Source organism: Sycon ciliatum, chromosome 11, assembly GCF_964019385.1.
Source record: "Sycon ciliatum chromosome 11, ocSycCili1.1, whole genome shotgun sequence".
In the NCBI taxonomy this organism is placed as follows: domain Eukaryota; kingdom Metazoa; phylum Porifera; class Calcarea; order Leucosolenida; family Sycettidae; genus Sycon; species Sycon ciliatum.
In genome coordinates, this window is record NC_088653.1 from 12,610,268 (window position 1) to 12,682,356 (window position 72,089).

Here is a 72,089-nt window from a genome sequence, read left to right on the forward strand (position 1 = left end):
CCACGGTCCTGAAAGGACTCTTTCGATACTACAGCTGAACAAATGAACACAGGTCATTTTGACTGTGGAATCGGTGTGGACTGCACTACACCTGTCCAAATTTCAAGCTCTGTCAAGAATAAACACGATAGGAAACGTGATCGATGTTGCTACTCGGAGGAGAAGCGAAGACAGAGCGGCTCTGACACCCCAGTCATACAGACGAATCGACGATGGCATCAAGGAATCCAGAAACAAAGCAGCACCGCAAGGTCCTGATGCTGAAGGATCGCGTTCAAGCAATCGAGAAGTTACAACAAGGACAGTCGGTACGATTGATCACATGAACAAATTCGAAGCCCAGCGTAAAAACGAAACTTCTACAGGGAACGTTTGACTCCTGGCTCAGAAGTAGCAGCTGAATTTGATGTCTGCAAAAAGTAGTCTTCTCCTTCTGTCTCTCTCCGTCTCTGGTCTCTCTCTCCAAGTGTTGTTTGACCTGAAAAAGAATGGCAATGCGCAAGTCCTGGGGAATCGTAATAGCTGCATTTTGACATACATATCATATACGGGATCCATATATGGTCATGCAGTGCAAACCTCTAACTAAAGACCACCTGCCACTAAAGACCGCTTTTGCTGGCACCAAGGGGTGGTCGTTAGTTACAGGTTTTACTGTAGTAGTAGCAGTGCGCTGCCAGGACCATGACCATTGATGACGACTTGGTAGATCTTCCCAAAATCTACACGTAAAACCCTGCATGCACGGCAGCAGCAGAGGGACAGTCTAGACTATGTGGACAGTCTACAATTACCGGTCTACGTCTACCACTACCAGGTCTACCAGGTCTACCAAGGCTCAACCGGACCAAACTATGTTACACATACAGTACTACAGTGTTGGCTGAAATCCGATCCCCCTACTGGCCCTAGCGTCTCGTACGAATCGCTAACGCGGCTAGCGCACCGCTAGGGGGTCGGATTTCAGTTGCCAACACTGTACAAAAGTACAAGTACAAGCCGTAAAGGTCTGTGACCAAAACATTAGACTCATCATCAAGAGGCAAGACATCGTCTGAAAAGTCATTATTCAGGAAATGACTCAAGACGAACAGAGAGCTAGTCGCACATTGCGCATGGCATAGATCTATTATAACGGCGATTCCGTGTTCAGCCTAAACAAAAGTCTTCCCTGGCCCGCAAACTATTTTGAGTTTGCTGGGCTAGGGGCTTTGCGACTGTCGTGTGCTCGCTGCCTTTCCACTCGATTGACCTCAGTGAAATGGAGGAGAACCAAGGAAATATTGCTCCGAGTCGGACATCCAGCCATGGGCTATCTCCCGACGAAGAACCACGGTCGTGTTCCTCTTCCCAGGCTCATCATTCCCCTGCCTCGGTGGATTGCCAAGCTGATGATCCTGCATCGTCGTGCTCATCGACGCCGCGGACACGCGCAACGCCGGTATCGTTACCCGATGGTGTGAAGAGGTTAGCTGAGATGCTGAAGAAGCGCTACGTAAGTGCTAAAGTACAGATTGGCAAGGGGATGGGTGTAAAACCGAATAGGCGAGCGCTGGATAAGATCTTTGTGAATGTGGTTGTGATACCGCGCGAAGAACTGGCTTCGCTGAACGAACAAACTTTCTTCGGTTCCCAAAGCGATGTGCAGAAGTTGAGCCATGTGTTCTCGCGAGTCGCGGACAAAGTGCAGCACGTGCAACTGGCCAATATGTTTGACTTTGACGGGGAAGAACTTGATGAAGACGAATCAGTTCGTGTATTGGCTGTTGCATGTGCTGGCGCTGGCAAGACGACCATATTCTTGTTGAAAGGTCCTATGGACTGGGCAAGGGGTCTGATCTGGCATGAGTTTGACATTGTGGGTGCATTGGCGCTGCGTGAACCCAGTGTTCGACACGCAAGTGATATAGTTGAGCTGCTACGCTTGAGGCAGCTTGGCATTGTCGATCCGAAGGAGCAAAATGAAATTGCATCCTACATCCATGCCAACCCGCGGCGTCTTTGTCTCGTATTTGATGGCTTAGATGAAACGGTTCTTGACGACTGTAGCGATTTTGTGCGTGGCATTATTTGCGGCAAGGAATTGAAAGGTGTTCGCTTGATTCTTACATCACGCCATTCGAAAGAAGTCATAAAACTGGCTCTCTCATGCCCATTTGACCGTCGCGTAGAAGTGCTGGGATTCACCAAGGACAATGTGCACGAATATGTAAACAATGTCCTCCCGTGCGAGCCGGCCAGCAAATTGCTTGAACGCGTCAATTCTGATCCGAGTTTAGCGGCCATTATGCAAACGCCTTTCTTCACGGAGTCGACCTGCGACGTTTTCCGTACTTATGGCTCTGTTCCTTCGTCACTGTTCGGCATCTTCATGTCTTTGATCCTGAGTATCGTTCGACAGAACACTGAGAGTGCGTATCCAGACTGGCCGTCCGTTCCTCGTATCTTGAAGGAGAGGATCCTGGAGTTGGGTCATTTTGCATTTCTGATGCTAGTTGGTAAGAAGGTGGTGTTCAGCGACCGTGACCTTGATGAACAGCAGGTGTCGAAGGAAAGTCGCTCACTTGGTCTTCTTGTGGCGTGCGAGTCACTGTCGTATCCATGCGTTGGTCAATGGCAGTTCAGCCATCTTTCGGTTCAAGAATGCCTTGCTTCCCAGTACATTGCAGCCACTGTTCCGGATGCGAGTGACGTTAAATTCCTCGTGAGGCAGGTGGGAGCTTTGACTGGTCACTTGAGCACTTTTTGGTGTCTGCTTGCATCACAACTGGTTGCAGACGCGAAGGAAGCCTTAATTGCATCGATTCTCACTCAGCCTGTTTCGGACGAGCAGGATATTCGCAAGCTGAAGGCATGTGAAAGTGTGACTCGTTTCTTTCGCTCTTCCGAGGACGATCTTCTGCTGGTGACAGAGGTTCTGTGTGAACATCTCGACGATTCGGCCGTCCAGAGTCTGGCTGCTTGCGTTCTCACTGATCTACTAGCGGACGGTGTGAGTGTGTCTCAGGCTATCGAAGAAGTTCTTCCTCATTCTTTCGCTTCGTCATTGCAGGACTACGTTCGCGCTCTTCTGCGGCTGTGGCGGCGCAAAGTACCCCGCGCTAGCATCAGAATGCTATCTACCGCCTTGAAACCTATCAATCCCTATGCATCAACCCGCCTTCTTGAGTATTTCCATTCCAGACCATCCACATCCCTTGACTCCGACCAATTGGCCTTGCACTCGCAAGAAGAGAACTCAGTCATGACTACTTCGTTATCAGATTCAGTTTCGGCTGTGCACGAAATTCTCACACCTGTTCGCCGTCAACTGCTGTTACTTGCTTGCCGTGTGTATGCGCAGCCTGGAACGGATACAGGTGACGTGGCCAATGCTACACATTCACCCTCGCCTGCTCTAGAGGCAGCCTTCTCACACTATGGCTGCGACTTTAGCAGGTTTTGCCTTTCTTCGGCGGATTGCTACCTTCTATCATCCGTGATTTCAGACCATCACAAGTCTATCGGCCGCATCTCCCTTCGCGAGTGCCAGCTAGACGATCGTGCATTTGAGCTACTGGCATTGGGACTTGTTCAGTGTCGTGGATTATCGGAAGTCGACCTTTCATATAATGCACTAACAAACAATCTAGTGGCACTCATGTGTAACGTGATCCGCGCAAACCATTCAACTTTGGACGTACTGAACATACATGATCTGCAGTTGTCCTCATCTGGATACGCACAGTTGGTACCGACAATAGTTAGTTGTCACCGTATCAGCAGGCTGGCCATTGGTCATTTTCAGTGCCAGGATATCACCACAAATATTCTCATATGCCTGGTCATCCTGGCGTACTGCAAGCTGCTGCATAACCCCGGTCTGTACTTTCATGTCGGTGATGAAGGTCTGTCCATGCTGTACCCCCGCTTGGTGTCACGGCCACGGTTATCACTGCAATTTCAGTTTGCAGGGCTATCATCATCGGGTGTATCAGTGATCAGGCGTGTTATCACAGAGAACCATGGACACCTTGCCGCGTTAGTTCTGACTCGTCTGTCCGACATGCTCCTATTCACTCTGGCACCAAGCATAGTGTTGTGTAAAGCATTGAAAGTGCTGTCAATGCAATCTTGCTCTCTCACTTCCGAATCGCTTCCTGTGCTTGCTGGTATTCTGCTATCATGCCCTCTTCTCGAAACTCTTCGTGTCGGTGACAATACTGTATTCCGCCTTGAGAACGACGAGGAGGGGAGTATGCAGTTTGTCAGAGCTGTACGCAGGAGTGAGAAGTTGAGCACACTTATAATGCCCCGTCGAGAGTTTGTGAATGATCGCCTGGCCGGGCTGATTGCTAGTGTGGCTGCAGAAGTTGAGCATGACCTGTTGATTGTGTACTGTTGATTGTGTACGATATTTGATCCCATGCCAGCCCTACCCTACAGTCTGGTGATGTGGAATGTAGACCATGCCAGCCCTACCCTACAGTCTGGTGATGTGGAATGTAGACCATGCCAGCCCTACCCTACAGTCTGGTGATGTGGAATGTAGACCATGCCAGCCCTACCCTACAGTCTGGTGATGTGGAATGTAGACCATGCCAGCCCTACCCTACAGTCTGGTGATGTGGAATGTAGACCATGCCAGCCCTACCCTACAGTCTGGTGGTGTGGAATGTAGACCATGCCAGCCCTACCCTAAAGTCTGGTGGTGTGGAATGTAGGCTGTAGGAGCACACAGACTGCACAGTATGTATATACATGTACATACTATACACTGAATGTACTGCATACACGTACATAGTACAGTATAGATAACACATGTTAGTCATCTCTCAGCATGTAGTATTGTCTGCAGTACAGTCATGTAGGTCACCTTGTCCACCATATCTCCTTTGCCCAGGTGGCCTGCATCCCGTATGACACATTTTGTTTGTTGGCCGAGTCGCTACTTGCGCGCCCATATCTGTGATAGCTACCCAAGCCCCTTATCTTGCTCTCTCTCTCTCTCTCTCTCAGTCTCTCTCTCTCTCTCCCCATCTCTCTCTCTCTCTCTCTCTCTCTCTCTCTCTCTCTCTCTCTCTCTCTCTCCCCATCTCTCTCTCTTTCTCTCTTTCTCGCTCACTGCCTCTCTATCTATCCATCACCCATGTAGTATTTCGTTTCTCCGTCACCCCTATCCGTTTCCCAAGTACGGGTAGTACTTATCTTCCCAAACCAACCTCGTCCGTCCTTTGTTGTCAGTGTGTAACTATGGCAGTCCCAAATCTTCAACAGTAGACACGGAGTGTATTGAACACATACATGTAGAGGTGTTTGTACGCGTATGAGAAGATCAGAAACTATCTACACTAGCAACACACTGAACACCATACCTGGTTGAGTGCGCTTTTTCTTGCTTCTTTTTTTTAAATTTCCTGCCAATGGCGGACCAATAGGCTTGTAGTGGTTGATTTTTCACTTGAAAATTTAATACATGTCATGACGAGCCGTTTTCATGCCCTCAAAACTGGTGATTATATTTACGAGACGGTTTTGATTGTCCTCTCATCTCCTGTGTACATCAGCCATGCATAGGAACGGACGGTATTGCCTGCTGATATATGTAGCTTGAGTGTTAGTCGGTACAATAGGCTGACTAGAGTACTGGACAACCAAGCCTAGTCTGCTATGTGTATGTGCGTTGGGAGGGGAGGGTGCATGTGTGTGTGTGGGGGGGGGGGGGGGGGGGGGCTGCATGGGTGTATGTATGTGTGTGGGGTGCGGGGGGCAGTGAATGAAAAATAGGGATTCACTGGCCAGAAAAAGCCTCTTCAATTAGCTGAGTGGTAGATTCGCTGGCGCTGAACTTTACCGCGCTGTACTTTACCGCGCTTAATTGCTGGCGCTGTACTTTGCCGCGCGGAGTCACTGACGCTGTACTTTACCGCGCTGTACTTTACCGCGTTGTACATTACCGCGCTGAGTCCCTGGCGCTGTGCTTTACGGCGCTGTACTTTACCGTGCTGAGTCGCTGGCGCCGTACTTTACGGCGCTGCACTTTACCGCGCTGAGTTGCTGGCGCTGTACTTTACTGTGCTGTACTTTGCCGCGCTGAGTCGCTGGCGCTGTACTTCACCGCGCTGTACTTTACTGCGCCGAGTCCCTGGCGCTGTACTTTACCGCGCTGAGTCGTTGGCGCTGTACTTTACCGCGCTGTACTTTACCGAGCTGAGTCGCTGGCGCCGTAGTTTAGGGCGCTGTAATTTACTCGCTGAGTCGTTGGCGCTGTACTTTACCGCGCTGAGTCCGTTGCTCTGTACTTTACCGCGCTGAGTTGCTGGCCGTGAACTTTACTGCGCTGAGTCGAGGGCGCTGTACTTTACCGGGCTGAGTCCCTGGCGCTGCACTTTACCGCGCTAAGTCGCTGGCGCTGTACTTTACCGCACTGAGTCGCTTGCGCTGTGCTTTACCGCGCTGTACTTTACCGTGCTGAGTCGCTGGCGCCGTACTTCACGGCGCTGCACTTTACCGCGCTGAGTCGCTGGCTCTGTACTTTACCGTGCTGCACTTTATCACTCTGAGTCGCTGGCGCTGTACTTTACCGCGCTGTACTTTACCGCGCTGTACTTTACCGCGCTGTACTTTACCGCGCTGTACTTTACCGCGCTGTACTTTACCGCGCTGTACTGTACCGCGCTGAGTCGCTGGCGCCGTAGTTAAGGGCACTGTAATTTACCGCGCTGAGTCGTTGGCGCTTTACTTTGCCGAGCTGTACTTTACCGCTCTGAGTCCGTTGCTCTGTACTTACCGCGCTGAGTTGCTGGCGGTGAACTTTATCGCGCTGAGTAGCTGGCGCCGTACTTCACGGCGCTGCACTTTACCGCGCTGTACTTTACCGCGCTGTACTTTACCGCGCTGTACTTTACCGCGCTGTACTTTACCGCGCTGTACTTTACCGCGCTGTACTTTACCGCGCTGTACTGTACCGCGCTGAGTCGCTGGCGCCGTAGTTAAGGGCACTGTAATTTACCGCGCTGAGTCGTTGGCGCTTTACTTTGCCGAGCTGTACTTTACCGCTCTGAGTCCGTTGCTCTGTACTTACCGCGCTGAGTTGCTGGCGGTGAACTTTATCGCGCTGAGTAGCTGGCGCCGTACTTCACGGCGCTGCACTTTACCGCGCTGAGTCGCTGGCGCTGTACTTTACCGTGCTGTACTTTACCGCGCTGAGTCGCTGGCGCTGTACTTTACCGCGCTGAGTCGCTGGCGCTGTGCTTTACCGCGCTGTACTTTACCGTGCTGAGTCGCTGGCGCCGTACTTCACGGCGCTGCACTTTACCGCGCTGAGTCGCTGGCTCTGTACTTTACCGTGCTGCACTTCATCACTCTGAGTTGCTGGCGCAGTACTTTACCACGCTGTACTTTACCGCGCTGTACTTTACCGCGCTGTACTGTACCGCGCTGAGTCGCTGGCGCCGTAGTTTAGGGCACTGTCATTTACCGCGCTGAGTCGTTGGCGCTTTACTTTGCCGCGCTGTACTTTACCGCGCTGAGTCAGTTGCTCTGTACTTACCGCGCTGAGTTGCTGGCGGTGAACTTTATCGCGCTGAGTCACTAGCGCTGTACTTTATCGGGCTGTACTTTACCGCGCTGAGTCGCTGGCGCCGTACTTTACGGCGCTGCACTTTACCGAGCTGAGTCGCTGGCGCTGTACTTAACTGTGCTGTACTTTACCGCGCTGAGTCGCTGGCGCCGTACTTCACGGCGCTGCACTTTACCGCGCTGAGTCGCTGGCTCTGTACTTTACCGTGCTGCACTTTATCACTCTGAGTCGCTGGCGCTGTACTTTACCGCGCTGTACTTTACCGCGCTGTACTTTACCGCGCTGTACTTTACCGCGCTGTACTTTACCGCGCTGTACTTTACCGCGCTGTACTGTACCGCGCTGAGTCGCTGGCGCCGTAGTTAAGGGCACTGTAATTTACCGCGCTGAGTCGTTGGCGCTTTACTTTGCCGCGCTGTACTTTACCGCTCTGAGTCCGTTGCTCTGTACTTACCGCGCTGAGTTGCTGGCGGTGAACTTTATCGCGCTGAGTAGCTGGCGCCGTACTTCACGGCGCTGCACTTTACCGCGCTGAGTCGCTGGCGCTGTACTTTACCGTGCTGTACTTTACCGCGCTGAGTCGCTGGCGCTGTACTTTACCGCGCTGAGTCGCTGGCGCTGTGCTTTACCGCGCTGTACTTTACCGTGCTGAGTCGCTGGCGCCGTACTTCACGGCGCTGCACTTTACCGCGCTGAGTCGCTGGCTCTGTACTTTACCGTGCTGCACTTCATCACTCTGAGTTGCTGGCGCAGTACTTTACCACGCTGTACTTTACCGCGCTGTACTTTACCGCGCTGTACTGTACCGCGCTGAGTCGCTGGCGCCGTAGTTTAGGGCACTGTCATTTACCGCGCTGAGTCGTTGGCGCTTTACTTTGCCGCGCTGTACTTTACCGCGCTGAGTCAGTTGCTCTGTACTTACCGCGCTGAGTTGCTGGCGGTGAACTTTATCGCGCTGAGTCACTGGCGCTGTACTTTATTGCGCTGTACTTTACCGCGCTGAGTCGCTGGCGCCGTACTTTACGGCGCTGCACTTTACCGCGCTGAGTCGCTGGCGCTGTACTTAACTGTGCTGTACTTTACCGCGCTGAGTCCCTGGCGCTGTACTTTACGCGCTGAGTCGCTGGCGCTGTGCTTTACCGCGCTGCACTTTACCGCGCTGTACTTCACCGCGCTGTACTTTTTACCGCGCTGAGTCGCCGGCGCCGTACTTTAGGGCGCTGTTCTTTACCGCGCTGAGTCGCTGGCGCCGTACTTTACGGCGCTGCACTTTACCGCGCTGAGTCGCTGGCGCTGTACTTAACTGTGCTGTACTTTACCGCGCTGAGTCGCTGGCGCCTTACTTCACGGCGCTGCACTTTACCGCGCTGAGTCGCTGGCTCTGTACTTTACCGTGCTGCACTTTATCACTCTGAGTCGCTGGCGCTGTACTTTACCGCGCTGTACTTTACCGCGCTGTACTTTACCGCGCTGTACTTTACCGCGCTGTACTTTACCGCGCTGTACTGTACCGCGCTGAGTCGCTGGCGCCGTAGTTAAGGGCACTGTAATTTACCGCGCTGAGTCGTTGGCGCTTTACTTTGCCGCGCTGTACTTTACCGCTCTGAGTCCGTTGCTCTGTACTTACCGCGCTGAGTTGCTGGCGGTGAACTTTATCGCGCTGAGTAGCTGGCGCCGTACTTCACGGCGCTGCACTTTACCGCGCTGAGTCGCTGGCGCTGTACTTTACCGTGCTGTACTTTACCGCGCTGAGTCGCTGGCGCTGTACTTTACCGCGCTGAGTCGCTGGCGCTGTGCTTTACCGCGCTGTACTTTACCGTGCTGAGTCGCTGGCGCCGTACTTCACGGCGCTGCACTTTACCGCGCTGAGTCGCTGGCTCTGTACTTTACCGTGCTGCACTTCATCACTCTGAGTTGCTGGCGCAGTACTTTACCATGCTGTACTTTACCGCGCTGTACTTTACCGCGCTGTACTGTACCGCGCCGAGTCGCTGGCGCCGTAGTTTAGGGCACTGTCATTTACCGCGCTGAGTCGTTGGCGCTTTACTTTGCCGCGCTGTACTTTACCGCGCTGAGTCAGTTGCTCTGTACTTACCGCGCTGAGTTGCTGGCGGTGAACTTTATCGCGCTGAGTCACTGGCGCTGTACTTTATTGCGCTGTACTTTACCGCGCTGAGTCGCTGGCGCCGTACTTTACGGCGCTGCACTTTACCGCGCTGAGTCGCTGGCGCTGTACTTAACTGTGCTGTACTTTACCGCGCTGAGTCCCTGGCGCTGTACTTTACGCGCTGAGTCGCTGGCGCTGTGCTTTACCGCGCTGTACTTTACCGCGCTGCACTTTACCGCGCTGTACTTCACCGCGCTGTACTTTTTACCGCGCTGAGTCGCCGGCGCCGTACTTTAGGGCGCTGTTCTTTACCGCGCTGAGTCGTTGCGCTGTACTTTACCGCGCTGATAGTCGCGCCGCTGAAGAAGCTGGCGCTGAAGTGCTGGCGCTGATATGTATTGCGCTGAAACGGCGGAGCTGAAATGGCAAGACCCCTGGCAATGGTCCAGGTGGTCTGGCCATGGTTGGTATAACCTTTTGAACATGAATACGTCGTGATTACTGCTAAGGAGACCGTGTGTGCCCGCCATGTCAAACACGAAATAGGATAGGTCCGGACCAATCAAAAACTACTTTCCCTGACATGGGCGTGTACGTGTGTGTATGGGGGAGGGGGGATTGCGGTGTTAGAGTGTATTTGTGTGTGTGGATGGGGGGGGGGGGGGGAGGGGATGCGGTGCGTGAGTGTATTTGTGTGTGTGAAGGGGGGGGGGGGGAATTGCGGTGCGTGAGTGTATTTGTTTGGGTGTGGATGGGGGGGGGGGGATTGCGGTGCGTGATTGTACTTGTGTGTGTGTGGGGGGGGGGGGGGGGATTGCGGTGCGTGATTGTATTTGTGTGTGGGGGGGGGGGGGGGATTGCGGTGCGTGATTGTATTTGTGTGTGTGGGTGGATGGGGGGGGGGGGGTACATAGGTCTACAGTTAAACATATCAAGGCGACCACTCGGATAAGACGACCACCTACCCTAGCCGACCACTGGAACCAGGATCAAGGGATTCTATTTCCAGTCAAACGACCCTGGATAAGGCGATCACCTGGTAACAGAGACCACGATTTGAAGGTCCCTTGAGCGGTCATCTTACACAGGTTTCACTGTATGGTGTGGGGGGGGGGGGTGCACGGGTCTACATGTATATGTATATGTGTGTGTGGGGGGGGGGGGGGGGGGAGTGCATGGGTGTACATGTGTATGTTTGTGTGGGGGGGGGGGGGGAGTGCACGGGTGTACATGTGTATGTGTGTGTGGGTGGGGGGGGGGGGGTGCACAGTTCTACATGTATTACCGTATTATCTCTAATATAAGCACAGTCTCCAATAATAGAACACCTTGGGGCGGCATTCAAAAAATAAAGTGCTCAGTGTCCATTATAAGCACACTGTGTAAATTCATTATCTGTGCCGTCGAAAAAAAACCCTGAAATGTGCGTGTCTGACATGAATTTGGCATGGCAACAGGCCTCTGAAATGAGGTTGAAATAATAATGGAACAGTCTCCAATAAAGGAACGTCTCCACTAATAGCACAGGGCGGAGGTACATTGAAAAAATAAAGGACCGTGCTTATAATATTCTTAGAGATAATACGGTATGTGTGTGTGGTCGGGGGGGGGGGGGGGGGTGCACGGTTCTACATGTATACTGTGTTATCTAAATCAATACTAGTTCAAAATTAGTATTAAATAAACCTTGTTTATATGTCATGTAGTTCAACACCCATATGGTTCAGATGGTCCCAATGGAACGGGGCTCTGCCAACCGTGGATAGTTGTAGTAAGGTCACTGTTTCCGAACACAGTGTCCTCCACCTTGTTTCATGCTGTCAATCTAACAACATACATGTACATGTATATTATGTGTGTGTGGGGGGGGGGGGGGGTGCATGGGTCTATGTTTGCGTGTGGGTGGGGGAGTGCATGCGTCTATTATGTGTGTGTCGGGTAGGGGGGGGGGGGGGGGAGTGCATGGGTCTATTACATGTATGTGTGTGTGTGGGGGGGGGGGGGGGGTCATGGGTATTATGTATGTGTGTGTGTCGGGGGGGGGGGGTGCATGTGTGTGTGCGGGAGGGAGGGGGGGGGGGACATGGGTCTATATACGTGTGTGTGTGGGAGGGAGGGGGGGGGGGACATGGGTCTATATACGTGTGTGTGTGTGTGGGAGGGAGGGGGGGGGGGACATGGGTCTATATACGTGTGTGTGTGTGGGGGAGGGAGGGGGGGGGGGCATGGGTCTATATACATGTACGTGTGTGTGTGTGTGGGAGGGAGGGGGGGGGGGGGGACATGGGTCTATACATGTATACGTGTGTGTGTGTGTGGGAGGGAGGGGGGGGGGGGGGCATGGGTCTATATACGTGTGTGTGTGTGTGTGGGAGGGGGGGGGGACATGGGTCTATATACGTGTGTGTGTGTGTGGGAGGGAGGGGGGGGGGACATGGGTATATATACATGTACGTGTGTGTGTGGGGGGGGGGGGACATGGGTCTATATACGTGTGTGTGTGTGTGGGAGGGAGGGGGGGGGGGACATGGGTCTATATACATGTACGTGTGTGTGTGTGGGAGGGAGGGGGGGGGGACATGGGTCTATATACATGTACGTGTGTGTGTGGGGGGGGGGGAGGGAGGGAGGGGGGGGGGACATGGGTCTATATACGTGTGTGTGTGGGAGGGAGGGGGGGGGGACATGGGTATATATACGTGTGTGTGTGTGTGTGTGGGAGGGGGGGGGGGGACATGGGTCTATATACATGTACGTGTGTGTGTGTGTGGGGGAGGGAGGGGGGGGGACATGGGTCTATATACGTGTGTGTGTGTGTGTGGGAGGGAGGGGGGGCATGGGTCTATATACGTGTGTGTGTGTGGGAGGGAGGGGGGGGGGACATGGGTCTATATACGTGTGTGTGTGGGGGGGGGGGGGAGGGAGGGGGACATGGGTCTATATACGTGTGTGTGGGGGGGGGGGGGGGGAGGGAGGGGAGGGGGGACATGGGTCTATATAGGTAGGTACATTTTTATTTGAATTCGCAGAACCAAACGGGCGGTGTCGCCCAATTACATGGAAGCGAATGGAAACAGTAAAATATTGTAGGAAATAGCCTAACATGATAGCAGGGTGGAGTACAAAGCAAAGAACGCTCAGTCAATGAATAACGTTAACGTTAGAATACAACAACGGGGAGGCGGTAGACAGCACATGACTGGTACTGTGCAAACGTTCAAAGATTCCTGTAGTGTTCAGTAGTGGGTGCTACTGCTAGCAAGACAGAATGGGAGGCAGGCTTGTTTGAACTGGTGGTACTGGGTAATACCACGCACGTCGGATGGCAGGGTGTTCCATAAAATGGACCCGCGAGCGGTTGGACGGTCGTGGCCGGCTTTGGAGGCAGATTTGGGCACTCGAAGGCCCAAGCTGCGTTGTGCGCGCGTTGTTCGAGTACTGGGATGCTCCAGAAGGGCTTGCAGTGCATTGCTTGCCCGACCATTCGAGCAACGCCAGATCATAATAAGGGTCTTTTGCTTGTGGAGCTCTTCGATGCCATACAGCTGCAGACGAGCAAGCAGAGGTTGGGCGCTTGTGCGAGGTGGCAGGCCGAATACGGCGCGTGCCGCACGGTTTTACTGGACCTGAAGGCGGGACCGCTGGTCTTGTCGAAGGCACCCAGAGAACGCCACGGACCCGTAGAGCAAATCTGGCATCACAACGGATTTCACGTACTGCTCTCTGGACTTTCTTGTAAGGCAACGGCGGGCTCTCCAGAGTGCTCCCACCTTCTGCGAGGCCTTCTTCACAACATTGTTAACGTGTTCGTCAAATCGAACGTGCTCGTCTATCGTGATGCCCAGGTACTTCGCATGGGGAACTGCTGGTAGCGGGTTTCCACGGCATTTGACAGTAATGTCTTGGCCGGAAATTCGCAGGACATGGCTTTTGCTAGTGTTCAGGATTAGATTCCGTTCCTGGAGGTGGTTAGCAATCTCGGTTGTAGACGTTGTTAGAACTCGCGATACTTCCTGGCAATCAGGGTGGCTGAACGTGAGAGCAATATCGTCAGCAAACTGCACTGAGATGGACGGACTGGCAATGGTGGGCACATGCCTGGTGTAGATGTTGAAAAGCACGGGTCCGAGAACGGAACCCTGCGGGACGCCACATGAGCATGTGCCACTGACACCAATGGATCCAGCGATTTGCACTTGTTGGGTGCGTCCTTCGAGGTAGTCTGCAAACCATTGTGCCGTGAAGGCCAACTTCGAAAAGATCGCGTACAAGAATGTCATGCTTGACTTTGTCGAAAGCATTCGACATGTCCAGCAAACACACACCACTGGCTAGTCGCGCGTCCTTTGCATGGAGAATGTTCTCCGTCAGGAGTACCAAAGCGTCTTCAGTGCAGTGGTTTGTGCGGTATGCAAATTGCGTGGTCGGCAGCACGTCGTTTGCCGCGAGGAACCTTGTAAGCTGGCGATGTACTACCTTTTCAAGCAGCTTCGCAACAATTGGTAATAATGACACAGGTCTGTAGTTAGTGGCGACTGTTGGGTCCCCTGCTTTGTAAAGCGGCTTTACCAGGGCGTGTTTGAACGGCTTCGGTAGGCGACCGGAATGCATGAAGAGGTCGCATAAGTGCGGGGCAACAATATCACTGCAGGCTCGCAGCAGACGGCCAGGGACTATATACGTGTGTGTGTGTGGGAGGGAGGGGGGGGGGGGACATGGGTCTATATACGTGTGTGTGGGAGGGGAGAAAGGGGAGGGGGGACATGGGTCTATATACGTGTGTGTGTGTGTGGGAGGGAGGGGGGGGGGGACATGGGTCTATATACGTGTGTGTGGGGGGGGGGGGGAGGGAGGGGGGGGACATGGGTCTATATACGTGTGTGTGTGTGGGGGAGGGAGGGGGGACATGGGTCTATATACGTGTGTGTGTGTGTGTGGGAGGGAGGGGGGGGACATGTGTCTATATACGTGTGTGTGTGTGTGTGTGTGGGAGGGAGGGGGGGGACATGTGTCTATATACGTGTGTGTGTGTGGGGGAGGGAGGGAGGGGGGGGGACATGGGTCTATATACGTGTGTGGGTGGGGGGAGGGGGGGGGACACGGGTCTATATACGTGTGTGTGTGTGGGGGGGGGGGAGGGGGGGGGGGGGTGCAGAGGCATACAGTGAAACCTGTCTAAGACGACCGCTCAAGGGACCTTCAAAACGTGGTGTTTGTTACTAGGGATAGCTTTATCCAGGGTCAATTGACTGTAAGTAGCACCCCTTGGTCATGGTTGCAGTGGTCTTCTAGGTCAGGTGGTCGCCTTATCCAAGTGGTCGCCTTGAAAGGTTTTACTGTACATGTGTTTCTGTGTGAGTGTGGCGGGGGTTAGCCTTAGGGGGTGCACACTACACAGTCATGTGCATGACGAACCATATATTGTACTCAGGGTAGCATGTAAAACCATATCTTGTACTCAGGGTAGCATGTAAAACCATGTCTTGTACTCAGGGTAGCATGTAAAACCATATCTTGTACTCAGGGTAGCATGTAAAACCATATCTTGTACTCAGGGTAGCATGTAAAACCATATCTTGTACTCAGGGTAGCATGTAAAACCATATCTTGTACTCAGGGTAGCATGTAAAACCATATCTTGTACTCAGGGTAGCATGTAAAACCATATCTTGTACTCAGGGTAGCATGTAAAACCATATCTTGTACTCAGGGTAGCATGTAAAACCATATCTTGTACTCAGCGTAGCATGTAAAACCATATCTTGTACTCAGGGTAGCATGTAAAACCATATCTTGTACTCAGGGTAGCATGTAAAACCATATCTTGTACTCAGGGTAGCATGTAAAACCATATCTTGTACTCAGGGTAGCATGTAAAACCATATCTTGTACTCAGGGTAGCATGTAAAACTATTATCTTGTACTCATGGTAGCATGTAAAACCATATCTTGTACTCAGGGTAGCATGTAAAACCATATCTTGTACTCAGGGTAGCATGTAAAACCATATCTTGTACTCAGGGTAGCATGTAAAACCATGTCTTGTACTCAGGGTAGCATGTAAAACCATATCTTGTACTCAGGGTAGCATGTAAAACCATGCGAATACTTGGACAGTAAAACCTGTCAAGGCGACCACTTGGATCCTGTCCTAGAAGACCACTGCAATCAGGACAAAGACATGCTATTTCCAGTAGATTAACCCTGGATAAGGCGACCACCTGGTGACAGAGACCACATTTTAAAAGGTCCCTTGAGCGGTCGTGTTAGACAGGTTTCACTGTACTTGTCATAGGCAACATACCAGTCATGAAGTATGGGCATTGGTGTGAGTGTATTCTGCTACAACCAACTTCCGCTATAAAGAACGAATTCTTCTGCACAATGGTATTCGTTATATCAGGAGCCGAGTGGCAAGTGCTTTGTGAGTTTGTGTGGCATTGCACACGTACTGTAGCAAGATTATGCAAAACGACCGATTGAGATGATAGATTTCTGTAACTGACTTCACAGAACAACAAGACCAAGCAAGACTAGTTTATATCTACTCGAGAAATCCATGATTTATTCAAAGTCATATTATATCAGTGAATAATGGTAAGACTAGCGACAAACAGTTAACTAGCCTTGCTTGTCCTTGTTGTGCTGTGTATCACGCTCTGTCTCCGCCGTGGTGTTGAGCACTGTCAGCACCGTGACTGGGTACATACTCCAGTGTACATGTAACTGACTTCACATAGAAAGTTACTGAGCATTAATTTTAGTATTTTCCTAATATCATGCATAGAGTCACTAGACCTAAGACGGGCAATACGTAGTGTCCACTTTAGATGTCCCGAGAGGTGAGGTTATGTCGGTATAAGCAATCTCCACAGTGTCTTACGGACTGTATTCTTATCCATTTAGTGGGCAGGTTCCCTTGGACCTGTAGTAGCACATTTTGACCTCCTGCTGCAGTTGGTTGGCTGGGGGGGGGGGGGGGTATATATCGGTGTCCGGGGCAGTAGGAGGATTGGCTTCGGTGGTGGTGTTAGCTGGTGCACACGTTGTGTGGTATGTTTCTGTGTGTTCTTGAATCCTGGTTTGACTGTATTGTCCAATGGTCTTGTCAGTGTCGTCTTCGCCATACATCCGCCAACTTCCTTCACAGCTGAGACTTTCAGCTCGTGCTTGCCTTGGTTGAGCTCACCTTCCCCCCACCCCCTTATGTTATTTCTATAGCTTAGAACCTTCCAAGTTGGAAGGCTGTTGGAGTGCGCATCCAAGACGTGCTAGAGCTGTTAGCCAGGTAGTTGTAGAACGTCAGTACCGTTGGTCAGTGTCGTGCAATTTAATCGCATATTAAAGCTGATTACCAAGTACATGAAAACCGGGTTGTGTTTGTGGACATTATATTTTGTACTAAATTATAGCCTGCCTTGCAGTTTATTGGTCCTTTTTCCGTCCTAAAAACAGTTACTGTATGTTCATGATGCAGACTGCAAGCATAGAGCTGGAGGTGAAAACACACTAACGCGGTCATTATCATTTACGTGTAGCCATGTCATGGCCTACACTACTCACTAGTAGTAGTAGACGCATGCCACGGCGAATAATAGTTAGTGGAAGTAACAGACAGTTGTTGGTGGAGCACAGCCACAGGAGACAAAATGCGCTTCATTCAAACACTCAGATCACCTATCCACGGCCAAAGCAGACAGCCGTATCGTCTCGGCCGGGGACGCTCCACACGTGACACCATGTACATCACTGCAGTACTGCGATGTACAGGATGTAGACAACCACTTGGGAAGCACAGTCAGTAGAGTAGGCATGCACATCATGGTAGGGCGGTACGCAGTTACCATGGTTACTGCCAGGACTGGATCCGAGTCACCAAGACCGAGTCCAGGAGGAGACCGAGGCGAGGGGAGATCGAGGCAGCGAAGTAAAGACAGCTCACCGGCGCGGCGCGGCCCCCAGAACGGACAGCATGTAGACAGACTGCATACACTGACCTGTACATGTACATGTAGTACAGTGACAGACTCAGTGTCAGTAGTCATTGCCATTGGCATTGCATTGGTACTACTACTACTTTACTAGTACTAGTACTAGTAGTGGCAGTGCGCTGCCAGGACCATGACCATTGATGACGACTTGGTAGATCTTCCCAAAATCTACACCAGGGAGTCGTAAAATACCGGTATTTTACGACTCCCTGATCTACACGTAAAACCCTGCATGCACGGCAGCAGCAGAGGGACAGTCTAGACTATGTGGACAGTCTACATGCATTTACCGGTCTACGTCTACCACTACCAGGTCTACCAAGTACCAGTACGCGAATGACTGTTGGGCCATTCTTCCAAAACATGACGTCACAGAATTCGTAAAAAAAAGACAACTTTTGTCGCAAGCGGCTAGCCTGTCGCAAGCGCGAGACTCATCATGGGCGCGCTCGAGCTGCGAAGCGCAAGCGCGACACAAACTGTGTCACGTGTGTGTCGAATCTGACCGTCATTGTGTGGTTCCCAATATGAAAACATCATGCTGGTGCTCTGTGTTTCGATTATCGACTGTCGGAGCAGTCCTGCATATATTAGCAGAACGGTCAATACTGTAGTCTTTTCACGTGTTTGTCTTTTTTGTGTTTTCGCCGGGGGTATTAGCGTCACGTTGCACACAGAACGGCAGTGTTGCATCACTGGACGACCCTGCCTCTGCATCTGACTTAATTTCCCCAGGATCTGGTGCAGTTACACCAGACAGCCACTTCCTGTAAACACGCAAACAGCAAAAGAAGAGATCCCGCAAATCAGGAAAAAACATTATGGAAAATATAGAGTAGATCATACAACATTCAATAATCTGGAGTAATTACAGTGAGACAAACACTTCAAACAGTGCTCTCTCTCTCTGTCTCCATCCTTCCAAAAATACCCTATGACAATTCCCTAGAATTATTTTATTTTATATTCTTAGGACATCATTCTGAACATAATAAATTCTTCCATGTGTCTTCAATCACCACGGAGGGCGAAAATATATCTAAGTCATGCAGTTTACGGGAGGTACGAGCTGTCATGGATATAGAGGCTGATATTGTGCCAGCGTGAGGCCAGAGACAGAAAGAAGACACTGATTTCTTGAACAACTCACCTATATATAATCGAATCCACAAGGAGCGCTCATACTTTGATCCATCAGGACGCGAAACATCTTCAAAGCACTCTCAAACACGGAGTTTTACTGTGGGCAGCCAATTTCACAGCCATCATGAAGGCACTCGACGACTACAGGAGTTTTGTAGAGGAAAGAACAAGGAGTAAAGAGCGACAACAATCGCTTGAAGAAAAAGCAAAGAAAAACAACTGTCTCTCCAGTCATTTAGATGCTGTTGCCCTTGACATCTGGTTCCATCCAGAGGACGCGACTTTTGTTTGTCCCCAGTGCTCTCCGTTGCTATGCGTATCGAAGGAGCCGTGACGTCACACTTAACAGCCCCATGACGGTCAGATTCGATACACACGTGACACAGTTTGGGTCGCGCTCGTGTGTCGCGCTTCGCAGCTCGAGCGCGCCCATGATGAGTCTCGCGCTTGCGACAGGCTAGCCGCTTGCGACAAAAGTTGTCTTTTTTTTACGAATTCTGTGACGTCATGTTTTGGAAGAATGTCCCAACAGTCATTCGCAGTAAAAAAAGACAACTTTTGTCGCAAGCGGCTAGCCTGTCGCAAGCGCGAGACTCATCATGGGCGCGCTCGAGCTGCGAAGCGCAAGCGCGACACAAACTGTGTCACGTGTGTGTCGAATCTGACCGTCATTATATTATGATCGCCTTCGATTATTTATTTTCGTTCTACTCGACAATTCCAAAAATCAGTGCCATTGGCTTTAGCTTTGCCCTTGAACTTGAAATCTCGTGCCTTATTCTTTCTTGGGGACTGGTGTTGGATATTGAACGGGCGGAGTTACCGCCGGGATGATGGATGAAGGAGATGATGGCCTAATCTTGGCTGCGCGCATTCTCATTTTCGCGTGGCCTGCCACTAGTGTTTGATTCACAAAGGGTGTCACAGGCATAGCTGGAGGAAGAAAGGTGATGTGAACTTCAGAAGTTCTGCCATCGCAGCACTGTATAGAGGGCCATTAGAGGCTGTGTAGGCTGTATGTTTGATTTAGTTTGATTTAGCTCAGTGCTGAGCTTGCACCACACCACAGGTAGCATATTGAGTATTATTTACATTATCCATATAACTTGAACCGCTCTGTGAGCGGTTCTGAAAAACCTTTACTGGCGCTGCCCCGTCGTAAAAGTAAGAAATTAAAACTGGCTCATTGTACCCCCAAATGTGAACTGATCCACCTAAATCGCAAATGACGTGACCCGAACGCAGCAGTAGCACAATGGTGCACTTGTGGTGTGCCGCAGTGCTCTGTACTAGGACCCATGCTGTTCCCCATATACACCAGAGATATCCCCTCGGAATCTGCGCCGGCATCATCACTGCAGTTTGCGGATGACATCGCCCTGACATGTGCAAGACGGACAGCGCAAGACGTGTCTGATGCGCTCAGCTTGGCGGTTACCTCCCTCTCAAGTTGGCTGGACGCTCGTGGTCTTGTATTAAATGCAAAGAAGAGTAATGTATTGGTTTTTACCAGCAGCAGTGGGCAGCAGCCGGACGTGGGTGTACGCTGTCGAAATGATGTGCTTCCGCACACCACCAGCGCGAAATACCTCGGCGTCTTAATCGATGAACGAATGACCTGGCAACCGCAAGTTGACCGGTGCATCTCACGCACTGCTAGGAAGATCGGTAGTCTGTGGCGGGCGCGACGCTGCCTCACTCTAGCTAGTCGAAGCAAGTACTTCCTATCTGTCATCATGCCGGATTTGATATATGGATCGTCAGCATATGGCTCCGGCTTGACCCACAACCAGCTAAACCGCTTGCAGGTGGCCCAAAACCGCGCAGCAAGGGCGGTGTTCGGACGACCACGATTTACCAGGGCCAGTGATCTCTTGGAGAGGCTCTCTGTTTATCGCATGGACGAGGTATATCGCCAGAAACTACTCGTGCTGGTATGGCGGTGTGTTCATAGCCGTGCCAGTCCTGCTCTGCAGGCACTGTTTGTTCGCAACTGCGGAGCAACTCCCCTTCAGCGCAGTCTGGGCCTACAACAACCAATAGCCAGAAGCCGAGCAGGCCAATGCCGACCGGCATCTCGCGGTTGCCTGTTATGGAACCATATACCTGACACGGTGCGAGGTATGGGCAACATCCCAGCATTCCGCCAAGCTGCCATTCCCTACACGTAAGTCGTTGTAGACTGCTACATAGTTGGCCATACCATGGTATTCAGTACCCACGAACTTTGCAAAGCCGATAATGTGATAATGTACCGTGGTGCATGCACCGGTGGTACCACCACTTCGTAGACTGCCTCCCGTTCAATTCTGTGCTCCAGTCCTCTTTATTCTCGTGAGTTGTGTACTCGTTTTGCTGTTTGTCTGGTTTATTTGAATTCGCACAGTAAATGTGTACTTCAGTTATTCTCTCCTCCCTCTTCTGAGTTTGACTCTCCGCTGGCCTTCTCTCCTCCCATCCCCTTACATCATATTGGGCCTCCGCACACACTACATTGTCACATAGCACAACTCAACCATTCGCTACTCTGTTATTGAGCACTCCTGCTCGTTTGGTCTCGCAAATCCAAATAAAATCAATCAATCAACCAGGTTCCTACCTGTGGATGCAGCTGGGGACGCTGGTCCACAGGCCATGGTCGTTGATGAACTCCCATGTTGGATATCCGATGGAAGTAACTATGTGTACTAGCAAAGTTACACTGCCACTGATACCATGTACTAGTGATGGTGTTACCCTATGATGTGCTGTGATCCTGTGCTCTCCCGACCTCGTGCTACTGGTGCGTTCGGGTCCCCTCATTCCCGATTTAGGTGGATCAGTTCACATTTGGGGGGACAATGGGCCAGTTGTAATTTCTTACTTTTACGACGGGGCAGCGCCAGTAAAGGTTTTTCGGTTCACAGAGCGATTTTTATATGGATAATTTCAGTTTTTTTCCGTTCCCTCCCCACCCCCACCCCGAAGGTAAACATGATGAACACGCGCGCGATGTACTGTATGTAGGCATGAGACTGCGATAACACACTGATAAATACCAGCCCTCCCCATCTCGCTTGCCCCGCATACAGATACACAAACACGCGGATGCACACGGTACACGCACACATACGCACATGTACACGACACAAACAGGAAATTCTTCATGTAAAATGCCATGCAAAGCAGTGGCCACCGTACTTTTAAAAGGAAGTCAGTTGTGGAACAAAATAATTCAACTACAACGTGTAGACAAGCTGACGGCCAAAGCATAACATAGCAAACATGACATTTGCCCAAGGATTGCAGTTTGCAGACCACGCCATGGAAGCAGCGAATACAGAATGTAATATCATACAAAGTGACAAGCAAAGAAGTGGCCACCATACACCAGAAACTTGCAGTAAGTCACATATCCAACAGATGGAAAAGTGAACAGCAATCTGGTACAGCCCACACAAGACAAAGCTGACCTGATACTTGTCCCAGGATCGCAAGTGGCAGATCCTTTTCAATGCATAACATGCAGGTGTACGTTACACGCATGGACAAAATCTGACCGTGTCGCCAGCATACAATGTCATCACGACACATATATACCCCACAAGTTACACACATCACAGTAGAAGCACAATGAAAGCAATGGAAAAGTACGATGTGGTTGCTGAAGCATCTTCGCACTTCAAATTCAGACTTATGTGGTCGTCACGAGATGATATACCTGCAAGATACAAGTGATGCAGAAAGAAAGCAGAAGGTCGTGAGGTAGGCTATGAGACACCACAAACGGGTCACCTACATGTATGTTCAGGGCTAGTGCACTCGCACGCAGAAATATCATAATCGAGTATTTCCCAAACTGAGAAGTGCAAGGAAATCCACTTGCATGCACAGGAGCAATTTTGCCGCTGATGTGATGCGCAATTCGAGACGATCTGCGATGTCACCTCTGATGCCGATTACTTCCTTGCTTAGACCGGCCCGGTCTGCTCTCCCTTCACTCTCTTCTAAATCCTACTTGGAGCAGTAAGGCTGTGCCACTGCTCCTACTGATAACCCAGTTAGGTTGTGGTCATTGTTGTGAAAGCAATATCATCGTCATTGTGGTAATAACATACGTTTTTGCACAGCGGCTGGCGCTAGAACGTGCAGCAAGCAGCACGCTTGTACTTCGGATTTTGCGATTTTTTAGAGGGCAATGGCTTCCTTTTTGCTTTGGCTACCTACGAAGAATGACCAAAAAATCCATGAGAAGTATTTTTTGGAGCTGGAGTACGAGTGGGGTTGTCTGATAAGTGCTAGGAGAACCCTCCTTTGTGGCTGTAGAGCGCTAAAACGTGCCCTGTTGGCCGAAAAATCCGAATTTTTCTCTCCCGGGGGACACCCCCGGACCCCCCCCCTTGTACCACTCCCAACCACCCTGTGACGCCCCTGTCATTGTAGCTTACCTGCTGTCTTTCTTGGAGATGCAGTAGCAGCTGAGGACTTGCATACAATCTCTGTTTCAACTGCCACTATTTCCACAATGTTGTCAGGTATTGGTGCGGGCGACACACGCAGATTCTACACACGTAGAAGGAAAGAAACACCATGAACATATACCTGTTACTACATGTACATGTACATGTTGCGACTGTCAAATATTCCAGAGGCAGATGGTGGGGATGGAGAGGAGAGCAACATCAGCAACAGCAGAAGCAGCAGCAGCAATAGCTGCACTATTAGCAGCAATAGCAGCAGCAGCAGCAGTACCACACAGCAATTCACCACACCATACCTCAGATTGTATTCCCGGTATGAGCATTAAATATCCAGTGGCCTTGCCCTCGCGAAATCGGCTTTCATACTAGTTCAACAGAATCTACAGCGCACGTTGCACAGGAGAATTCATACTCATTCAACAGAATATACAGCATACATTGCACAGGAAAATGCTTGTACATTGCAGAGGAGAATACTGGCTTTCATACTCGTTCAACAGAATCTACGGTGTACATTTGACAAGAGAATACAAGGCAAAACGATTACACAAATCTACGCCAATAGTTATTATAATGTCCCTGAAGATAGGCTACTGTAAAACCGGAAAATTTCGGTGGAGATTTATTTTCGATAACTTCGATTTTACCCACACATTACACACGACAACTTACCTCCACGGTCGACATGAGCTCCCCAGGATCCCCCAGCTCCTCGGGACACGCCCTCACCATCGTCGTGGAAACGTTCAGCTCGGCCAGCAGCCGTCGCAAGCCATCAATCTCATACGAGCTGAGACAGGCCATGTCCGAGAGCGGGCAGGATGGCGGTGATGGAGGTGGCTTGCCGCCTTGTGAGCTGTTCCCGTCTCCTGACGAAGCAGCAGCAGCAGCTGCCGCTGTTGCTGGCGACTGGGCTGCAGTGTCATCCGTTGACAGCTGTGGGATCTCGGCGCATGTGGGCGCCAGAGAGAGCTTCGCTGCGTCCGTATCTGTCAGCGATCAGACAATCAGAATACCGTAAAATTCCGTTAATAAGCCCCGGGCGTATACTTTGCAGAGCGTCAGCAACCGGGCGTATATTTGGGCATGGGCTTATTTTAGGGCATGGGCCTTATTTCGGACGCAATCTGCAGAAGATCAATCTATCAGCAACCCACTAGTTTCAGTGAACCACCGTTCACACTGAGAGCGGTACAGGTACATGAAACCTCCAATGTTATTAGGCATTTTGCCTGTTTTGATTTCCACTATAAATAAAGTATACAACAAACCACATTTTTTGGCAGTTTGCTACATTCCAACGGAACATCGCTGTCCTCGCGCGCCGTGACAGTGTTGAGTTCTCCACTACTCGATCTACAACTGTTTTACAGTTTGTACTCGAACGCACGCTCGCGCGCTGGTCATTTTGAGTCCACTTGACGCCCTGGGCTTATTTCGGGCATGGGTGCTAAAACGGACTTGAAGTGTACACCGCCTAAAACTGGGCTTATTATCGGACATGGGCGTTTTTAGGGTTGGCTTATTTACGGAATTTTACGGTATACAAGTCCATATTTAGGCATAGGATATCCGCCGTGAACAGCATTCAACCGGCAACACCCAACAACAAGAGTACTGTAATTTCACAAATTGTTGGTGTACTTTTTTTTCGGTACGTTTGGTGCGTCTGTTTCTTACCTAAAGTTTCAATACACCGAACAAACACTAACACACGTAATCCAATAGGGAACTGCTTCTCTGTACCTAACATTTCTGTTCGCCTAACCTGGCCTTTTTGCCCTCATACCGAAAAATACTGAGCACCTAAAGTTTCTGAAACTAGAGTATAACCCCCGAAGAGTGTGAAACTCCCACACACCCTGCTGTCTCGACAGAATTTCAAGGTCAATTTCAAGGTCATTTTTATGATGCAATGTTCCACGCACCAGTGATTATTACGACACGTGTACGGCGAATCAACGCATCACACGTTTTTCTTTGTACTAGTCTGTACATGGTCTAATGGGGCTTTGTCCACCACAGGTTCCGAATACGTCTGATAAATTGTGATAATACGTGTACTGTGCAGCCTCTTCCCTTGTAGGAATAAGATCCTGTGCTTTGACACAAGAGTACATGGGGTTATGTAATCTTGCTTGACAGGATAACTACATATTTATGTTTGGATACTCCTAAGTGCAGTGATCCTGTTTTCTATTATTTAGAAAAGCGATCCTGTCAGCTTTTCTATTATTGTGTTCACATGGCAGAAAAAACGACATCGCTATGCTACGTAAGTTTCTACGTAAGGTGCTCGGTATTTCACTTAGGCTACGTAAGTCTCTACGTAAGGTGCTCGGTATTTGATCTACCAACGCTTGGTAGCCGTGTGCTGTGCACGTGCACGGCAGACATTGTGTTCAGTGCATGCAGTCCGCGGATCCGTGTTCGGATGTGCATGCGCGAGGAACTTCCTTCTTTGGAACTGCTTCTTGCATGAGCTGTTTCGGTTATTTCGTCTCATGGCCTGGCTTATTTCGTTTCGGCGCTGCTGAGACCTCCTTTCGCGGAATATTACTCAATGACAGGTGAGTTGACCAATTCCCTTTGATTCATTTGCTTGTGTTGACTCTTTCATTCAGGAAAAGTGTGCTGATTTTGGGGCAGAATGCAATAAATAATGGAAAAGTTGACAGGATCTCTTTGCTAAATTTTGCTTTTCTGCTGCCGAGCTGTGAGGCCTCCTTTTACGAAATACTCGATGCCAGGTGATCTCTAACTTGACCGGTTTCCTTCGATTCATTTGCTTATGTTCACCTTTCATTTACGGAAACGTGTGCTGATTTTACTTTCAAGTATTCGGATTTAGATCCAATTTTATCTCTTTGCCCTTGTCTACAGTGTGCGAAGAACGCGAGTTCAACTTCTTGACGGTAAGGCTTATGTTAGATGTCTTGTCGAAATACTCATATTCATTGTACATTGGTACGTTACAAGTAAGGCACTGGTCAGTGGTATAATATCGTTGGCAGTTCCCAATCTGGAGGGAAAGGTTCAAGTACCAATTGACCGAGTTTGCAAAATAAATTCGCATATCAGGGGAAATCTCTATTGTGGAGAGGTTCAGTAACTTGTTTGTTTCATACGAAACAAGCCAATGGGTGCAGTCTCTACTCGTGAAAATCTCGTACTTGTATGATTGGATTTGTTTACTCAAGTCTGGGCTGTTTGATTTGTGAGTACCGCCGAGATTGCACTGCCCCAAAATAATGTTTCGTGCCGCCAAAGCAAGAATTACGATCTGCAAACGGGTTGTAGTACCTGTAAGAATGTGGAGTACATGTATCGTACTTTCTCTGTTGCTGTTCAGTTGCCGTTATGTTGCTAAAGAAACGTTCAGTAGAGAGGTTCTGCAAAACGAAAATTCGAACGAAGTTTCGCGACAGTCCTTGGGAAGGTGTGCGCGAATTTTTGCACGAACTTTGCGTTCTGCACATTTTCGTAGTTTGCGCGGGCCAAGTGCACGTACGCCATGACCCGATCTCACGAAATTTCCTACGACAGTTCATTTAACGTTCCCTGCAAGTTTCGCGTCCAAAGGTGCGAAGTTTCGCACTTCATGATGTAGAGCGAAAGTTTGTACGCATTTTCATTTTGCAGAATCTCACTAGTGACTCAATTGTTTCATACGGGACGCGTCAATCAGTCGGTGTGGCTTAGAATCTTTCGCTGTAGAAGAAATCTATTCGTATGTCTATTGGAGATATAATTGTATTCTCTGGTTATAAAATAGGTTAAGCTCACAGAATAAATACCATCGGTCCCTTGGTGTTGGTCCTAAAGAGGTTCGACTAGATATCTTTCATACTCACCAAAAGATGTGGAGTGCCTTGTTTATCTCTCAGTACCTCCAACCATAGCCTTGCCCCTTTCCTCCTCAGGATCAGTGTAGTTGTTGGAACAAGGTTTTGGACTCAGCAATGTATTCGGTTACATTTTAATACATGTTTATTGTTCCTCCTTTGCTGTGTTGTTTTAGACAATCGTGGACTAACAGTTTGAAGTCATTGAACTACTTCCAAAAGTTGTATCGACATCAACAGGATTACGATTTCAGTTTCTATATGATGCTGGATGACCTTATCACGATAACCCATGACTATAAACCATTATAAACACAGAATCAACAAAAACATCTGCGACACGCACCTGGTGCATGGCTACATTTCTCAAATAAATCTGATTGAGGGTGGAGAAATCTGAAATATCTGAAAGGCAAGACAATTTTATGACAGAGTAATGAAATTCTGCAACAGCAACATGCACAGAATGACCTCCGTATAAAAAAAGTATCACCACCACTGCTCACATGTTTCCCCGCAGAAGAACATGCATTATGCTAGTGCCATTTTCTGCAAGAAAGGGCTTGCACATCAATGCGTATAATATGGTATTGATATGATGTGAAGGCCATCATTTACATATTGTAATAGGGCATTCCGTTGATTGGTGACAGAAAAAACAAAAGAAATTATAGCAATAAAAACTGCTTTATGGCAGTTTTCTAAAAAAAGTTATTGTGTTCTAGTCCATGGACCCCGTCTAAAAAGTAAGAAATTAACGAAATGTGATAGCTGAAAATTAAAATTTCACACAAAACCTCACAATAATCACACACAGAATGAAAAGCTACATGCAGAAGACCTTTTCCCCTCGTGATCCTCTTTCCTATGCATGCATGTTGCCAATTGTTGGTGCAGTACAAGTTTAGTGTTCAAAGCAGCATTTCAAGTGTTGTGATTATTGTGAGGTTTTGTGTGAAATTTTAATTTTCAGCTATCACATTTCGTTAATTTCTTACTTTTTAGACGGGGTCCATGGACTAGAACACAATAACTTTTTTTAGAAAACTGCCATAAAGCAGTTTTTATTGCTATAATTGTTGATGATGGCACAAACATAAACACCGCATATGTTGTACAGGAATCCGTCGAATTTTTTATTTATTTTTACTTTTATTAGGGTTTACCGGGTGTTATTAGGGTTTACCGGGTGATGTTAGGGTTTACCGGGTGTTATTAGGGTGTACTGGGTGTTATTAGGGTTGACCGGATGTTAGCGGCCGTCGTGAGTTCCCTTCCGGAACGCACACGATAATATACTTTTTTAAACTTTTTTTATCATATTAAGATCAGATAAGAAAGCATCAACACGAAGTACATGATTGTATAATATTATTTTACTATATCAGCGCAGCTTTCCACCAAACTTACTGGCACTGGAGTTGGTGGAGATGCAAGGATGATCCGGCCGCGTCTCATCCGTCAGTGCACTGGGTGACGACTCAGCACTGGTACGCACCACCAGCGATGACGACGGGGTGGAGGCGGCACGCGATGGGGTAGGGCTGGAGCTGGCTACGGCGGCTGCGCTGTCTGCTGCTGCACGCGTTGGTGTCGGGCTGGAGCTGGCGGAGGCGGCTGAGGAGGCACGCGTCGGTGTTGCCACATTATGTGCTTGCACTGCTTTGTCTGGCCTGCGTATTTCAGGACTATTCAGTGCATTAGACCCAGGTTTGTTTGGTTGCCGGATGACCTCTTGTTGCGTCGCTCTGTATTTGTATTCATCAATTTTTGGGCTTGAGAATTGAGCTGTTGTGTGGTTCCCAATATGAAAACATCATGCTGGTGCTCTGTGTTTCGATTATCGACTGTCGGAGCAGTCCTGCATATATTAGCAGAACGGTCAATACTGTAGTCTTTTCACGTGTTTGTCTTTTTTGTGTTTTCGCCGGGGGTATTAGCGTCACGTTGCACACAGAACGGCAGTGTTGCATCACTGGACGACCCTGCCTCTGCATCTGACTTAATTTCCCCAGGATCTGGTGCAGTTACACCAGACAGCCACTTCCTGTAAACACGCAAACAGCAAAAGAAGAGATCCCGCAAATCAGGAAAAAACATTATGGAAAATATAGAGTAGATCATACAACATTCAATAATCTGGAGTAATTACAGTGAGACAAACACTTCAAACAGTGCTCTCTCTCTCTGTCTCCATCCTTCCAAAAATACCCTATGACAATTCCCTAGAATTATTTTATTTTATATTCTTAGGACATCATTCTGAACATAATAAATTCTTCCATGTGTCTTCAATCACCACGGAGGGCGAAAATATATCTAAGTCATGCAGTTTACGGGAGGTACGAGCTGTCATGGATATAGAGGCTGATATTGTGCCAGCGTGAGGCCAGAGACAGAAAGAAGACACTGATTTCTTGAACAACTCACCTATATAATCGAATCCACAAGGACCATTGGACCATTGGACGCCCATCGCCGGAGGCGATGATAGCGATGCTACAGCAGAAGCCATAGCAACTTGTGCTGGGAATAGCCTGGGATTGCACCATTCAACAGCTTGCAAGGCTGAAGAATTGGCCGCCACTATTCAGCCTGGTCTACACCACACAGCTACGAAGTGGCTTTTTCTGGCCAGTGAATCCCTACTTTTTGGTCTTTTTTAAATTTATTTTCCCGCACACACATCACACCACATACTCCGGCATACACGGGCTGTTGGTAACCACCCAGGAGAATGAAAGAAAAGTCAGGAAGAGTCTGAGAAAGAGAAGAAAGACGTGTGTGACCATAATCGTCGGGAATCGAACCCGCAACTTATCGATTGGAAATCGCTGCACATACCGCAAGGAGCGCTCATACTTTGATCCATCAGGACGCGAAACATCTTCAAAGCACTCTCAAACACGGAGTTTTACTGTGGGCAGCCAATTTCACAGCCATCATGAAGGCACTCGACGACTACAGGAGTTTTGTAGAGGAAAGAACAAGGAGTAAAGAGCGACAACAATCGCTTGAAGAAAAAGCAAAGAAAAACAACTGTCTCTCCAGTCATTTAGATGCTGTTGCCCTTGACATCTGGTTCCATCCAGAGGACGCGACTTTTGTTTGTCCCCAGTGCTCTCCGTTGCTATGCGTATCGAAGGAGCCGTGACGTCACACTTAACAGCCCCATGACGGTCAGATTCGATACACACGTGACACAGTTTGGGTCGCGCTCGTGTGTCGCGCTTCGCAGCTCGAGCGCGCCCATGATGAGTCTCGCGCTTGCGACAGGCTAGCCGCTTGCGACAAAAGTTGCCTTTTTTTTACGAATTCTGTGACGTCATGTTTTGGAAGAATGTCCCAACAGTCATTCGCGTAGTCTACCATGCTCAACCGGACCAAACTATGTTACCGTAGTACTACATTGTTGGCAGCTGAAATCCGATCCCCCTAGCAACTCGTACGAATCGCTAACGCGCCTAGCGCACCGCTAGGGGGTCGGATTTCAGTTGCCAACACTGTACAAAAGTACAAGTACAACAAGCCGTAAAGGTCTGTGACCAAAACTTTAGAATTATCATCAAGAGGCAAAACATCGTCTGAAAAGTCATTATTCAGGAAATGACTCAAGACGAACAGAGAGCTAGTCGCACATTGCGCCATAGATCTACATGTATTATAACGGCGATTCCGTGTTCAGCCTAAACAAAAGTTTTCCCTGGCCCGCAAACTATTTTGAGTTTGCTGGGCTAGGGGCTTTGCGACTGTCGTGTGCTCGCTGCCTTTCCACTCGATTGACCTCAGTGAAATGGAGGAGAACCAAGGAAATATTGCTCCGAGTCGGACATCCAGCCATGGGCTATCTCCCGACGAAGAACCACGGTCGTGTTCCTCTTCCCAGGCTCATCATTCCCCTGCCTCGGTGGATTGCCAAGCTGATGATCCTGCATCGTCGTGCTCATCGACGCCGCGGACACGCGCAACGCCGGTATCGTTACCCGATGGTGTGAAGAGGTTAGCTGAGATGCTGAAGAAGCGCTACGTAAGTGCTAAAGTACAGATTGGCAAGGGTATGTGTGTAAAACCGAATAGGCGAGCGCTGGATAAGATCTTTGTGAATGTGGTTGTGATACCGCGCGAAGAACTGGCTTCGCTGAACGAACAAACTTTCTTCGGTTCCCAAAGCGATGTGCAGAAGTTGAGCCATGTGTTCTCGCGAGTCGCGGACAAAGTGCAGCACGTGCAACTGGCCAATATGTTTGACTTTGACGGGGAAGAACTTGATGAAGACGAATCAGTTCGTGTATTGGCTGTTGCATGTGCTGGCGCTGGCAAGACGACCATATTCTTGTTGAAAGGTCCTATGGACTGGGCAAGAGGTCTGATCTGGCATGAGTTTGACATTGTGGGTGCATTGGCGCTGCGTGAACCCAGTGTTCGACACGCAAGTGATATAGTTGAGCTGCTACGCTTGAGGCAGCTTGGCATTGTCGATCCGAAGGAGCAAAATGAAATTGCATCCTACATCCATGCCAACCCGCGGCGTCTTTGTCTCGTATTCGATGGCTTAGATGAAACGGTTCTTGACGACTGTAGCGATTTTGTGCGTGGCATTATTTGCGGCGAGGAATTGAAAGGTGTTCGCTTGATTCTTACATCACGCCATTCAAAAGAAGTCATAAAACTGGCTCTCTCATGCCCATTTGACCGTCGCGTAGAAGTGCTGGGATTCACCAAGGACAATGTGCACGAATATGTAAACAATGTCCTCCCGTGCGAGCCGGCCAGCAAATTGCTTGAACGCGTCAATTCTGATCCGAGTTTAGCGGCCATTATGCAAACGCCTTTCTTCACGGAGTCGACCTGCGACGTTTTCCGTACTTATGGCTCTGTTCCTTCGTCACTGTTCGGCATCTTCATGTCTTTGATCCTGAGTATCGTTCGACAGAACACTGAGAGTGCGTATCCAGACTGGCCGTCCGTTCCTCGTATCTTGAAGGAGAGGATCCTGGAGTTGGGTCATTTTGCATTTCTGATGCTAGTTGGTAAGAAGGTGGTGTTCAGCGACCGTGACCTTGATGAACAGCAGGTGTCGAAGGAAAGTCGCTCACTTGGTCTTCTTGTGGCGTGCGAGTCACTGTCGTATCCATGCGTTGGTCAATGGCAGTTCAGCCATCTTTCGGTTCAAGAATGCCTTGCTTCCCAGTACATTGCAGCCACTGTTCCGGATGCGAGTGACGTTAAATTCCTCGTGAGGCAGGTGGGAGCTTTGACTGGTCACTTGAGCACTTTTTGGTGTCTGCTTGCATCACAACTGGTTGCAGACGCGAAGGAAGCCTTAATTGCAGCGATTCTCACTCAGCCTGTTTCGGACGAGCAGGATATTCGCAAGCTGAAGGCATGTGAAAGTGTGACTCGTTTCTTTCGCTCTTCCGAGGACGATCTTCTGCTGGTGACAGAGGTTCTGTGTGAACATCTCGACGATTCGGCCGTCCAGAGTCTGGCTGCTTGCGTTCTCACTGATCTACTAGCGGACGGTGTGAGTGTGTCTCAGGCTATCGAAGAAGTTCTTCCTCATTCTTTCGCTTCGTCATTGCAGGACTACGTTCGCGCTCTTCTGCGGCTGTGGCGGCGCAAAGTACCCCGCGCTAGCATCAGAATGCTATCTACCGCCTTGAAACCTATCAATCCCTATGCATCAACCCGCCTTCTTGAGTATTTCCATTCCAAGCCATCCACATCCCTTGACTCTGACCAATGTGCCTTGCACTCGCAAGAAGAGAAATCAGTCATGACTGCTTCGGTATCAAATTCAGTTTCGGCTATGCACGAAGTTCTCACACCTGTTCGCCGTCAACTGCTGTTACTTGCTTGCCGTGTGTATGCGCAGCCTGGAACGGATACAGGTGACGTGGCCAATGCTACACATTCACCCTCGCCTGCTTTAGAGGCAGCCTTCTTACACTATGGCTGCGACTTTAGCAGCTTTTGCCTTTCTTCGGCGGATTGCTACCTTCTATCATCTGTGATTTCAGACCATCACATGTCTATCGGCACTATCTCCATTCGCGCCTGCCGGCTAGACGATCGTGCATTTGAGCTACTGGCACCAGCATTTGTTCAGTGTTGTGGATTATCGAAAGTCGAGCTTTCGTGTAATGCAATAACAAATAATCTAGTGCCACTCATCTGTAACGTGATCCGCACAAACCGTTCGACTTTGCGCATACTGAACATGTATGATATGCAGTTGTCCTCATCTGGGTATGCACAGTTAGTACTGGCAATAGTTAGTTGTCACCGTATCAACCAGCTGTACATCGGTCATTTTCAGTGCCAGGAAATCACCACAAATATTCTCATATGCCTGGTCATCCTGGCGTCCTGCAAGCTGCTGCATAACCCCGGTCTGCACTTTCATGTCGGCGATGAAGGTCTGTCCATGCTGTACCCCCTCTTGGTGTCACGGCCACGGTTATTACTGCAATTTCAGTGTGCAGGGCTATCATCATCGGGTGTATCAGTGATCAGGCGTGTTATCACAGTGAACAATAGACACCTTGCCGTGTTAGCTCTGACTGGTCTGTCCGAAATGCTCCTATTCACTCTGGCACCAAGCATTGTGTTGTGTAAAGCATTGGAAGCGCTGACAGTGCATGCTAGCACTCTCACTTCCGAGTCGCTTCCTGTGCTTGCTAGTATTCTACTATCATGCCCTATTGTCAGCTCTCTTGCTGTCGAAAACAGTGTATTCCGTCTTGAGAACGACGACGATGAGGGGAGTATGCAGTTTGTCAGAGCTGTACGCAGGAGTAAGAAGTTCCACACACTTATAATGCCCCGTCGAGAGTTTGTGTATGATCGCCTGGCCAGGCTGCTTGCTAGTGTGGCTGTAGAAGTCGAGCGTGACCTGCGGATTGAGTACGGCTGACTGTGTACGATACTTGATCCCATGCCAGCCCTACCCTACAGCCTGGTGATGTGAAATGTAGACCATGCCAGCCCTACCCTACAGTCTGGTGGTGTGGAATGTAGACCATGCCAGCCCTACCCTACAGTCTGGTGGTGTGGAATGTAGACCATGCCAGCCCTACCCTACAGTCTGGTGGTGTGGAATGTAGACCATGCCAGCTCTACCCTACAGTCTGGTGGTGTGGAATGTAGACCATGTCAGCCCTACCCTACAGTCTGGTGGTGTGGAATGTAGACCATGCCAGCCCCACCATACAGTCTGGTGATATGGAATGTAGACCATGCCAGCCCTACCCTACAGTCTGGTGATGTGGAATGTAGACCATGCCAGCCCTACCCCACAGTCTGGTGGTGTGGAATGTAGACCATGCCAGCCCTACCCTACAGTCCGGTGATGTGGAATGTAGACCATGCCAGCCCTACCCTACAGTCTGGTGGTGTGGAATGTAGACCATGCCAGCCCTACCCTACAGTCTGGTGGTGTGGAATGTAGGCTGTAGGAGCACACAGACTGCACAGTATGTATATACATGTACATACTATACACTGAATGTACTGCATACACGTACATAGTACAGTATAGATAACACATGTTAGTCATCTCTCAGCATGTAGTATTGTCTGCAGTACAGTCATGTACGGCAACTAGTCCACCATATCTCCTTTGCCCATGTGGCCTGCATCCCGTATGACACAGTTTGTTCCTTGGCCGAGTCGCTACTTGCGCGCCCATATCTGCCATAGCTACCCAAGCCCCATATCTAGCTCTCTCTCTCTATCTCTCTCTATCTCTCTCTCTCTCTCTTTCTGGCTCACTGCCTCTCTATCTGCCCATCACCCATGTAGTATTTCGTTTCTCTGTCACCCCTATTCGTTTCCCAAGTACCGGTACTACTTATCTTCCCAAACCAACCTCGTCCGTCCCTTGTTGTCAGTGTGTAACTATGGCAGTCCCAAATCTTCAACAGTAGACACGGAGTGTATTGAACACATACATGTAGAGGTGTTTGTACGCGTATGAGAAGATGAGAAACTATCTACACTAACAAGACACCGAACAATATACCTTGTAGAGTGATATTTTTCTTGCTCCTTTTTAATTTTCTGCCGATGGCGGACCAATAGGCTTGTAGTGGTTGATTTTTCACTTGAAAATTTAATACATGTCATGACGAGCCGTTTTCATTCCCTCCAAACTGGTGATTATATTTACGAAACGGTTTTGATTGTCCTCTCATCTCCTGTGTACATCAGCCATGCATAGGAACGGACGGTATTGCCTGGTGATATATGTAGCTTGAGTGTTAGTCGGTACAATAGGCTGACTAGAGTACTGGACAACCAAGCCTAGTCTGCTATGTGTATGTGCGTTGGGAGGGGAGGGTGCATGTGTGTGTGTGGGGGGGGGGGGGGCTGCATGGGTGTATGTATGTGTGTGGGGTGCGGGGGGCAGTGAATGAAAAATAGGGATTCGATGGCCAGAATAAGCCACTTCAATTAGCTGAGTGGTGGATTCGCTGGCGCTGAACTTTACTGCGCTGTACTTTACCGCGCTTAATTGCTGGCGCTGTACTTTACCGCGCTGAGTCGCTGACGCTGTACTTTACCGCGCTGTACTTTACCGCGTTGTACATTACCGCGCTGAGTCCCTGGCGCTGTGCTTTACGGCGCTGTACTTTATGGTGCTGAGTCGCTGGCGCTGCACTTTACCGCGCTGAGTCTCTGGCGCTGTACTTTACTGTGCTGTACTTTGCCGCGCTGAGTCGCTGGCGCCGTACTTCACCGCGCTGAGTCGCTGGCGCTGTACTTTACCGCGCTGAGTCGCTGGCGCTGTGCTTTACGGCGCTGTACTTTACCGTGCTGAGTCGCTGGCGCCGTACTTTACGGCGCTGCACTTTACCGCGCTGAGTCGCTGGCGCTGTACTTTACTGTGCTGTACTTTGCCGCGCTGAGTCGCTGGCGCTGTACTTTACCGCGCTGTACTTTACTGCGCTGAGTCCCTGGCGCTGTACTTTACCGCGCTGAGTCGTTGGCGCTGTACTTTACCGCGCTGTACTTTACCGAGCTGAGTCGCTGGCGCTGTACTTTACTGTGCTGTGCTTTGCCGCGCTGAGTCGCTGGCGCTGTACTTTACCGCGCTGAACTTTACTGCGCTGAGTCCCTGGCGCTGTACTTTACCGCGCTCAGTCGTTGGCGCTGTACTTTACCGCGCTGTACTTTACCGAGCTGAGTCGCTGGCGCCGTAGTTAAGGCCGCTGTAATTTACCGCGCTGAGTCGTTGGCGCTGTACTTTGCCGCGCTGAGTGTGTTGCTCTATACTTTACCGCGCTGAGTTGCTGGCCGTGAACTTTACTGCGCTGAGTCGAGGGCGCTGTACTTTACCGGGCTGAGTCCCTGGCGCTGCACTTTACCGCGCTGAGTCGCTGGCGCTGTACTTTACCGCTCTGAGTCGCTTGCGCTGTGCTTTACCGCGCTGTACTTTACCGTGCTGAGTCGCTGGCGCCGTACTTCACGGCGCTGCACTTTATCACTCTGAGTCGCTGGCGCTGTACTTTACCGCGCTGTACTTTACCGCGCTGTACTTTACCGCGCTGAGTCGCTGGCGCCGTAGTTTAGGGCACTGTAATTTACCGCGCTGAGTCGTTGGCGCTTTACTTTGCCGCACTGTACTTTACCGCGCTGAGTCCGTTGCTCTGTACTTATCGCGCTGAGTCACTGGCGCTGTACTTTACCGTGCTGTACTTTACCGCGCTGAGTCGCTGGCGCTGTGCTTTACCGCGCTGTACTTTACCGTGCTGAGTCGCTGGCGCCGTACTTCACGGCGCTGCACTTTACCGCGCTGAGTCGCTGGCGCTGTACTTTACCGCGCTGTACTTAATCGCGCTGAGTCGCTGGCTCTGTACTTTACCGCGCTGTACTTTACCGCGCTGAGTCGCTGGCGCTGTGCTTTACCGTGCTGTACTTTACCGTGCTGAGTCGCTGGCGCCGTACTTCACGGCGCTGCACTTTACCGCGCTGAGTCGCTGGCGCTGTACTTTACCGTGCTGTACTTTACCGCGCTGAGTCGCTGGCGCTGTACTTTACCTCGCTGAGTCGCTGGCGCTGTGCTTTACTGCGCTGTAGTTTACCGTGCTGAGTCGCTGGCGCCGTACTTCACGGCGCTGCACTTTACCGCGCTGAGTCGCTGGCTCTGTACTTTACCGTGCTGCACTTTATCACTCTGAGTCGCTAGCGCTGTACTTTACCACGCTGTACTTTACCGCGCTGTACTGTACCGCGCTGAGTCGCTGGCGCCGTAGTTTAGGGCACTGTAATTTACCGCGCTGAGTCGTTGGCGCTTTACTTTGCCGCGCTGTTCTTTACCGCGCTGAGTCCGTTGCTCTGTACTTACCGCGCTGAGTCACTGGCGCTGTACTTTATCGCGCTGTACTTTACCGCGCTGAGTCGCTGGCGCCGTACTTTACGGCGCTGCACTTTACCGCGCTGAGTCGCTGGCGCTGTACTTTACTGTGCTGTACTTTACCGCGCTGAGTCCCTGGCGCTGTACTTTACGCGCTGAGTCGCTGGCGCTGTGCTTTACCGCGCTGTACTTTGCCGCGCTGAGTCGCTGGCGCCGTACTTTACCACGCTGCACTTTACCGCGCTGTACTTCACCGCGCTGTACTTTTTACCGCGCTGAGTCACTGGCGCCGTACTTTAGGGCGCTGTTCTTTACCGCGCTGAGTCGTTGCGCTGTACTTTACTGCGCTGAGTTGCTGGCGCTGTACTTTACCGCGCTGATAGTCGCGCCGCTGAAGAAGTTGGCGGTGAAGTGCTGGCGCCGATATGTATCGCGCTGAAACGGCGGAGCTGAAATGGCAAGACCCCTGGGAATGGTCCAGGTGGTCTGGCCATGGTTGGACTAACCTTTTGAACATGAATACGTCGTGATTACTGCTAAGGAGACCGTGTGTGCCCGCCATGTCAAACACGAAATAGGATAGGTCCGGACCAATCAAAAACTACTTTCCCTGATATGCGCGTGTACGTGTGTGTATGGGGGAGGGGGGATTGGGGTGTTAGAGTGTATTTGTGTGTGTGGATGGGGGGGGGGGGGGGGGGGGGGGAGGGGATGCGGTGCGTGAGTGTATTTGTGTGTGTGAAGGGGGGGGGGGGGATTGCGGTGCTTGAGTGTATTTGTGTGGGTGAAGGGGGGGGGGGGGAATTGCGGTGCGTGAGTGTATTTGTTTGGGTGTGGATGGGGGGGGGGGGGGGGGAATTGCGGTGGGTGATTGTATTTATGTGTGTGTGGGGGGGGGGGGGGATTGCGGTGCGTGATTGTATTTGTGTGTGTGGGGGGGGGGGGGGGGTACATCGGTCTACAGTTAAACATGTCAATACGACCACTCGGATAAGACGACCACCTACCCTAGCCGACCACTGCTACCAGGACCAAGGGATGCTATTTCCAGTCAATCAACCCTGGATAAGGCGATCACCTGGTAACAGAGACCACGTTGAAGGTCCCTTGAGCGGTCGTCTTAGACAGGTTTCACTGTACTTGTACAATGTGTGTGTGAAGGGGGGGGGGGGGGAGTGCATGGGTCTACATGTACATGTACATGTACATGTATATGTGTGGGGGGGGGGGTGCACGGTTCTACATGTATTACCGTATTATCTCTAATATAAGCACAGTCTCCAATAATAGAACACCTTGGGGCGGCATTCAAAAAATAAAGTGCTCAGTCTCCATTATAAGCACACTGTGTAAATTCATTATCTGTACCGGCGAAAAAAAAACCCTGAAATGTGCGTGTCTGACATGAATTTGGCATGGCAACAGGCCTCTGAAATGAGGTTGAAATAATAATGGAACAGTCTCCAATAAAGGAACGTCTCCATTAATAGCACAGGGCGGAGGTACTTTGAAAAAATAAAGGACCGTTCTTATAATATTATTAGAGATAATACGGTATGTGTGTGTGTGTGGGGGGGGGGGGGGGGGGGGTGCACGGTTGATTTACACCCAAAACAGCGCAACCATAAACGGCGCGTGTTCATATTAGCACCCCCAGTACAGCGCGACCTAATGTGACACGGTGTCACTACAGCTCGTCTCATCTCTTGCACGCCCCATTTTGGCGCGACCAATTACGTTAACGTCCGAATATAAGCCAGCTCATTACACACGTGACCCATAATGTGCAGGCTCATGTTAGCAAGCGTGCATAACCAGTTTTATGTATTCTTGATGTTAGTATTACCATGGTGGATATCAGGAGGAAACCCGTTCTTAAAAAAGATATGCAAAAAAGAGAAGAAACACATGAGAACGAGTTGTGCTGCTAGGCCCCAGCGGCAGATGCTAGCTAAATGTTGCCAAGATGCTTTTTGGGATGCTAGCGGACAACTCAGAAAGATGCTAATTTGGATGCTAGACAACACGAATTATGCTACCTATTAATGGTAATGGTGAAACATTTCGGTTGAAAACGGTGTTCCGTGCTATTTATGAATTCTTACAAAGCAGGTATGTGAAAAGAGTTTTTAAAGGTGCGATGTTGGCATTATTATTATTATTATTATTATTATTATTTTTTTACTAGGGTGTTTCCCACAGACCTATGGTCTTCTTCCGGAGCCCCTAGAAAGGTTAAGCATGAACGAACAAATGGGCGATAATCTGTACAAGAGCGAACAGTGGAAGGCAGCATATTCCACCGATCTGAACCTATGTAGCCAAGACGAGAAAAACCAGCTTTAGTGTGGGCAGAAGGCAAGGCCAGAGAAAAAGAGATTTGGGACCGAGTGACGGCAGTAGTATGTGCACTGGAGGAGCGGGTATGGAAAATTTCTTTTAGGAGGGAGCTACATGTGCCGCTATGGACAGAGCGATATACAAGAATAAAAAGCTTCAAATTGACTCGGACAGAAATGTGAGAGAGTCAGAAAGTGACTGTGCGATAATAGGGCACGAAACTGACAGGCCACTGAGACATTCAGCGGCCCGAGACCTAGCTCTAACACATCTCCAGTGCGCAAATCAACCTTCCAACTTGGAAGGTTCGTGGTTCGTGGACTACAACCTATTTGTATCTGGACCTGTTAACGTCCATCCAGGCAATATCGCCATTTAATACTGAACTGGTGTTTTTGAGTCGATAATTCCTTTTTTTTAGTTCATCATTGCTTTCTAGAGTTGATTATAAATTGAGTCCAGGCAATATCGCCCTTCAATACTGAACTGGCCATTTCGAGTTGATCATGATTTGAGTCTTTGACAAGTCGAGTGTCCATCTTTTGGGTTTGAGTGTAAATGAGTCGACCTGTATTGAGCGTGCGCGCTGACGGGGTGGTCTGTTTTGGGGATGTCCAGTTATGGGGATGGGGCTTTTGGGGGGGGCGCTGAAGTCAACGGCGCTGTTTTGGGTCGCGCTCATGTGGGGGCATACCGCACGGTTCTACATGTATTATGTGTGTGTGGTGGGGGGGGGGGGGGTGCATGGGTCTATGTTTGCGTGTGGGTGGGGGAGTGCATGCGTCTATTATGGGTAGGGGGGGGGGAGTGCATGGGTCTATTACATGTACATGTATGTGTGTGTGGGGGGGGGGGGGCATGGGTATTATGTATGTGTGTGTGTCGGGGGGGGGGGGGGGGTGCATGTGTGTGTGTGGGAGGGAGGGGGGGGGGGGACATGGGTCTTATTATTATTATTATTGGACACAATCTCATAGCATGTGACAAGCATAGCTAATGCAGGGACAGAATCCCCTGAGACAAGGGCGTTGAGCCAGCCACGGCAATAGTAAGCTAGGAAAACAAAGCAAATATGAATTAGAGCAGAAAATGAATGGAAAATTACAAAGAAAAACGATTAACGGAAGTGAGCACTATCAAAATTCGTGCATCACCCAGGTATTCGAGAATGTTCTTCGATGATAATTATTGCGTCTAGTTCAGTTGTGATAGTAGATCTTTAATTAAACTGTCTATATACGTGTGTGTGTGTGTGGGAGGGAGGGGGGGGGGGGGGACATGGGTCTATATACAGTGTTGGCCAGATGTTTGGGCCTACCCAAGAGAAAACAGGTTTCTAGAGAGAATCTTTGTAAAGGGCACGAAAAAACCTACTGAAGTTGACTGTCTATAGAAGAGATGATATTCTGATCCATCCTTTGACGGCTACATAGTTGTAAAATAAAATAAAGTCAAATTAATCGAAAAAGCGTAGGCCCAAACTTACGGCCAAAATTGAAAAACAACACAATCCAGGTGACTAGCTGATTGACATCAACTAAAACTTAACTAAATGATTTGTTTCCGTGCTAAGAACCTATCAGTGAACTGTTTGCCCAATTTTACCACTTAGTTGGTACTCCCTTTGCCTTGACGACAGCCTCCATGCGCGCCGGCATGGCCACGACGGGTTTCGCGGACTTGTCCCTGCTGATCTTCCGCCAAGCTCTCTTGCACACTTCCCCAGGCTGTGTTTCTGTTGATGGGACTTGGGGAACATCATGGCAGAGTCAATTCAGCATTTCCCACAAATACTCAATCGGATTTAGGTCCGGCGACTGCGCCGGCCGCTCCAGTACGCGATATGGGCGGTCCGCCAATTACGCATTTGCCGTGTGTGCGCGCGCAAATACACCATCCAGACCACGCAACACATCGACCATGGACGGCTGCATACTGTTCTGCAGTATTCCGTGACATTGGTCTGCTTTCATCGCCCGTTAACGTTGTAGAGCTGCCCGACACCGTTGCCGGCGACGCGGTCCGGTATCATGATGTAGCCACCACTGTGCTTGACTGTTCCAACAGCACACTCTGGCATCAGTTGTACACCTGGTCTACGACTGAAATACACCACACCATCTGGTGCTCTCATACTGATTAAATTTAAACTTGTGGGACCACAGCACGTTGCTCCACTGGTCCACAGTACATCCTAGGTGGGCCCTGGCAAAGACCAGTCGTTTCTTCAATTTTCTGGCTGATATACGGTTTTGTTGTGGTCCTGTAGCCTCTCAGGCCAGCTTTCAGAAGTCTGGGACGTTCCACACGGCTCGGGACATGTTTGCCACGGTTTTGCACCAGTCTGACTTGAGCTCGTAGATCTACGACAAAATCCTTCTGCTAGCCAGAGACATCACCTTGAGGCACCTGTCGTCACGAGCAGACGTCAGCCTTGGATGACCAGAACGAAGCGTATTCTTGCAGCTTTGCGTCACTGCGAACCTGGTGACTAATAGACCAATCCCGAAAAGATTGTCTGGGTTCGAAAGGGGGCATGTCACTGTACAACACATACATGGCACTACCTGATCAGCATGCGGCACAGGACGTGTTTGATAGTTCGCGTGTGAATGCGAGGGTAAGTACACGGTTTTCTCGTTAGTTGCATGCAAGAGAGACGATGCGACAGAAAGCAAAGCCCTTTGTAGTTTTCTCTCTCGCACTGGTAATGGTCTGCTGTTGGAGTTGAAATGCTAAGACATAATCCTTGTTTCGCTCTTCTGTGTAGTGTGAAGAGGTCAACGAACATGTAGAGCTCACTTTGATGAAGTAGGCAAGGCTGTGAGCGCTGTGGCTCAAAGCGATAGGCCCTAAATCTTACGAGATGTTTCGAGTGCTATTGTTTGTTGCGAGCGCTTCGTCTTCGATGAGTCCTGCCTCTTTCCTGGCAGCTGCCCTCCTATAGGACCAACCACGAAGTGACTCTACTCATCTGCAGCTGATCAATGTTATATTGCACAAGAAGATATCGTTTTCGCCAAGCCAGTGCCCCGCCAAAGACCATCGCCGTGTCACAGGTTCGGAACGAGTTCATGATGAGAAACATCATTCGCGCGAGCGTGATGAAGAACTATTTCGAAAGACAACATAGTCTTTACCCCCGAGACGACAACTATGCGCACGTCCTGCAAGGGGAGAATGTCACCAGCGACATCAAAGACGACGACGGCAGTATTTCGGAAACCTGGAGTCAGCGGAGGTCGTCAAGCTCCTCCGCGACCCGGTACATGTACAGTATAGGTGACATGTCGACACGAGCGTGCGGAAACACAGCATACACTGTAGTCTGTAGTAATGTTGCGAGAGTTTGCGGAAGGAGTCCAAGTCGGGAAATCCATCAGCTCCAAAAGCTACCTGGGTAAAGGTATAGTTTAGGGTCCCAAATTACTTTAAAGTTTAGTGGGCCAGCATGCTCTACAGAGCCCCAGGCATTACACACACGAGGCATGCATAGTACAAACAGGGCATGCGCAGTGCAAACAAGGCATGCACTGTACCAGACAGTCGAGGTCAACAAGGTCATAATATTAATAGACCAATCCCGAAAAGATTGTCTGGGTTCGAAAGGGGGCATGTCAACTGAGAGTACACTGTACAACACATACATGGCACTACTAATACCTGATCAGCATGCGGCACAGGACGTGTTTGATAGTTCGCGTGTGAATGCGAGGGTAAGTACACGGTTTTCTCGTTAGTTGCATGCAAGAGAGACGATGCGACAGAAAGCAAAGCCCTTTGTAGTTTTCTCTCTCGCACTGGTAATGATCTGCTGTTGGAGTTGAAATGCTAAGACATAATCCTTGTTTCGCTCTTCTGTGTAGTGTGAAGAGGTCAACGAACATGTAGAGCTCACTTTGATGAAGAAGCCAAGGCTGTGAGCGCTGTGGCTCAAAGCGATAGGCCCTAAATCTTACGAGATATTTCGAGTGCTATTGTTTGTTGCGAGCGCTTCGTCTTCGATGAGCCCTGCCTCTTTCCTGGCAGCTGCCCTCCTATAGGACCAACCACGAAGTGACTGTACTCATCTGCAGCCAATCAATGTTATATTGCACAAGAAGATATCGATTTCGCCAAGCCAGTGCCCCGCCAAAGACCATCGCCGTGTCACACCGTCGGATCGAGTTCATGATGAGAAACATCATTCGCGCGAGCGTGATGAAGAACTATTTCGAAAGACAACATAGTCTTTACCCCCGGGACGACAACTATGCGCACGTCCTGCAAGGGGAGAATGTCACCAGCGACATCACCGAAGACGACGGCAGTATTTCGGAAACCTGGAGTCAGCGGAGGTCGTCAAGCTCCTCCGCGACCCGGTACATGTACAGTATATAGGTGACATGTCGACACGAGCGTGCGGAAACACAGCATACACTGTAGTAATGTTGCGAGAGTTTGCGAAAGGAGTCCAAGTCGGGACTGAATCCATCAGCTCCAAAAGCTACCTGTAGGTGGGCGATGAGACTCCAGCTTCAGACTACAACAGTCAGGATTTGTAAATACTGGTAGTTGAACTTTGTGAAGCAGCAGATCGAGAAGTCAGCTGAAATCGTAGCTGTTGCAGTATGTCGGCGCTATGTAGCTTGCATTTTTTTACGGAGAGTCGATCGCCAAGCGAATGTTTCTCTCCTCACCGAGAGCTATCTAGCCTCCAAACTCCGTCAGGGTCTGCCTAAGGTACCGAAGGTCCTTTGACTAGCTGCTGGCAGGACTCCATCAAATCCTCTAGCTTCAGCTCGGCGAGCAAAAGTCTCTCTCTCCTCCGCCATGAGCAGACACACACAAACTGAATACAAAAACGATGCACTTCACACTTGCTGGCTTGCACGCGTGCCCCCTTTCACGAACCCAGACAATCTTTTCGGGATTGGTCGACCCCGCGTTTGTGCGCGCACGGTGAGAGCAGTATTGGAAGAGCATTCCATGGGGGATTGCCAAAAAAAAAGGAGACGAAAACTCAAAATTTGACCCGTTTATGGCCAAAAGCTAGGATATAGGATATCAACCTTTTCTGAATGGAGTGTAGTGTGTGGCAGTGCCTGGACCAGGCATGACTCAAAGCCATGAGGTATGACGACAATCTAAAAGTTTTTGGGTACGATGGCGGGCGGGAGCAAATTTGTAGCTCCTGGCTCAGCAGCATCTGTTCTCTTCCCCAAGGATCCAGAGTGGCCCAAGGACCACGTTTTCTTCATTGAGGAGCTATCCAAGAATGGAGTGAAGCCAGAGGAGTTGCTTCTAGTGGACTTACACGGAAAGCCAGATTGGTGTGTAGCAACGTTGTCCTGCCCAGCTGTGAGAGATAGGATCGTGGCAAGTGGAGTCCGGATCGCCGGTAAGGATGTGCATGCTATTGTTGGAGGCAGCCAAATCACTGTGGTGTCCTTGTTCGGCTGCCCCTTGCATTTACGCGATGGAGCGTTAATCAATTCTTTGGAGGCACATGGGAAAGTTTTCGGTCAGCCGACGAGGAAAACAGTCAAGCATGGAGATTATGCTATCGAAACAGGAACCAGGCAGATTCGAATCAGCTTGCAGAAAGGAGTACCGAGTACGCTGAGAGTAGGTAGTGTCACTGTACGTACATGGTACCCTGGCCAAGTACAGACATGCTACCTCTGTACACAGACTGGCCACGAGGCAAGGTACTGTCCAACACGCAAGAATAGCAACCAGGCGTACGCAGGGGCCGAGGGTCAAAGCAGCCAGACCCAGGCAACCCCAAACACGCATGCAGGAGAGAAAGCACTGTACTCGCAGGTCACACAAGGTCAGAGCAATACGCAAGAACGGCATGGAAATACCGTAGCGAACACAAATGAAAGTGCTGGAGGCGGACAACAGGAAAAAGACGCATCAACCCCAGGCCGGGGAGAAATACACCCGACCGAACACAAGGGAAAGCACCCCCTCGACGGGATCTCAGAAACCTCACAGCAGGAAAACGATACCTCCAGCACAGAGCAGAATGAAGAGACAAATCGTACATATGCCTCCGCTGTTGATGAGCGGCATCACAGGCACCCTGACCCCAACAGCGCGGAACAAGCGACTGGCGATGAGTCTCTGCCCCAGGAAAGCCGGTCCGTGCAAGATGAACAACAATCATCTGTGGACTCAGCCAATCCTCCCCAAGGGCTGCAGCAGCAACAGCAGCAGGCCTCTACACCTGTTGCTCCATCGCTGCCACCACCATCCCGAGGTAAAGCCGCCCACTCATCTCCAGATGAAGAAGGTTTTACCCTAGCATCGGGAAAGCACACCTTCGCACCCCATGTCCTGACCCCCACCCAGCTGACCCCCGAGCAGCAGCCAGCATTCAATGTCGACATACAACAGCAATGGGCAAAGCAGGCCGGCGCGAAAGAGATGGCCGATGTTGCCAAACGAGTAGCCGCAAGGCATCAACGGCACTTGAGCAAGTAAGCATCCTAGTAATAGTGGTCAGGAACATTTTTGCTCATATCAATCTGTATTCCACTACTGTGCTGATTCTGCCGACACTCTTACAAATGGCGTCTCTTAATCCCCTAGCACCCAGCTTTTTCCCCTCTAAGTCAAATCTAACCAGGCCTACCAGTATATATCCTACTCACGATGCAGAACCCCTCCCTGCCCTTCTTGCTGATGTGACATCTAGCCATCCACCCTACACGCCCATAACACATTCATTCCACCTTAGGATAGGCCAACTCAACTGCCAAAGCGCCACTCATAAGATCCCAGTCATTGAGTCGCTACTACACACTGCGTCCCTTGACCTCCTATTCCTCTGTGAGACGTGGTTCTACCAATCACTGCCGGATGCAGCCATCTCAATTCCCGGATACAGCCTCCTGCCTAAAGATAGAGACGGTGCCCGACACTCCGCGATAGGCGGAGGACTTGCTGTTTATATTCGACAGTCGCTTATGTGCCATTTCCAACGGCGGACCGACCTTGAATGCAAACTGGAGCACATTTGCGTGGAATTTATAGAATCGCAGAACAGTCGAAAGAATACATTCCACATGTTTTACAGGCCCCCTCACCGATCATCAGCAGAAAAACACGACTTTTTTTGTGTTCTTCCAGTCCACCATTGCCAACGCACTGTCAGCCTCAGGCACGACAGTCATTCTCGGTGATTTCAATGCCAAACTCCGACAGTGGAACGCAACAGATGTTGATACGGCAGAGAGCAAACAGCTAGCAGGATTGTTAGACGACCTTGCACTACAGCAAATTGTCCGAAACACCGCAACGCGATACTCAGCTACGGGTAGCCAGTCAACACTTCTCGACCTGGTTATCACAGACGCAGAGCATCGTATATCCGACCTTGAAGTCCTAGATCCGCTATCAGACCACTGTCCCATAATCTTTAAATATCTCTCAGGAAAGCACACCCCAAAGCACCCGCCGCCCCGCTTTGTACCAGACTACGCGAACACTGACTTTCAATCTCTACGACAGAAACTTTCATCTCTTCCACTCCGGGAGTGTATGCTCGGTGCTTCCACCATCGAGAGTGCGTGGTGGGCATGGGAGTCATGCATCACACAAGCCATTGCCAGCTGCTTAGCGTACAGACGAGTTTCATCTCGAAGACAGCAAACCAAGCCTTGGTTCACCCCGCATCTGCATCACCTTCATCGCCAGAAGCAGCGCCTTTTCCGTGCCGCCAAGCGCCACCAAACAGTAGCATACTGGTTAACCTACAAGGCCCAGAGGAATGCATATCAGAACCAGTTAAGAAATGCCAAGACCCTGTACTTCAAGCGCCTCAGTGAGAATATTCACGATGAGCAAGATGCCCACCTTTGGTGGAAGAAAGCCAAGACACTTGCCAACATATCCTGTAAGAAAGATCAAGTTCCTGACCTAACGTGTGAGGGCTACACGGCACAGAGCGAACCAGAGAAAGCAGAAATGCTCGCGAAGGTATTTGAGCGCCAGTGCACTCCTGCTCACGGTACAGGTCCAATACCAGCACCAGCCGACGACTGTCCGAATGAATTATTCTCTCTGCCAGTCTTGGCCGAATCCTCAGTGTACCGGGTGCTCCGAAGGCTCCCGCAGCATAAGGCAACAGGCGGGAACATCTCGAACAGGATCCTCCGAGAGATCGCACCTTGTATAACGTCCTCTGTTACCAACCTGTTTAACGCTAGCCTCACCTTAGGTGAGTTTCCTAGTGCCTGGAAGCTGGGAACAGTAATCCCCATATTTAAAAATAAAGGTAACCCGTGTGATCCCTCCAACTACCGCCCTATAACCCTACTCTCAGCTATTGCAAAAGCACTAGACAAGATTGTCGCCACCAAATTCGGTCACTATCTCGAGGTCAACAACATCATTGTCCCGGAACAGTTCGGCTTTGTCCGTGATCGCTCCACAGTTGACCAGCTGATACAGCTCACTACTAAGATCGCATCGACCATGGATAAACGCATCCCTTACGATGCTGCATTTCTCGATTTTGCGAAGGCCTTCGATAAAGTGCCGCATGACGTGCTTCTCCAGCAACTCGGGACTATCTGCGATGCTCCGGCTACGAGTTGGTTTAAGAACTACCTCGATACGCGTACATTCAGCGTCCGCGTCCAACACCATTTGTCCTCCCCACGTCCTGTCAGTCTGGAGTACCCCAGGGTTCCCACCTCGGGCCATTGCTTTTCCTGGTACATATCAACAGCCTACCCAGAGCCTCGAAACGCAACCAGCACGCTGATGTTTACCTGTTCGCGGATGACACCGCCGTCGGCCAAGCACGAACCAAAGGTACCAGCCCAATGGAGACGGCCCTGCAGGACACATTTGCCTGGGCCGACCGAGTAGGCGGAACCTTCAACCCATCGAAAACCGTTGTTATCTCATTCGCTGAGGAAGGAGCTGCAGAGACCATCCGCGGTATCCAGCCGTCAACCAGTCACCTGGGAGTGTTGTTGACTGAAACACTTAGCTTCCAGGAGCATATTGAACAGACAATAAGCAAGTTTAGACAGCGCTGCGTTCTTCTGTGCCATATGGCTGACCGTTTAACAGGAGACATCGTCAGGAAGCTGTACCTTACGTATGTCCGCCCCACAGCAGAATACGCCGCCCCAGTATGGGAGTCCTCCCTCTCTGCTGCACAGCGGCTCACCCTTGAACGGCTGCAAGCCAGAGTAGCTCGCACAGTCATGCGGCTTGAGAGATGCCCTTGCCCATCAGACGAGCCCAAGTCATCATTGTTTAAACAGCTGGGGTGGCCAAGTCTATCCTGGCGCAGGAAGATCGCCTGCCTTATGGAATTCTTCCATTTGGTCACCACCCAACCAGAACTTTTTGAAGCAGCGGGATACTGCCCCACGCGTAGTCGCCGCCGCCAACTCGCATTCACTCTGCCACGGGTTGGGAAACACGCCGGGAGGTCATTTCTCTTCCGCACCGCTACTGTCTGAAATGCCTTGCCCGCAGACCTGAGAGCCACAGCCTCGCAGTCCCTGTTTCACAGTCACATTTGCACACACTTCTCTGACACCAAACACAATGCCACTCCGCACTGACATGCCTCTGTCCTCCTTCTTTGTGTGTTGCGCTTATTCTTATTAATTTTTGTGTTTCTGTTTCGGTACATTTCGTATTTCAAGGCATACCCCGAGGCTATAGGTATCATTGATTAAAGGACCATTCTGGAACATTCAGCATAATTGTATTTCTCTTGCTAGGCTGTTCATTACGAATTATTAGCCCTCCACTGTCTGCTATCTAAACCCTACAGCCTCCCATTATAATTGAACTCCCTTCAATTTAGACTACGTCTTTGGGAAATCCTCAAATATATATAATAAAATAATAAATCAATTGTCATGGTATTGCCTATTGGTAGATCTTCGTGTAGATCTACGGTAGCCCACTCAAAGCCATGCTGGAGCCTTGTGGGACAACAAAGTGCAAAAGGCAATTCATGATGGAAGACGGAAGAAGAAGACACAACCCGCACCGTTCCATACGAAACTGGCTAACGAATTGCACAAGTCCAGACGAGTGCATTTCAAAAGACGCAAGGTCAAGAGCAGAGCAATTGACCAAATATGGAGTGTATATCTCGTGGATATGCAACGGTTTGCCCGAAGCAATAAAAACATCAAAATCCTGCTAACAGTCATCGACTGCCGCTATGCCTGGGCAATACCTTTGAAAGCGAAGACGGGTACCGCCGTGAGAGATGCGTTCGATAAGATCGTCAGTACATCCGGAAGGACACCGTTAAAACTCTGGGTAGACGAAGGCAAGGAATTCTACAATTCCCCCATGAAACGATGGTTATCACAACACAACGTCATCATGTACAGCACCCACAACGAAGGTAAAGCGGTGGTGGTCGAGCGCTTCAATAGAACGTTGAAGGCAAGAATGTGGCGTCACTTTACAGAGAAATCCACGAACACGTACCTCAACGTCCTACCTCAACTACTAGACCGCTACAACCAGTCAAAGCATAGAAGCATTGGGATGACACCTAACGAAGCATCGAACGGTAGAATACCAAAAGATGCAAATCAACAAGACCCCCTGCAGTCAAAACCCAAGTTCCAAGTGGGTGATGAGGTGCGCCTAACCGTATCTAAACGTCATTTTGAGAAGGGCTACACTGCGAACTGGTTGGAGGAAGTATTCAGGGTGGATGAAATCCTACCAACATCACCACACACCTACAGGATTCGTGATCTGATGGGAGAACACATCATCGGATCGTTTTACGAAGCAGAACTGCAACACGCCAGAGAGACCGGTTTGAGATTCGATAAGGTGCTGAAATACAACAAGGATCAACGTCTTGTGCAATGGAAAGGCTACACAGATAATAAATTCAATACCTGGCTCACAAAGAAGGATGTGAACAGTCTTAGATCATGATTCACAATGTCATTCATATCGAAAAATAAAAAATGAAATGATTGAGTGCTATGTACAAACTGATGGAGTTCATGAGAAGCTATCCATCAACGATCATGAATGTGTGTGTGTGTGTGTGTGCGTGTGTGTGTGTGTGTGTGTCTGTGTGTGTACCATCAATAAATCTCGATGCTAATCATGAATGTGCGGCAATGTCTTTATGCCCAAAAGCCAGTGTGTGAACACCATCTTCCAAGATGAACTTCTTGCTGTCGAAGCCGCTGAGAGCTATCTTGTGGATCCTTTCGCCATGCACTCGATGCTTAGGACTCCGCAACACGTTCATGGTTCTCATGACTTGTGTCTCTTCCGTGAGACATGAGCGGTAGTCAGCGATCGTGATGCTTGACTTCACAACATCACGTTGTACACCCTTGGCTCGTTTGCCGCTGCTGCCTCCTGCACACTCATAGGCGTACATTATGCTGCGGAGTGCCACAAACTCACATATCGGCTCACCACCCAACTCGTCCTTAAACTTTCCGACGACCTTCTTGTTCACAGTAGTGTACAGTGGATGATCCTCGGAATAGTTTGTTGTGTCGTAAACATCAATATCCTGCTTCATGTCAGCGTACAGATCATCGGTTTCCACGGAGAGCACCAGACTATCGGTATCAGTATAGAGTAGGTGTAACTTATCGTTGTAGCGCGGCTTGAGCGTTCCATAGTAGAAGTCGTACATTAGCAGTTTGGACATGTCCAAAATGGCTGCACCCACGTACACGGGTTTCGATAGCGTGACCTTCTCTCTTGAACATTCAACCGATACGAGATCGTTATCAAAGACAACGCTTCGTATGTATGATGGCTTGTTGATTCGACGCTTCAGACGATCTTCCTCTTCCGTTGCTCTCATCACACACAGGTTGATGCGATTCCTTACGTTCTCCATGGTCTTACCGTAGACCGAGTTATTCATAAGCTGTGCGTGAACAGACCGTACACACACACACACACACAACAACAACAGATGTATAATAAATAGATATACCCTCAATCTCCATATATGTAAAGATATGCAAGAAGATAGGTATTCTCAATAATACAGCAACGCTATGATTGACTCCTCAACAATACCATTAATTTTCTTAAATCACACTACTTACTTTAAAGAAATCCTTCTCAAACTCCGATGTTGCCATCCTTCGGAGATCAGTGTTCTTCTCAATATAAGAAGGCATCCACGGTTCTTGTCGGAAAGAGAGAACACGATGCACATCAGTCCCTTCAACACCAAGCGAAACGTACTGTTGCAAATTCCTATAGTGTAGGACATAGTGTTTCTTGGGCAGGAGGTTGGGAACGAGCTTTGTGGCTTCCAAACCGATGACCTGAATGACAGGGAATTCAATCGGAGAAAAAGAAAAAAGAAAAGAAAAAAGGAAACAGTGAGGGGTTAGCAACACCATCATATACATCAACAACAACAGTAGCAGCACCATCATCATCATGGACAACAACAACACCAACAACAACAACAACAACAACAACAACAACAACAACAACAACAACAACAACAACAACAACAACAACAACAACAACAACAACAACAACAACAACAACAGCAACAGCAACAGCAACAGCAACAGCAACAGCAACAGCAACAGCAACAGCAACAGCAACAGCAACAGCAACAGCAACAGCAACAGCAACAGCAACAGCCACAGCAACAGCAACAGCAACAGCAACAGCAACAGCAACAGCAACAGCAACAGCAACAGCAACAGCAACAGCAACACCAACAACACCAACACCACCAACAACACCACCAACAACAACAACAACAACAACAACAACAACAACAACAACAACAACAACAACAACAACAACAACAACAACAACAACAACAACAACAACAACAACAACAACAACAACAACAACAACAACAACAACAACAACAACAACAACAACAACAACAACAACAACAACAACAACAACAACAACAACAACAACAACAACAACAACAACAACAACAACAACAACAACAACAACAACAACAACAACAACAACAACAACAACAACAACAACAACAACAACAACAACAACAACAACAACAACAACAACAACAACAACAACAACAACAACAACAACAACAACAACAACAACAACAACAACAACAACAACAACAACAACAACAACAACAACAACAACAACAACAACAACAACAACAACAACAACAACAACAACAACAACAACAACAACAACAACAACAACAACAACAACAACAACAACAACAACAACAACAACAACAACAACAACAACAACAACAACAACAACAACAACAACAACAACAACAACAACAACAACAACAACAACAACAACAACAACAACAACAACAACAACAACAACAACAACAACAACAACAACAACAACAACAACAACAACAACAACAACAACAACAACAACAGCAACATCATCATCAACAAAGGGGTGACCCACACATACCTTCAACTTGTCCGCCAGCTCCCTTTGATGTGGTGACAGCATATCCCGGCTGACTGTGAAGCGATCCGGAGCCAATGGATAGTCATTGAAATAGTGGTGTAACATCTCTGGAATCCTGAGGTCACACTCAACCATATAGCCTCTTGGTGCATCTGCTGGATGTTGTAGTATATCGTCAATCAACTGGTCGTTCGGGTTTAGGAAGTTGAATCCCCCAACAGTCAGTGGTTGCATCATAGACCATCCGTAGAGATTGTTGGCATCCAGGTACGTGATGTACGTGCTGGGTTGACTTGCATCATAATCCTGCAGGTAGTGATTGTTGGCGACTGTCCATCTGTTGGATGCCATGCTGATACCACCCCTCTTCCCATGCTCGATGAAGTTGTAGACGTCGATGTCACTGATCTCATCCAGCGAGACCTTGGGGAGCTTCAGGAGTGCGTCCCAGGCAAGTCCAGGCAGTGTAAGATAGTTTGCAGGATCCAATCCATACGTGTCGTACGCTGTTTTACGAAAGTTCTCGAAAACATCGGCCAACAGGAGAACGTCAGTCTTCAGGTAAAGGTCATGGTAATCGCCCATGTCTTCACATCCGAATGTAGACCAGACTCGTTGAGCATGCGCATACTCTGCATCCGTTATATCCTTCCCCGTCAGGGAAGAATGGAAGGCTTCTTTTGATGGTAGCTCGAGTTCCTCGAAGCTTTCAAACGTCTTCATGTGCTCGTATGGGTAGATTCCCTTCTGTCGAACCAGATCACATTCTAACGGGCTTGGAAAGGTGTCGCTCAGGATCTTGAATTTATCTGCAGGGGTGACGTTCAAAAGCCGTTCCAACGATGCGTTCAGGAATGCTAGGCTGTCAACGAACTGATACTGACGCCATCCGAAGGTGATGTATTTCTCGCTGTTGGTCGGGATAATGGTTATAGCACCGAGCTTCCTCGTCTGCAAGCACACGTTGACAAAGAGAAGAGGGAGAAACAAAATATTCAGTTAGTGGAAGATGACATCATCACACCATTTTTATTTTATTTTTTATCTCACTAACACATATCCATATTCATGGAAAAGAGAATGTTCGACAGTGGCTTGATCCTAAAAGTTTTTAACACCATCTGAAATGATTACGATAGCACTCACCCTCTCTTTTCCATTCTTATCCTCATACGTCTTCTCATCACATGACATTCTTCCCAATTGAGAGATGATGTGATGCGAGTCGTAGCCCTTCAAGTTGTGGAGGAATACTAGTATCTTGGTTTTATATGGCACGATACGCAGCATAAGGTTGCATCTGCTGTGTGCTGGTCCGCGGTATGCACCTGTTACATGACAGTGATCGCGAACTCTATCGTCGTTGAGTGGTCTGTCACAGATCCAACACTTTGTTGCGGCATCGAACTCTGCTTCCTGCACGGCATTGATGATCATCACTGCTGGGTCTTTGAGGTCATCGCATATCCTCTCCTCCTCTTCTTCGAGAGCAAGCAGGAAGTGCATCATTGCATCTTCACCTCTATACTCGAATCGGTTGATCACTACACCGTCTGACCTCACGACGATGTAGGCTGCAGGACAAGCGACATGGCGATTGTGTTGTTCCGTTGAACTCCCAATCTTCTCTGGTTCCGTCATGGGTTCTATCAATGCCTCGCAGTCAGCGTATATGACGTATGGTGCAGGAAGTCGCTTCTGGTAGTTCTTGAAGCAGATTTTTGCACCTGGCTTGCCAATCTCCACTCGTGCCATCGGATGTTCCTTGCAGTAAAGCAGGTGCCTATCCAGAGTCTCTTGCAAACGGCACAAATGGAGACACCGGAAACAAATGTAGTGCCGATGATTAGCACCATTGGTGAGCTGTGGACTCATATTCTTAATCCACACCCAGTGCTGAGTGGTACCATCACCGAACAGCAGCAGGTTGATTGCAGATTGCGGTTGATCGGAAACGCGTAGAGGGTAGAGGGACTTGCTCTCGTAACCAAACGCATTGATGAATAAACCAGGATTCATCTTCTCAATGCACTCGATGTCCATCACCTTTGCAGGAAACTCTATGCCGTCCACTTTGATAGCGTTGACGTGATTGACGTACGATGAGACTGCTTTGGGATTAGACTTCGTGTGGGAGAACTTAGCGGCAAGAATGGCCCATCTGCACAATCATCAACAACAACAACAACGCACACAGATTCTTCTTTTAGAGGTGAACAAAATCAACATTAAAAAATAATTTAAAAAACATTTTAAACATTATACACACAGGTAAAACACATAAAATACATTATTCCCGTAGCTATGCAGAAGACGTTACTTCAGTAACGTCTGGCGCTAGCCAGGGTCCACACAGCTTTAATTTGGTGTTTGTTTGTTTGTTTGTTTGTTTGTGTCACGGCTGGAGCTATCCCGTATCTGTCCCGTATCTGTCCCGTATCTGTGACTACAAAGGCTCTACAGGATTGTACATAACAGCTGTCCACAATATTTGCAGGCTCCTGTATCTGTCCCGTACCGTACCAATATTCGTCGTATTATGTATACGACTCCCTGATGTAGAGGGAGATTTGGAAAGAAATAGGGAGACGAGGAGGAAATTAAATTAGAATAGACGCCGAATAGGTGATAGGATGCGTCAGCATAAACATACTTTGGAAGAGAGATCCCGTCGTCTCCAAAATAAGCGTGAACGAGCGCTTCAGCGCCGGTCACAGGAAACGTCGGAAGAGAGATCCCGTCGACTCCAGAACGCCCGTGATCGGCAGAGTCCGCCGGTCCCAGGCAACGTCAGGACAGAAATCCCGTTGAGTCCAGAACGCCCGTGATCGGCACAGTCTAAGCCGGTCCAAGGAAACGTCAGGACAGACATCCCGTCGAGTCCAGAACGCCCGTGATCGGCAGAGTCAGCGCCGGTCCCAGTAAACGTCAGGACAGACATCCCGTCGACGCGCAGAAAAACTAAATCTGCAGCCTCTTTTGCCGTCGGACAGGATACGTATTTTAGGAGACTGTAAAGTTGTGTATGTCCAATTTTCGACGTGAGCAGCAGGTCACTCGCGTTGATTTTTCGACGTGCGAGCCAAATAACGCGAGCTGAACTTTCGCATCGCAGACATCCCGTCGACGCGCAGAAAAACTAAATCTGCAGCCTCTTTTGCCGTCGGACAGGATACGTATTTTAGGAGACTGTAAAGTTATGTAATGTGCTCCACAGGCAACCATGCATTCGGCGTTGTCATTGGCTCAACAGGTCAATGTACATGTATTACTACAAGAAGACCAGAAAATCCGATTACTGAATAAAAATCAACTAATTTTCGCTGGCGATTTAATTTCGCTGATTTCGCGGCTTGGTACCAACCGGCCAAAGTAAATCGCAGGCCAAAGTTTGTCATATAGGCAAATGATGCATGATTGAGCAATGGATGCATGTGAGAGCAAAATACCTATCGATTTCAAATTTGACGTGAAATTGCGCGTCACGTCGGAAATAACGTGCATCTTAACCTCTCTAATAGAGAGGTTTCTCTTTCTCATCGGCCAAAATTTGTTGATTTACAGTATAAGGAGATAAAAGAAAAGAAGGAGCAAACCAAAAGTAGATGATTATTAGAGAAATAACAATCCGCAATAAATTCCGCAAATACTTTTGCCTAACTCATAATATTCAAACCGATTGAAACGTTTTTGCAATACAGTGATGTCGCCAATCAACGGAAAAAGACATTTCCATCAGTTCTTATAACATGTACGATGAGCTAGGCAAAAAAGCATAAAAGCATAGCGTAGGGCCCTGAGCTTCCAAGCTCTCTCGTTTTGCCATTATTGTTCTCGATCTCAGCATGTCTTGAGCGTTGAAGCACCATCTTTACACAATTCAATGTAGTACGGCTATGTTCTACTACTATAGAGCCAGAGTCCTCAATGAAGTGGTTGAAAAAGTGGGAGTGAGACTCACTCAGCCTCAGTTACTGTGAGAGCATGTGCTAAAATAGTAATTCTACATAACCCACTGTTTACCTTAGCGATCTTCTCCTTTGCGCTGTTTTACCACCTCCTTACTGTACTTAATCCACTGTTCCTGTTCCTTTCCCCTTGCCTGGTAGTAGTAGTAGCAGAATTTATTATTTTTACTAGGGAACTCCCAACAGGCGTTGCCTTTTTACTGGGAACCCTAGGAATGACTCGGTGCTTGTGACAAATGCAGAAAGGGGCTTAGCTTGACGACATCCAGGTGGAAGCATGTTCCATCTGTCTGCTGCCAAAAATGAACTAGCATTCAGGCCGTAACGAGACGTGGCTGCAGCTGGGTAGGTTCAGGGCGGCTGAAGCTTGACCGCGGGTAGCAGCATTTGTGCGGCGTGATGCAGAGCGGGGGGGGGGGGGGTAAATATCGTGCTAAAAAGAGAATTTTAAAGAGGACTGGTGCAACCAGTCCTAAAAACAAACATAAACAGCTTCAAGTTTACACGGCGAGAGAAAGTATACAGGTTATATTTGGTGAGAATGAAATCGATAGAAGTATACTGATCATGGCCAAACACTCGCCTTAGGCACCTATTGCTGGTTGACCCAAGTTTGTCTCGGAGTTTAGCAGACAAGCAGTGAACATAACATGTGCTGGCATAGTCCAAGGTACTCTGGACAATTGTCAGGTAAAACATGCGGCGGCCGGTCATGGAGACATCGCGGCGCCCGTGGCGGAATGAGGCAACCTTGCTCTGTGCCTTTGCGCACACACGCTCCACCTGATGCTCGAAGCTGAGCGACGAGTCCAATAGGAGGCCAAGGTACAGAACATGGCTGGAATCGGGGATTACGGTGCCTTTGCAGGTGATGCTGGGGATCACGTCCAGGTGCGCAGCAGGTCGTCTGAGCAGCAGTAGCTGAGACTTTTTGGGATTCAGCATCAGTCCCCGTTCGCTGAGGAAGTCCTCCAGATTCAAGAGATCTGTCTGCAGCATTCTGAGCACGTTTGAAGCCTTGCGACTAATGACGTAGAACGCAATGTCGTCCGCAAACAGGAGAGCACGGCAATGTTGAAATTTCTGAGGGGTAGATCTACGGCGGATATAAATGCAGAAAAGTAAGGGACCTAACACGGAGCCTTGTGAGTTGTGGTACACCACGTGAGCAGGGCTCTGTACTGCCTCGGGCATCGCCGACAACGACCTGCTGGGTTCTCCCAGTAAGGTAGTCTGCGAACCAACGCAATGCCACACCTTCAACGCCAACTGAAGCCAGTTCCTGCACGAGCTTGCTATGCTGAACGCGGTCAAAGGCCCTGCTCATGTCCACAAACATGCCTGTATTTCACCTGATCAGAAGGCTTGAAAGTATACTTGTGGAACCAAAAACTTTCAAGATGTTCGTAAAGAGGCTGAAGTGTGTCCTATTTATGAGTATTATCTACATAACCGCTAAGCATATGACGTAAATAGCCGCTATGTCATAATGTGTACAAAATACATGTACCGCATGGGTTCCCTGTTATGAATAATTATTACCCGCGCCCTCCCCTCAGCTGAACTAAACTCTGGATCTGGAGGCTAGCATAGTGCAGGTAGAATACATTATACTTCATGATCACCTGATCACCACATGGCAACAACATAGCAAGCCACTTTTGATAAAAAAATAAATGAAATAAATTATCGTGTCCGTTCCCAAAGGGAACTCACGACGGCCGCTTACCAGTTAGTAGTAAATGCTAGGTGAAAAGTTGTAAAGCTGTACAAAAGTAAATGAACCATAGGGTTGAACTAGGTGAAAGTTGTAGGTTTGCACAGGTGTTTTTGGTTGGTTCCAGAAATTTCTGCAAAAAGCTTCTGTGAATTCCGCTTTAAACGGGGAGTTGTATAAACTCCCTAGGCTCTTTATAGCTTTTAGCGTTACGATGTGAATACTTCGAAGTACAAAGTCTGTATACCGGTATCTCACCCACACACGCGCAACGTTTTTACAGTAGTCTATGTACGATTAGTTGTACATGCTAAAACTCATAAAAACCCAGGCTCATTTGTGTTATCCTAATATGGGGCTCTTTATTGAATACCGGAAGATTTTCGACCCAGGATGACAACCTACTTTCGGCTCGGCTAGCCGTGTTGCGTGTATAGCTTCCGTTCTGTAGCCATACACTACGTAACAGCAAGAGTATATATGTAGGACTCAGTGACCAGTCAAGGCCCCATGACCAATCACGGTCCCCGTGACCAGTCAAACAGTCACAAACTCCCCATGACCAGTCACAAATTAGTTTACCAGTCACAATGCCCCATGACCAGTCACAAATCACCATACATGTACATGTGTAAAGCACACATTTCATGACTGCTCGCGAAGTGCTTCGTACTGCAGGATTTGTTGTGGAAACTATAATTCCCTTTGAGCGGTCACAGAAAACAGTTGTGACCACTATAATTCCAAGCGAACAGTTATATGCGGAATGTACAGTTGCGACCACTCTTTCTCTGTGAGTAGTCACAGGCAGAATATAGGTATTTCTGTATTACAAGAGAGATTGGAAGCTTTGTCACAACTCTGAGTTTCCCGTATTACTACGATCGTCAGGCAACTGATCGCTCCAAAACGGGCAGCCTGAACATAAGGGGGAGTAAGGTGGGAAATTTTGAAGCGTATCATATGCGACGTGTATCATAGCGCAAGAGTCAGGTGCAGGCGTGAAGTTGCCAAGTCTTCAGACTTGGGGATATGCAGCAGCAGTTTCAGCGTAAATGATATAGAATAGAGCTGGGGACTTAAATGCCAAATCCACACATGCTCACACCCACACTCTGTCCCTTTTCTCACATACACGCACACACACACACACACACACACACACACACACACACACACACACACACACACATTCACACACACACGCGCGCACGCACACACACACACATCCACACACGCGCGCGCGTGCACACACACACACACACACGCTCATTCTCTAAATCTCTCACACACACAAACACACACATGCTCTCTCTCTCTCTCTCTCTCTCACACACACACACACGCACTCTCTTTCTCACGCATGCACACAAACTCACACATGCACGCGCACACTTACTCACACACACACACACTCACACAAACACACACACAAATTGGCAGCGGGACTACCAGCTAGATTCACGTGACCTTGCGGACAAAGTTACGGAGGTAGAACTTGTTTTCATGACGACACTTGGACACAAGTATTTCTGTATAATTATTTTATCTCTTTTCAAACAATCCACAAGCCAAGAAGAGATGCCTAGGCGGAAGAACCGTACTCTTGGTGATACTGATATGCCAGTTCAAGAACATCTCGTCAGACATACATATCGATACATGTCTGGTGCACTCTCACTAACAAGCAGGCATCGCAGGGTACATTCGCACTAGTAATCACAAGAAGTTGTAGTGAGGGAATATTTCTATAAAGTTAATAAGTAGAAGGAAAATACGTAATGGACAAAATTAATTAAGGTGTGGAGGATCGCCCAAAAACACTAACATAGAGACAGTAAACGGTACACAGTACTCGTATGCATGTACTTATAATACACGTTATAGCAGCACAACGAGAAAGACCATGACTGTACATGTGCCATAATGTTACACCAATAAGTTTTACAGAGATATTTTGGGAGTAGGAATGAAGATGTGTTCGAAGCAGTAAACTGCGTAAGCACTACGTTGAGCCACAATATTGAAATACAGTTTCCTGCAGTCAAAACAAGACACTCACACTTCTCTGGTCTAGTTCGCCATTATTATCGCTAACATGACTTGATTTTAATTTCTTACGATGGTTCTTGAGAATGGATCAATGATGTCTTGAATAGATGTCTTCCCTGAACGACTTCAACTGAGAGGCAGTTTCAGTTTCAACAAGCTGGACATTGTTTTCCTGTGGAGTCTTCCACAAGAAAGACAGAGCTACACACACGAAGGTGCTTGGTGTACTCAGTACCTTCTTGGAGATGAACATATTTTCTTTTCCATCTTCATTATATTTTCGTCTCTGTATCGTCGACGATGTCCACTTCTGACTCTGTAATCTTGTCACCCATCCTCTCCAAAAACACAAAGCGAGTGCTGCTTGTATGCTGGATCAGTTGAAATCAGTCTCCGTTCTAGCAAGATCGGCATTCAAAAAAGTACTTGACTGAAAATATTCCGAAATAGCTTTTCTGAACGACGAAGTTTGTTCTTCAAATATGATGAATAGCACAATCTACTAGCCAGAACGTCCTCTCAAAAGAGATTCTATCTGAAGCCTGCAAGGTTTTCGACCACCCTTCGTTTTGGAGAGGAGCCCACACACACCAGACTCGAGCTACAAGTAAACTACGCGGAGATCGAGAGTTGACCGAAATCTTTCTTGCTCACTTCTGAAACCTGTGAAGGAAAAAAGTATGCTGATCGCGTGAATGCCTACAGGTGAGTCGTAATATTTTGACGTGGACCCTGTGACCGTTCACAGAGAAAGTCGCGGCTGTTTGTGACTGGTCATCGGGATCCAAACTGGTGTGTGACTTTATGACTGCTCTTCGGGGATTTGTGACTGTTTGATTGGTCACGGGGATCGTGATCGGTCATCGAGACGTGACTGCTCACTGAGTCCTACATATAAACCCCAGGGGGGTATAATAATTATACTCTTTGATCCGCCGATAGATTTCGGCTTGGGTACGGCTGGTTGGTTGTGAATCACCCGACTTGTGGCCAAATGTGGTAAGCATTTGCATCAAAAGTGCATAAACAAATTGTTTATGCACTCTTGTTTGCATGCATAAACAAATTGTTTATGCACTCTTGTTTGCATGCATAAACAAATTGTTTATGCACTCTTGTTTGCATGCATTCCTGTCCCAGGAAATTGTTTAACTCGATCTACAGGAGAGAATCTTCAAATGCCGGCATTTGAAGATTCCCGACTTTACATCTCTGGGGTCTGGACTGACCGGCAAGCTCAACTCTGCACACACACACACACACACACACACACACACACACACACACACACACACACACACACACACACACACACACACACACACACACACACACACACACACACACACACACACACACACACCAGGCTGAAGACGTCATCTGGTCATGGGACACAAAGCCTGGCTAAATTCTATCCAAGCTAGTTATGGGCGTGACAGGATAATAATAATAATAATAATTTTAGAATTGCGATCAACAGAACGAGCTGAACCGACATTTCACAAAGGCTTTTATTGTATTCAAAAAACGAGTGGATACGAAGGCAGTGAAGAAGTTAGAACATGGAAGAAAGAAAACATGTGAATTGGAGAAAATGATGAACAAAAAATCGTACTTCGAACTAGTTTTCGCACAACACTCCTCAGGAAGCTACGTTGTACTAATGAAAAACAATCCAGAAAGATACTAATAAAGAGAAATGGAGTGAGAATACAATAAAAGCCTTTGTGAAATGTCGGTACAGCTCGTTCTGTTGATCGCAATTCTCAAACTATTGTCGCCTCGACGCCTATTTAAATAATAATAATAATAATAACACGTTTGGATTGTGTCTGCCTTGAGAAAGGACCGATTCGGCACATGTAGCGACAATTATGATACTATTATTAATCTTGCCGATATCCCTTTGACTCAACTACAAAAGGACGTGCTGTGTGGCGGTTTAGATTTTGGCATTCCTCCTAAACTCCACCGATTGGAGATGTTGGCGGAATTTGAGCTGCTCCAGCAGCAATTGTCCAAGGTACCAGCAAAATCTGACGAAACAGCAGCGGCTTGCCGGGCGTCTCTGGCTGCCGAGGCACACAGGTTTGCGCAGTCCTCTCCTGACACCCGGTCTTTTTCACTCACACGAGAGCACCTCAAAGTCATGAGGGAGCTCCGAACAAATCCGGATATCATTATCTCCCGCCCGGACAAGGGTAGGGCAACGGTTATTATGTCAAGGGAGGACTACCAAACCAAGATGATGGTCATACTAGAGGATAAGACAAAATTCTGCAGACTCGGACCGTGCGATGTATATGACCATACAGAAAACATCGACACTAAACTTAGCAAATACCTATTGTCTCTTTCAAAAACACATCAAATTTCTGATTATGAGTACGACCATCTGGCGCCGACGGGATCAACACGACCACGAATGTACGGGCTCCCAAAAATTCACAAGAAGAACATTCCCTTACGACCAATACTCAGCATGTCTGGGTCACCGCAATTTAAAACATCCAAGTGGCTATGTGCCATGCTACAACCGGTACTCAACCTCTACAATAGCCACTGCGTCAAAGATACTTTCGAGTTTGTAGAAAAGCTAAAGGACGCACGCTTTGAATCGAGCGGATTCATGTGCTCGTATGACGTGGTGAGCTTATTTACTAACGTGCCACTACGGGAGACCATTGACATCTGCGCAACAACACTGTACCACAATAAGTCCATTACTCCGCCGTCTTTGAACGAAACGGAGTTTGTGAAACTCATGTTAATGGTTACGTCGGGCGTTGAGTTTTCATTTGGCAACGTTATGTATAAACAAATAGATGGCGCTGCCATGGGCTCGCCGCTTGGTCCTGTATTGGCTAATATCTTTGTAGGGTTCTGTGAAGCGTCCATTAGTCCATCATTGTGGCCCTCTATGTACTGTCGTTTTGTAGACGATGTGTACTGTCACGATGAGGATGAGGATGTCTGTGGGACTTTTCTACTAACTCTGAATAGTCTCCACCCGGCGTTGAGATTCACGTCGGAAGCGGAACAAACCGGCAGCTTATCCTTCTTGGATGTACAAATATCACGGAATATTAACACTAAGAGTTTGGACACCACTATCTATAGGAAGCCAACGTTCACCGGCCTCTACATTCCGTGGGGGAGCTATACTCCAACGAAATCGAAGAGACATCTTGTGAAGGCGCTAGTTTATCGTGCACATAGAATATGTTCCCCTCATCTATTGCAGGACGAATTAGACAGACTGACATCAATATTTACGAACAACGGCTATCCAAAGGAATTTCTGGCCAAGCTAATCAACGAAAAACCGGTGACAGACAAGCCTATCCAATTTGGACCTGACCGTTGCCCAGTGGTGCTCCGTTTACCCTGGGTTGGCACCGGTTCTGCGCGCGTGGAGAAGGATGTTCGTGGTATCGTATGTCCATCATATCCGTGCGTCAAGCTGTACGTCATATTTGGGACAGTGCGTGCGTTCAGTGTGAAGAAGGATGTTCTACCTACCCTTAGTAAAAGTAACCTTATCTATTTCTTTCAATGCCGACAATGTGAAGATCGGTATGTAGGTAGAACCCTTCAGCACCTGGGCGCACGCATTCGTCAACATGTGCCGTTAAGTTGTGTTCCCCTTGATGCGCGCGATTGTCGTCCTCGCCGTGGTCGTCCTCCAAAATGTGCTGTCCAGTCCATCGGTGGATCTTCCTCTTCCCGTGAAGATGTGACTGCATGCCCGTCCTCCTCTGCGTGTGTAGGACACGGGCCAGCTGAGAACAGCATAAAAGATGGTGAAAGACCCACACGTAAACCACCGAAACTGACAAAGGATCTGTCGGCGTCGGAAAGGGTGACGAGAAGCCAAGTGAAAATACGGACTGATGAGGACGAACGTACAACGACAACGGAAGTGACAACAACAGTCAATATTCGAAAACGTGGTAGACCGCGAAAACTAACCTCAATATCGGACACCGGACAAGTTGGAGTAAGAAGCTCAATAGAAATCCGCAATGGAGGATACGTAACGGAAAGGACACCGGGTATCGCGCACCCAACGGTTAGTGTCAAGAAACGTGGAAGGCCGCGGAAACGCGAAGAGACAGATAGTGGTGATGCCACGAAGAGGCGAGATGACGGGACATTGGAGGAGACAACACGGTTACACCCAGTGGAGCTAAGAATCGCACTTCGTCAATCAAGCAACATCAGTCAGCCCGTACCAATTGTCGTGAGTTGTACAGTGATAATGTTTTCTCAATATTGTCACGTGGTAGATGTGCGTTACATTTGGCTGTGTTAGAAGCTTTGTATATCCGTAAGTTAGATCCTGAACTTTGCGTACAGAAAGAAAATGTGTTGTCGCTACAATTGTTTGGTGTTACTCCTCGTCGAGGTGGTAACAATGTAATTTCATTTGCTCACTATGTTGTTGTCACTATTATTATTTTCCTTCGAGTTTTGTGTCGTGCTAAACTTGATAATTTTCCACCTTGTCACGAGTGTTGTTATCTAATTATCTTTACGCTATATAAGTTTTAGTCTTTCCAGCTTGAGCCATTCCCTGTATAATCCTTGATGAGAAGGGACCGAAAACGTTCGGATACTTATGACAAGTGCCTTATTATGACTGGATGTGTGTTTGCGTGGATATTTGCGACCCATAACTTACCTTCGTTTTAAAGTATTATCCGCCCCCGACCTCATTTAAAAAAATAATAATAATAATAATACGAAGTAGTGGTTGCGACCTCGGCGATGATTTGTAAGAAAAGGGTTTGCTCCCCACACCGGAGCTCGCGCTATTCCGCCGACTTTACTTGACACTTGACTGACTCACGACTGCCATCCAGAGCACACGAGAAGTCCATCGAACCTTCGACTCGGCAAACCTGCAAGAAAGCACCACTCCCTGCTCAATACACAGTGTTTCGGGGAATTCACCCCTCATCTCAAGCTCAACTGATGAGGGGTGAATTCCCCGAAACACTGTGTATTGAGCAGGGAGTGGTGCTTTCTTGCAGGTTTGCCGAGTCGAAGGTTCGATGGACTTCTCGTGTGCTCTGGATGGCAGTCGTGAGTCAGTCAAGTGTCAAGTAAAGTCGGCGGAATAGCGCGAGCTCCGGTGTGGGGAGCAAACCCTTTTCTTAATAATAATAATAATAATAATAACGTATGAGGAGAAGAGAGCGTGATCATCACCAATGACTCGCAATGGTTGCACACGCTGCTGTGCAAGGCGGCATGCCCATCACGTATACTTATTATTTTTATTAATTTTTTTAACAACTGAAGTGCAAGCGCACCATCACCAGACAACATGAAAGTGTCAGAACAGTTAAAGGGGAAGTGCATCGATTTTTCGAGTAGGGTCCAGAAGAAAGACAATTTGATATCGGTTCGAATGGCATATCTCTCGCTTCCATACGATAAGCCAAACTTGCCAAATCGCAAATTGTATGCTCACGTTGCCATAGCGACCAGAGCAGTGATGACGTATGAAAGGCTTAGCTCCTCCACAGAGAAGGTCGATCACTGCAGAAATTGGTCATTTTTCAATTGTCTTATTGTATTCACGAAGTGAAAGAAGTGCTGTGTTCAATGCTGTTAGTGTCGTGAACTATTTATCGCCCTTCTCATGCATTTCCCTAGGCTGACTGCGCCTAGGAAATGGTTTCCTCCAGGACAAGATGCTTGGAATTCGCCATCTCTCCTGAGACATTTTCTGCAAACTTTCAAACCTACGACATTATTTCATTCGTCAATCTCCACCACCCGTCGTCTCACCTGGCTTCAGAAGATGTTACGAGAGATAGCAGAGTCGCCAGGAAGCATCACATTCATCTTCAGGAAGTGGAAAGAGCAAACGGCATGGTCCTTGGTTGGGGGAAATGCTGAACGTCTGATTTGTCCCAACCAAGATTTCAGCATTTTGTTCGTCACTATTTTCGCTTGTCTGCTGGTGTCTCCGCACTCCAGCTTTCTCCTGTCGGTGTCACGTCCCAGTACACAACCGAGAGGACTACTAACAAACAGTTCACTGCACTAACAGCATTGAACACAGCCCTTCTTTCACTTCGTGAATACAATAAACCAATTGAAAATGACCAAATTCTGCAGTGATCGACCTTCTCTGTGGTGGAGCTAAGCCTTTCGTACGTCATCACTGCGCTGGTCGCTATGGCAACGTGAGCATACAATTGTCGATTTGGCAAGTTTGGCTTATCGTATGGAAGCGAGAGATATGCCATTCGAACCGACATCAAATTGTCTTTATTCTGGACCATACTCGAAAAATCGATGCACTTCCCCTTTAACTGCAGTTAAAACACACCATTCTCGACCTTGCGTGCGTAGATTCCTACAAAAAGTGAATTGTTTTATACTCCGAGAGTAGAATTTATTCCCGTAGCTATGCAGAAGACGTAACTTCAGTAATGTCTGGCGCTAGCCAGGGTCCACACAGCTTTAATTTGGTGTTTGTGTGTTTGTTTGTTTGTTTGTGTCACGCCTGGCGCTATCCCGTATCTGTCCCGTACTGTACCGTACCAGCAAAGAAAGCTGGCCACAATATTTTTGTTTGTTTGTGCCATCGACATGCCTGGCGCTATCCTGTACCTGTCCCGTACCATCAAGAGTACGGTACCATCAAGAGAATGAGTATATATGCGAAGTGTATCGGGGGAATGCATTCAGTGCAGTAACATTTTGTGTGGATATGTGTGCGAGGCCGAGATCCCACTAGCAGGCTGGCTGGGCCGCCTGTCGACCAGCCTGGGAATCGCATGTAGGCCGATAGCATAATAATTATAACGTATATACAGTCATGTAGATGTATAGCAGGGAGCCATATTATGTAAACGACTCCCTGCTTTATGGGGAGATTTTCTGGAAAGAAATACGAAGTAGGGAGACGAGTAAATGCAATCAGAATGGATGTTAGTTGCCGTCAGTATAATAATAATAAGAAGAAGAACGCCCGTGATCGGCAGAGTCAGCGCCGGTCCCAGGAAACGTCAGGACAGACATCCCGTCGACTCCAGAACGCCCGAGAACGGCAGAGTCAGCGCCGGGATACCTGATGAAGGCTGATTCACTCGCATCTTCTGCTACATGTACTGTGTCAGTGTGAGAAAGAACTTTGAAGAAGACGAGTTCGAGCATACAATAATGCATTGCCATGATTTCTACCCTGCTTTTCATTGAAAACACGATCTGCATGACCTCCGAACCCTTTGCCATGCTGATTGCAGACCACCAGCACTGATCAGGTGCATTGTACACAATTGTATAGCCTACATACTACAACTTTGGTATAATCGTGTAGTTATGCTCCTACCTCCGAGAGAATTCCAAATTATGCTCCAAATTTTCAACCATCAAATTATGCCAATAATTATGCCGGCATAATCCGCCGGTGCCTAGATGCGACACGCGATGCGACGCGATCTGCGACTGACGCGTGCGATGCGAACTTGCGAAATACCATTCACAGAAGAAGTCAGTGATGCGACAACATCTTGCTTATTTGGCTACGTCACCATGATATTCGCGCGGTTTGATACAACTTTTACAAATTTATAGGCAACTCTTGAACCTTTGTACAACTTTGCTGTAGAAAAGGTCAAAATCGTACGCCAAATCGCTTGTCGCATCGCGTCGCATCGCAAAAGTTGAGCTTGTGCGATGGCCTGCGATGGCCCAGTTGCGTCAGTTGCGTAGGGTCCGCAATGGTTGTGATTTGGGGATTTCCCGGTTTCGCGGCTGTCGCATCGCGTGTCGCATCGCAAAAAAGCTTCTGTGAATCCCGCTTAAAGGGGCACTCCGGCTTCATTTTCGACGCCGAGTTTTCGATGCCAAGACGAAGGTAGGTGAAAGAGAAGACCCCTCGAACAAGAACGAGTCTCCAGAAGCGATCGAGTCGAGCAGGAAGACGACTTTTGAATTTCGCCGAGCGAGCGCTGATGACGTAATGAGGGATTAGCTTGCCAGTGGAAATGCACCTGCGCACATACATTTCACAAACTTTTTGGCCAATTTTCAATTGAAGAGGAGGTTGTTTGCTATGTTCTCCCAACGTCGTGAGCGATCCCGTCTTCTATACCCTTCCAGGTACCCTGAAGGTCCTCCAGAGGAGAATTTATCTCCAGCAAAGCGTTGTTGATCCGCTAAATTCGTCTCGAGACATATTCACCCAGTGCAGTGAAATGTGTACAGGGCTAAAGGACTCATGCAACATTAGGGAGGTTTCGCTCTACGGAATTACGTATGAAAATAGAGTGGTTCCGCATAACGTAATTACGTTAGTAAAAAACGTAGTTGATCTACGGAAAGTCTTACGTAAACTGCATGCGCATCTGTGTTCCGCCATACGGAGTCTTCAAATCACGTAGCTGCCCTTGGCAACTCCGAACGCGGCAGTGTACGACCAGATCGACATGGGGAGAGAGTCATAAATGTGTACCCCAATCAACTTACGGACCAGCTACGTTATCAGAGCCCTATCTACGTACTCTACGTAGACAACTTTCCGTAAGTGGAGTGCAAACTCGCGAATTCACGGGTTTTCCCCGCCCACAAACGTAAAGTTGCTCAACTTTACGTAGTGCGGAACCTCTCTAATAACGTATGAACTGCACGGAATTTTCATACGTAAAAATAAGAGCTGTAGGGTTTCGCTCTACGTAATTTCTCCACGACTGATCAACATGCGTTGTTGCTTTGGAGACGCGTTGGCTGCATGCGCCCACCGCATGCACCATGAACCGAAACCGCGTTTTCCATGATATTTTGCACGTGGTGTACGGTGTGTGTACCTTGTGTTTCGCGCGGCTTGAATGTTGCCATGGACAAATGCGGAAAATGCGAAAAAATATTTCGAAAAGTCCTACGGAGGACCCAACGTAGGAAAGAGCTTTCCTACGGAAATCCATAGAGAGATTTACGTATGAAAGTTTCCCTTGCTCCCCGGCGCGTACGACATACGGATTTTGATACGTAATTACGTAGAACGAAACCTCCCTATTACCCCCCTCTCCGGGTGGAAAGAACTCGTGTCCCCACGAGAAGAAAAAACAAACAAACTAATGGATGGTTGATGGGTGTAAAGCGGGAATCACATACACAACCGCACATACACTACTCACACACAACACATACCGGTATTCATCACATGCACAGTACACAATACATGAATATAGGGCAGTCGGGGGGGGGCACATGCACACCACACACAGCGCCACGCACGCAGCATACCAACACCGGACAATTTAACAACGCATTCCACATACCAACACCAGAAAATTTAACAACGCATATAACACAATTCTTACTCAGACAACTCACACTCCGACACCAACTCCACGTCATCACGAAAACGGTTATACCTGGTGGAGGCAGGGGGTGGGGGGCGTGGGCGGGGGTGGGGGCGGGTTGGGACGGGGAGATGGATTTTCAGTGTTTCTTCATGTCCGCCAATCAGCGGCATGGCGGCGAGCCCGGGCCATGTAGGCGGCCGATCGGACTCGCCGCCGTGGCCGCTGTTCCTGCCGCTGAGCCTGGCATCGCCGGATGACACAGCGCGCATCCTCCTGCCGTAGCATCAGGGGACGGATGAGTTGGCGAGGGGTGGGGGGTGGTTCGCGGCCCGCTAGTGGCGGCGGCGTACTGCATACCAGACAGAACACAGGGGAAGACACACAGCCACCCACAAACAAACCAGAACAGCAATGTATGGGTTAGAATCCACAGAGGACGAACACTCTGCGGGAGACAGCGAGGACGAACGCTCAACTGAAGGGGAATGGTTAAATGTTACGACGGGCACTGCAACAGCGAGGACGAACACTCGGCTGAAGAGGAATAGCTAAATATTATACGGGCACTGCAACAGTGAGGACGAACACTCGGCTGAAGATCTTAAAACAAGGGCGTAAATGAAGAGGGCAGACGGGGAATGGTGACTCCCGCCATGAAGGGAGCGGGGGGGGGGTTATCCGGGGCGTCCACAGGTGGGAGGTTCACAGGGCCGAAGAATCGCTTTAATCTATTCCTGTGGACGGTCATGATAGTGGTCCGCCGGGATGAATGGACGCCAAGCCGTTTTATGGTATAGACTAGGGGGAGTGAACACCAGAAACTTGCCACGGGCCATCCCAATACCGGAACAATTTAGGGCTGTCGCCAGCTTGGGGGTGTCGGTAAAGCCAAACAAACTGTCCTACTTTCAAAGCATCGGCGTTTGCTTTGAGATCATAGTTGGTTTTAGCACGACGGTGGCCAACATCCAAATGTTTCCGGACTAACCTATAGGCAGCGGTCAGTCGATCTCTCAACCACACCGCATAGGATGTGTGGGTGATGGAGCTGGGAAGGGTATATGCGGATGGGCAGATCATTGATAGGGGCAGACGGGCCTCCCTCCCGAACAATAGAAAGAATGGGGTATAACGAGTGGAATTGTGTTCACTCGTATTGTAGGCTAATTGAACCAGTGGTAACCGTTCATCCCAAGAATCACAATCAGCTGAATCAATAAAAGCACGGAGCATGACCTGAATGGTGCGGTTGGCTCGTTCAATCATGCCATCACACATGGGGTGATATGGGGTCGTTCGAGTCTTTTTCACATCGAACTGCGTGAACATTTCAAGAAACAGCTGTGAACAAAACTGTGATCCTTGGTCCGAATGGATTTTCTCAGGGGCTCCAAAACGGACAAAAATCCGCTCCACTAAGGCCACGGCTACAGTTTGGGCAGTAATGTTAGGTAATGGGATAATCTCTAGCCATTTCGTAAAATAATCCCCAATGACGAGAATATACTTATTATTGTTGACAGTGGTAGGTAAAGGGCCCATAATGTCCTGTGCAATGGTCTCAAACGGCTCGCCGGCTTTAACATGGGAAAGTTCTGCTCTAGGCAGAGGCCGGGGGTTCTTACACACTGCACAGACATTACAGTTGCGACAAAACAATGCAGCACTAGTAGACATATTCGGCCAGTAGCACGTTAAGCGGAGTCTAGCTAACGTCCTATCTACTCCAAAGTGACCAGATGGATGATCATTGGCCAGAGCAAGCATCTGATCACGTAAAGAGGTAGGCACGACAAGTTATTT

General features: G+C 48.8%; 3 protein-coding genes across 3 annotated transcripts in view; all 3 read right to left on the minus strand.

The window, feature by feature from the left end:
• Positions 1-21,950: 21,950 nt before the first annotated feature.
• On the minus strand, positions 21,951-30,360 carry LOC135827102 (mucin-1-like). Its single transcript, XM_065339625.1, has 5 exons — positions 30,305-30,360; positions 28,518-28,795; positions 23,935-24,251; positions 23,230-23,344; positions 21,951-22,502 (listed from the first exon to the last, which is right to left on the minus strand). The coding sequence occupies exons 1-5, from the start codon at positions 30,358-30,360 to the stop codon at positions 22,399-22,401; spliced, it is 870 nt and encodes a 289-aa protein (XP_065195697.1). The 3' UTR covers positions 21,951-22,398.
• A 20,548-nt stretch (positions 30,361-50,908) lies between these two features.
• Positions 50,909-58,382, minus strand: LOC135827103 (uncharacterized). Its single transcript, XM_065339626.1, has 5 exons — positions 57,772-58,382; positions 54,367-55,381; positions 53,221-54,171; positions 51,882-52,106; positions 50,909-51,697 (listed from the first exon to the last, which is right to left on the minus strand). Exons 1-5 carry the CDS (start codon positions 58,380-58,382, stop codon positions 50,909-50,911), a joined length of 3,591 nt encoding a protein of 1,196 aa, XP_065195698.1.
• An 11,287-nt stretch (positions 58,383-69,669) lies between these two features.
• The window catches only part of LOC135827410 (metal transporter CNNM2-like), a 24,412-nt gene continuing 21,992 nt past the window's right edge, over positions 69,670-72,089 (minus strand). Inside the window, exon 9 of the mRNA XM_065339901.1 lies at positions 69,670-70,635. Within this exon, the coding sequence (XP_065195973.1) occupies positions 70,619-70,635 (17 nt within the window). The 3' untranslated portion in view covers positions 69,670-70,618. The remainder of the gene's footprint in view (positions 70,636-72,089) is intronic.

Coding starts and splice junctions, on each gene's coding strand:
- LOC135827102 (XM_065339625.1), bottom strand. CDS start 30,360: ATGGGCGCGCTCGAGCTGCGAAGCGCGACACACGAGCGCGACCCAAAC. Junction 23,345..23,934: donor AGCTCATGTCGACCGTGGAG/GTAAGTTGTCGT, acceptor CTACGTGTGTAG/AATCTGCGTGTGTCGCCCGC. Junction 22,503..23,229: donor ATCTCCAAGAAAGACAGCAG/GTAAGCTACAAT, acceptor TGTATCTTGCAG/GTATATCATCTCGTGACGAC.
- LOC135827103 (XM_065339626.1), bottom strand. CDS start 58,382: ATGCCCGAGGCAGTACAGAGCCCTGCTCACGTGGTGTACCACAACTCA. Junction 55,382..57,771: donor ACCAGCAATAGGTGCCTAAG/GCGAGTGTTTGG, acceptor ATGATTGTGCAG/ATGGGCCATTCTTGCCGCTA. Junction 51,698..51,881: donor TTGAGAAGGATTTCTTTAAA/GTAAGTAGTGTG, acceptor GTTCACGCACAG/CTTATGAATAACTCGGTCTA.